The sequence below is a fragment of the Salmo salar genome, chromosome ssa18 (assembly GCF_905237065.1).
Source record: "Salmo salar chromosome ssa18, Ssal_v3.1, whole genome shotgun sequence".
Taxonomy (NCBI): Eukaryota; Metazoa; Chordata; class Actinopteri; order Salmoniformes; family Salmonidae; genus Salmo; species Salmo salar.
Genome location: NC_059459.1, coordinates 68759198 through 68822112, shown reverse-complemented (window position 1 = coordinate 68822112; position 62915 = coordinate 68759198). Strand labels below are relative to the sequence as shown.

The window sequence follows — 62915 nt, the reverse complement described above, 5'->3', positions numbered from 1 at the left end:
TCGTCGCAAGACCCATTGGGTGATGCTTATTTGTAAAACCCTGTTAGGCCTCACGCCCCCCTATCTGAGATATCTACTGCAGCCCTCATCCTCCACATACAACACCCGTTCTGCCAGTCACATTCTGTTAAAGGTCCGCAAAGCACACATATCCCTCGGTCGCTTGTATTTTCAGTTCGCTGAAGCTAGCGACTGGAACGAGCTGCAACAATCACTCAAACTGGACAGTTTTATCTCAATCTCTTCCTTCAAAGACTCAATCATGGACACTCTTACTGACACTTGTGGCTGCTTTGTGTGATGTATTGTTGTCTCTCCCTTCATGCCCGTTGTGCTGTTGTCTGTGCCCAATAATGTTTGTACCATGTTTTGTGCTACTACCATGTTTTGTTGCTACCATGTTATTGTCATGTTGTGTTGCTACCATGCTGTGATGTCATGTTTAGCTGCCATGCTATGTTGTTGTCTTAGGTCTCGCTTTCGGTAGTGTTGTGTTGTCTCTCTTGTCGTGATGTGTGTTTTGTCCTATATATATATATATATATACAGCCCCCGTCCCCGCAGGAGACCTTTAGCCTTTTGGTAGGCCGTCATTGTAAATAAGAATTTGTTCTTAACTGACTTGCCTAGTTAAATAAAGGTTAAATTAAAATAAATAAATACATTTGGATAGGGGATTTCGATACGATGTGATATTGACATGATATAATATCGAGCCGTTGCAATACATGCACACACAAACAAATAAGAAATAACACATCTGTACAGTATGGAATTCTACAACTGTTCTAGAACTGGCAACATGTCTGCTGCATTTGTTCCCTGTCCACTGCTAGACTAGAGTACAGAGAGACTACGGTCCTACTGCTTAGAGGCCTGTAGGTGGCGCTCTAACTCTATGTTCTGCCACCTGTTGCATTCCCTGCAGTTCTCCAGTAGAGACGACAAGTAGACTGACAACCTGCAGCGTGCCAGCCAAGACACTGTTGCCAAACAGTCAAAGGCACTGAGTTCATTGAAACTGAGGGGCCATAGTCCTACAAATAAATAGGCTATAGAATATATTGTTTGTTTTGCAGATGTAATTAAATATATTAATTATGACGAATTCATTCATTAAAATATATCGAATTAGGCAACCAGTGTCCCTTAAAACAAATAAGGTGAATCAGATTATATTTGGTGTTGTCTTCAATTCCATTATTTTCACTCAGTTCCGTTCCTATTTAATAATGAGATCGAATTTTAACATAATAATAATTTAATATAAATGTCCATTCCAAGTCGAGTTCAATTACTCTGAATGATTTGGAACTGAAATTAAATGTACCTATTTGTTATTTTAATGTTGGCTTTTATATTTATCTCTACCCGACTGTTAAAAATTATGCAATTAAATTCGATTTATTTGAGGAAAGCATTTCAGGTAAGTGAAAAGGTGACAAACATTAATGATTAGAAGTGTGTGTGTGTGTGTGTGTGTGTGTGTGTGTGTGTGTGTGTGTGTGGCACATGACTATCTAAAAAAACGAATAGCAGCACAAAGAGGTCATCTGTAGTCTAGAAAACTCTATCAGAATCCGCAGACAGACAAACAATGCCAGTCAGCCAGTGAGAGCCTTACTGGCCAAGACTAAATGACATCACACACCGTGGTACATCATCATCATCATCACCATTCTCACCACTGTCTCATGATGATGAGGTCACAGAAGATACTGTCTGTCTGCTGGAGCCGACTGGCACACTGTGGCACAGACCCGTAATGGATGGTCACTGTCTCAGCGTGGAGCCAGAATGGTGGCAGAGGAAGCAGTCGTCTGGGCAGGCACAAAGTGACATAGTTAGCAACCGCCAACCAGACATCCCTGGCACAACTGTGGACAAAGAGAACAGACTGGGAAGTCGGGAGACTGGTTGAATAAAGGCAACCTGGTCCCAGATGTGTTATTGGTGCCTGTCTTGGTCAATCATATGGTCACTGTTTGGCGTGGTAGTTTTCCTTCCTGAATTTATTGAAATGAATTGAGCCGAATCTTGATATAGAAACAGACTGGGATGGACTTGAAGGAGACTGGTTGGGTAATATGAGAGGGCTTTTAGTTTATTTTACAGTAAAGAAAAATGTGTATTTACCTGGTAAATTACGAGGCATCAATTATCAGTTTTCCATCCAACCTTTTTATGCAGTCATGATAGGCCCGATGGAAACTGACAATTTGTCAGTAAATTTTCCAAATGTCGACAAAACAAAATATGCTCGATAAGGTGGGATCTTTTTGTGTCGGTAAAATTAATTATGCGAGAAATGTCAGTGGAATTGCTTTTATGCGCAAATATTGATTTAATAAACATCATATCGAAGTAAACCTGGAGTCACGCGATGACATGTTGTGTGGTCCTCCAACTACAACTCGCCGGGAAAGCATGCAGTTTATTAGGCTACAGATGAAATAAGTAACTTCACAGTGCACTATGAGCTCGATGCTCCTTTCCAATAAATATCGAATGGTCCTATTCTGGTGACATGATCATCGATGCTTGGCTGTCGTTTCACAAATCAAAATAATCTCACTCTTTTGTCCATAATAATCTCATCATGTAGGCTATACCAGTACTGTATCTGCCAGCTGTTGGCTAGAGCTCAAGTGCCAATACCAGAGTGGGCACACTCACTCTATAACGCAACATGTTTTTGGAGAAAACCATCAGTATAGTTGAAAATGCTATAGAAACCCAATTAACTCTTATTTTTTATTCGGTAGATGGTAATTTAAACACAAAAGGTGTTTTATGTGCACTAGGGTTGTCCCGATACATGATTAAATCGAATATCGTGACATTTGACAATGACAATATATTGTGAAGTGTAAGACTATACTCCGTTTACCCCCAAGCCATAAGACTCCTGAACTTCTAGTCAAACGGCTACCCAGACTATTGCTACTCTATGTTGTCATCTATGCATAGTCATTTTAATAACCGGTGACATCACACACCGCGGTACATCATCATACAATACATTGACTCTGTATTGTTATCCCCCTGTATATAGCTATTGTTATTTTACTTCTGCTCTTTAATTACTTGTTACTTTTATCTCTTATTCTTATCTGTATTTTTTTGAAACTGCATTGTTGTTTAGGGGCTCATAAGTAAGCGTTTCACTGTAACACACTGTTGACACACCTTGGGTCAAATATTCAATTCTGTAGCTGTGTATTTTATCGACCTGTTGTATTCAGCGCATTTTAATGTATTTTTATTTCCCCCTTATTTAACCAGGTAGGCCAGTTGAGAACAAGTTCAAATCAAATCAAAGTTTATTTGTCACATGCGCCAAATACAACAGGTGTGTTCACCTTACAGTGAAATGCTTATTTACAGGCTCTAACCAATAGTGCGATAAAAAGGTATGTGTGTGTGTATGTGTGTGTAGGTAAGTAAAGAAATAAAACAACAGTAAAAATACATTTTAAAATAAGAGTAGCAAGGCTACATACAGACACCGGTTAGTCAGGCTGATTGAGGTAGTATGTACTTGTAGATATGGTTAAAGTGACTATGCATATATGATGAACAGAGAGTAGCAGTAGCGTAAAAGAGGGGTTGGTGGGTGGTGGGTGGCGGGACACAATGCAGATAGCCCAGTTAGCCAATGTGCGGGAGCACTGGTTGGTCGGGCCAATTGAGGTAGTATGTACATGGATGTATAGTTAAAGTGACTATGCATATAAGATAAACAGAGAGTAGCAGCAGCGTAAAAGAGGGGTTGGGGGCGGCACACAATGCAAATAGTCCGGGTAACCATTGGTTACCTGTTCGGGAGTCTTATGACTTGGGGGTAAAAACTGTTGAGAAGCCTTTTTGTCCTAGTCTTGGCACTCCGGTACCGCTTGTCATGCGGTAGTAGAGAGAACAGTCTATGACTGGGGTGGCTGGACTCTTTGACAATTTTTAAGGCCTTCCTCTGACACCACCTGGTGTAGAGGTCCTGGATGGCAGGCAGCTTTGCCCCAGTGATACTGGGCCGTACGCACTACCCTCTGAAGTGCCTTGCGGTCGGAAGCCGAGCAATTGCCGTACCAGGCAGTGGTGCAACCGGTCAGGATGCTCTCGATATTGCAGCTGTAGAACCTTTTGAGGATCTCAGGACCCATGCCAAATCTTTTTAGTTTCCTGAGGGGGAATAGACTTTGTCGTGCCCTCTTCACGACTGTCTTGGTGTGTTTGGACCATTCTAGTTTGTTGGTGATGTGGACACCAAGGAATTTGAAGCTCTCAACCTGCTCCGCTACAGCCCCGTTGATGAGAATGGGGACGTGCTCGGTGCTCCTTTTCCTGTAGTCCACAATCATCTCCTTAGTCTTGGTTATGTTGAGGGATAGGTTGTTATTCTGGCACCACCCGGCCAGGTCTCTGACCTCCTCCCTTTAGGCTGTCTCGTCATTGTCGGTGATCAGGCCTACCACTGTTGTGTCGTCTGCAAACTTCATGATGGTGTTGGACTCGTGCCTGGCCATGCAGTCGTGGGTGAACAGGGAGTACAGGAGGGGACTGAGCACGCACCCCTGGGGAGCTCCAGTGTTGAGGATCAGCCTGGCAGATGTGTTGCTACCTACCCTCACCACCTTGGGGCGGCCCGTCAGGAAGTCCAGGATCCAGTTGCAGAGGGAGGTGTTTAGTCCCAGGTTCCTTAGCTTAGTGATGAGCTTTGAGGGTACTATGGTGTTGAACGCTGAGCTGTAGTCAATGAATAGCATTCTCACATAGGTGTTCCTTTTGTCCAGGTGGGAAAGGGCAGTGTGGAGTATAATAGAGATTGCATCATCTGTGGATCTGTTTGGGCGATATGCAAATTGGAGTGGGTCTAGGGTTTCTGGGATAATGGTGTTGATGTGAGCCATTACCAGCCTTTCAAAGCACTTCATGGCTACGGACATGAGTGCTACGGGTCTGTAGTCATTTAGGCGGGTTGCCTTTCTGTTCTTGGGCACAGGGACTATGGTGGTCTGCTTGAAGCATGTTGGTATTACAGACTCAATCAGGGACATGTTGAAAATGTCAGTGAAGACACCTGCCAGTTGGTCAGCACATGCCCGGAGCACACGTCCTTGTAATCCGTCTGGCCCAGCAGCCTTGTGTATGTTGACCTGTTTAAAGGTCTTACTCACGTCGGCTACGGAGAGCGTGATCACACAGTCGTCCGGAGCAGCTGATGCTCTCAGGCATGTCTCATGCAAGTGATTTAGCTCGTCTGGTAGGCTCGTGTCACTGGGCAGCTCGCGGCTGTGCTTCCCTTTGTAGTCTGTAATAGTTTGCAAGCCCTGCCACATCCGACGAACGTCGGAGCCGGTGTAGTATGATTCAATCTTAGCCCTGTAATGACGCTTTGCCTGTTTGATGGTTCGTCGCAGGGCATAGCTGGATTCCGGGTTAGAGTCCCGCACCTTGAAAGCGGCAGCTCTACCCTTTAGCTCAGTGCGAATGTTGCCTGTAATCCATGGCTTCTGGTTGGGGTATGTACGTACAGTCACACTGTGGGGACGACGTCCTCAATGCACTTATTGATAAAGAAAGTGATTGATGTGGTGTACTCCTCAATGCCATCGGTGTAATCCGGGAACATATTCCAGTCTGTGCTAGTAAAACAGTACCGTAGCTTATCATCTGCTTCATCTGACCATTTCTTTATAGACCGAGTCACTGGTGCTTCCAGCTTTAATTTTGCTTGTAAGCAGGAATCAGGAGGATAGAGTTGTGGTCGGATTTACCAAATGGAGGGCGAGGTTCTCATTTCCAATGTGACTAATACAATTTGATTTGATTTCACCTTTATTTAACCAGGTAGGCCAGTTGAGAGCAGGTTCTCATTTCCAATGTGACTAATACGATTTGATTTGATTTCACCTTTATTTAACTAGGTAGGCCAGTTGAGAGCAGGTTCTCATTTCCAATGTGACTAATACGATTTGATTTGATGTATTTGAACTTTACCAATCAAAACTGTGCAGCATCATCAGTTAGACTGTGTCAAGATGTTGAAAAGGAAGTCTAAATGAATTAACTAAGCCTTATTTCTTGCCATAATAAGATTATTTAATGAGAATGTGACTATAATACCATAAATAAGCACAAAAATTGCAGTCTGGAATAATCTAGTCATTAACGGCGCAAAATGATTATATTCGGTATTGTAATATTCTGAGTAGTATATCGTAGAAGAGGTCTCCCCAAATATTGCCCAACGATAATGAGCACTACGTCATCAAGCACAGCCTTTTATCTGCAATGCGCATCTTGTTTTTATGTGGCTTTTAGAATATTTGCATGGAAATCTGTTGCCAATTGGATGGAAACCTAGCTAGTGAGGACTTTCTTATACTTACTTCAAATAATTGTAACTAAAACTACCTGGAACCAAATGGTGCTTGTTGCAAAGAGTCCCCACAACACAATTAAGTAATTCATAGGTTATTACTTTGTAATTACCATGTTACCATGTCGGTTCCAAGGAAATATTAGGTAATTTCCGCAAAATAAAGTGGTACCATGAGTGGGTATGCCATGGTGTACGTAACATGCGTTCTCAATTCAGGCTTAGGCAACGCCTGACAGCATCTGATCCTATAGGTCAGATAAATGGTATTATGTACGCGCACGTACACACACACACACACACTCACACCCATAGGAGGATGATAGGTGGGTGACATGGTCAAAAGTTCAACTGAGAGAGGCAGAGATCTTAATCGAGGGCATGTCTCTCTAAAGCTGGATTACACCACAAATAATGCTCTCTGTCTTTCTCTATCTCTCTGTCTTTATCTCTCTTTCCCTCTCTGTTTTTATCTCACTCTCTCTTTCTCTAAGTCATTCTCTCTCTCTCTCTCTCTGTTTTTATCTCTCTCTTCCTCTCTGTCTTTCTCTCTCTCTCTCTATGCCTCTCTCTCTGTCTCTATTTCTCTCTCTCCCTCTATCTTGCCCTTTCTCAAACTCTCGTGCCCTGTCTGTAACCTTCACCCCCCTCCTGCCTCTCCCTCCATAGATCACAAACCCCAAGATAACCAAACGTTAGCTAGCAATGACGTAATAGCAACATGTCTGCTTGCTTCACTGTCTATCACATCACTAGATACATTCCCATCTACTGAGATCACAGAAGTTTCACCTAAATCCACCAATCAATTTCCTCACCACACACACACACACACACACACACACACACACACACACACACACACACACACACACACACACACACACACACGAGGATAAGAATCGACCAGAGAGGTGGTGATGGTAATGATGAGAGCTCTAAAGGTTATACTCTACTCACCCCATGTGCTCTGCACCAGCACCTGTGGCTGGTAGCTCCCCCTCTCAATACTCTCTGTAGTGTCCTCTGAGCTGCTGAGAGGAGCCCATCTTTACTCTCTACCTCCCCTGTCCTGGACTGGACAGCTGAGGGGGCTTCAATGTGTGAACCCACCCTCCCTATCCCCTTCCTGTCTACCCTCTTTCTTTCCCCCTCTTTCCTTCTCTCTCTCTTTCTCTCTCCCTCTCTCTCTCTTCCCCTCTGTTTCCCACTCTCTCTCCCTCTCTCCACCTCTCCACCTGTCTCCCCCTCCCTCCCTGTCTTCCCCTCTGTTTTCCACTCCCCCCCTCTCTCCATCCCTCCCTCCCTCCCGCTCTCTCTCTCTCTCTCCCTACATGCAGCTGGTGTTGGTGGGACCTTGACCTTCATTAGTACTGACAAGCAGGAGCACTGATTCTGTAAAGGTCGTGACCCTCACAGCAGGTCTTGGCAGGGCTTAGTCTAGAGACTCACACATCTGCGTGCCCTAGTCCTGTTCCGCTGTTTCACTGCGGCTGCCCCACTGCGCATACACATCCCTTCACACACACATGCACACATACGGGCGTACACACACACACCCCAACGGCCCTGTGGGGTGTGTGCTGACAACACTCTTCTTCCCCTCCTCCTCTTCTCAAACTGCACCAACTGACCGCGCGGCTTCAAGGGCCTCAGATGTGCAGTGGGAGAAATTGCCTTTAATTGGACTGCTGCTGCAAGGCTTGGGAAAAGAATTGACCCCAACCCGGGAGAATACTGTTTCCTCTCCTCATTCAAGCTCTCCAGGGCCCATATTCCCAAAGTATCAATATGGGCGCAGTTTCTTTCTCTCTCTCTCTCTCTCTCTCTCTCTCTCTCTCTCTCTCTCTCTCTCTCTCTCTCTCTCTCTCTCTCTCTCTCTCTCTCTCTCTCTCTCTCTCTCTCTCTCTCTCTCTCTCTCTCTCTCTCTCTCAACAATTGTTGCCATTCGGCTCTGCCACCAGTGGATGATTATGTCTTACTTAACACCCCCCACAGTGACCCTTAGGGTGACCATTGACGACTAGCCTGTCAGGGTGTGACCTCCACTGTCTTAGAGTGGCACACACACACTCTGGACTAAAGACCCTACCAGGCCCTGTCTGACACCTCCATCAGGCCCCGTTGACCCCTACACCCCTAGGGTCACAGTGTCCAGCGGGTTGCCCTCATTAGTGCCAGGGGGCCCTCACCTCGGCCTGACTGCCCCGTTGTCTAAACAGTCTCCCATGGAGAAATACGACCACACAGGAGCAGTGTCTCCTTACTCTACACCATCTCAACTCTCACCCTAAACACCTTACCTTGTAAATCTACCCTGGTCCTTCACCTGTTCAATCAATCAGAAAATGATTGATCATTAATCAATAATCATATTCAGGTCCACCTTCAATACATCAAAATATACACTCCTCTCTCCCTGCTCCACCAGCTCTCTTTTCCTGGCGAAAGAAACAGGGAGAGAGAGAGATGGGGTGAGAACGAGGGAGAGCGAAAGAGGGTAAGGAGGGAGGGAGGGCCCTCATTCCCTTTTCAATAGACGTGTGAACAAAAGCCTGTTCAAACTGTCGGGCGCGGAGCCTTAGGTGTTTACTGCTCTTGTATCTATAACCAACAAATCAAGGCTTTGGCCTCTCATCCACTTCCCCCCACCCCCTCCATGGCCTCCTCCATCACTGTATTGGGAACAGCAAATTAAGGACTGGCCCATCTGGGTGTTATGACCAATTACGGGGGAAACTGTCAGCCCAGATTAAAGCCTGTTGGGGAAGGAGGGCGTATGAGGGGGTCTTTTATTAGAGATCTGGAGGGAGGAGGGAGAGAGGGATGGGATGAGAGAGGGATGGGGCGAGAGGGTAAGAGAGAGAGAGAGAGAGAGAGAGAGAGAGAGAGAAGGGGACTATGGGGGACCATCATTGTTCCTCTTTCCTATAGGGGTGTTAATTGAAACATTATGTTACACTTTCAGATTTCTGTGCGTTAGCACGCTTATGATCCTATGGGTTCTTGGGGAAGTTCCATTATCTGGCTGTAGCTACAGGTCTGGATCTATGTAGTTCGATGTGTTCTAGATTATGAGGTCAATTCAATTCAGTGTCACTGATTTGGAACGGTAAACAACAGAGATATGACTTCACACTAACGAGTCAGGATGAGTGCACTTTCTCAGCTAAACATAAAGGGATCATGTAAGCGATATAAACACAAGGGAAAAGCCCCACGGTCCATGTACTTGGTGGCGTACCTTATTATCTCTGCTCACTGGCATAAGCAGTGATTTTCTGTAGCATTTTCTCCGGCCAGCTTTTCTCTCTTTGGGGGGACTCAAACAAAAGACCCATCATTAACTTTTTGCTCCATCGGAATGCTGAAAGACCTGTCAACCACAACGCCCCTCCCTTCCTCCCCCTCTTCCTCCCCCCATCCTGCCTTTCTTTCGGTGCTTTTTGAGGGCTCCCAATTTGCAAAGGCCAGGTGTGCCTGGGCCCAGAGTTAGCCAGGGAGGGGGGTGGGTGAAGGGGTAAGGGGGTGAGGGGGGTGGTGGGCACACAAAGGGGGTTCCACAAGTGTTCCTGAGAGCACTGGTGCGGACCGTTCTCTGGTCCAGGCGGTGATGGAGGGTGGTGGGGCAGCGACTAGCTAGTGACGATGGTACAGGATTAGAAGCTGGGGGACTGGAGGACAGAAGAGGGTGGGTGGACGAGGGGTGGACAAGCTAGAGGGGAGCGGGGAGAGGGGAGAGGGGAGAGTAAGGACTGACTAATTGGCACTAATTGAATTGGATGTGCAGATCAGATAGGGAAGCCGTGGAAATAATCTGAAGTGTCACAGCAGATAACGCCGGGCCGGCCCAGAGTGTCCACCTCATACGGCCGTCTGTAACATAGCCTGCGAGAGGGCACCGGCCCCCTTTGTCAGCGCCACAATAGGGAGGCAAGCGGGACCCGGCAGTTACAGAGAGGAGCGGCGAGCCCAACAGGGGGATGGGGGGGCAGGAGGATGGGGGAGAAGACGGAGAGTTTGCATTCTGCAGGACCACTTGGCTGAGTTTGGACTATAACTTCTGGGACATTTTAAACTTGAGTTAACTCAGTTTGTTAAGGTAAACTTGAGTTTAGCTTAGCTAACATTAACTTATTTTTAGTCATATGCTTAGCATTGTTTATGGTCTAGTCCTGTGAGAAACTATTTGCACGTACTGTATGGTAGTAGAAAAACGGACAGGGCGAGGGAGGTTTAGATACCGAGAGAGAGAGAGAGAGAGAGAGAGAGAGAGAGAGAGAGATGAGCTGTATGAACAGTGGTTAAGGAGAAAATAAACATTTCCTTGTCGTGATTAACCTTGTTTATTGGCGGGAGAGGGGACAATGTCTGTCTCCTTCAGATGTGACATGCGCTGTGTAGATGTGACATTCTCTCGGTATACTACTGTACCACACTGTTCAAAAGAGAAGAGTCAAGGGGTCAAACCATTTGATTCTTGTGATGGACAAAAGCAAAAGGCACTAAACCTCCCAGAGGTAGGTGGAGAGCATGGAGTCGAGGCCAACTCACACAGAGAGAGAGAGAGAGAAGAGAGAGGCAAGAGGGGTCATTTTTTAAGGTAGAAAAGAGAGAGGTGAAAGAGAAGGTTCGTTTTACAGTGTTTTCGATGTTCTTGTCATGTCGCCTACCAATCCATTAGTGTGTGACATTGCAGTCTCTCCCAAAGAGAAATAACAAATTAATTGTCAAGCAATGAAGGAAAAGAAGAGCTGATACTGACATACAGTATATACAGGCCTTTACAAAACATACTGTACAAACCTAAAATGAGAGTTGTCAAATTGTCCTTGGTTTGGGGGAATTAGTCTGTGAGGTGAACATTTGCTTCACTGGGTCCAAGGAGAGTTAAATGTTTTTATTATTTTTATTGCAATGCTATTTATGGCAATGCTATTTTTCCATCAAAATGTTTTGCCTTGATCACATTGATGCCAGCACAGGAAGAAGAACAATATGTAATCTTAACTTTTAGTCCTTGCTTCACAATCCCTTTTATACTGGGAATCTATAATTTGGGTGGCACGTAGCCTAGTGGTTAGAGTGTTGGACTAGTAACCAAAAGGTTGCTGGATCAAATCCCTGAGCTGACAAGGTAGAAGTCTGTTGTTCTTCCCCTGAATAAGGCAGTGTTCCCTGGTAGGCTTTCATTGTAATTAAGAAATTCTTCTTAAGTGACTTTTGCATAGTTAAATAAAGGTTAAGTTAAAATACTGACTGAGACTTGTTTTGAAAGGATTTTGAGATTGAAAATAGTGGGAGAGGAAGAGGGGACACTGTGGACACTGGTACACTTCAATGATTTCTCTGTACACTTTTGATTGATAAGCAAAGACGAAGTCACAAAAAGCGTTGGAGTGACACAACATCTACGCTGTACTTATCGGAATAATTACAGAGAAATAACAACACCACAATGTAAAGTGTGGCCCAACACCATGAACATTTTGTAATGTATATATAAGGACTCTAGGAGAGACGGAGACCCGAAAACTGTCGATAAAGCGAACAAATCCACCACTGAGGCTTGAATTCAAAAATAGACTGGATTTATTGGGGCAGCATGATGCACAAAAAGTGCATTGTGCAGAAAAGTGAATAAATCAAAAGGTGAAAAAAACGAAAGACAATGTTTATACAGAAACGTGACACAGAGAAGACACAATTAGCTACCATATATACATTGTAAGTCTACATATCATTATGTATCACATGTTATATATACCATGATACCTCTGGATGGGTTGCCCCGACACAGTTCTAAATAAGATATCTAACAGATTGTGCGTTGGATTAGGGTTAGATGAAACACATCAAATGAACATCACCGAGCAAAGAGGCACGAGCCTGCACGACATGTGAGTCAGCTAAGTGGACTGGGTTAACCAACGAGCAGACCAAATGTGATAACTGATAAAACTATACATGTGAAAACATGATCTCATGTGAAATAAATGTGACATGGGGATGCAACATTTCAACATCTGATCCCATGAAACTACACGTGACAACATTTGAACATTTTTAACATGTCAAAGGGAACATTTGATTTTCACATGCAAAAGTTTTTCAGATGTGAAAATGCAATTCCACCTGTGAGAGTTCGAATTAGATGTTATTCTCCTCACATGAGTAAAGGTGGTGTTAACATGTAAACTCTATATTGAATACATGTGAAAAACGGACATCACTCTTTTGTTTTCACATGTGAACATTTCAGCTCAACATGTGAAAACAACAGTTATTTCACATGATTTTTGTTGTTGTAATGGAAGTAATGAAATGATATGGGGTTTTAAGGTAAGTGGTACAATGTTCAGCTAAAATAGTGTCAAAATTCAACATCTACATTTGACATGATCACTGACTTTTCAATATATCTGGGAATTGAACTCACAACCTCGGGATTTGAGGTACCCTGACTGATCTTTCTGCTGTGCCACAAATTCTATAGTGTGCTCATACACATTCAATACCTATAATACATCTCTGCATGTAGCAAATCTGCAGTTATGTGAAAATCCACATGTGACGATATTTCACATGAAGTGCTCCAAAACCACATTGTTTCACATGAGAAATAAAATGTGCAAAATGTGACAATTTCACTTGAAATCATGTGTTTTTTTTATCATAAGGAAACCGTGAACACTCCATTTTAGACTGGACAGGTGGGTATGGAAGGTAGACAAAAAACTATTTTCCAAATCTATTGTGGGATTATCGCAACCTCTGTCAATAAGTACGATTTCAACAATCTGATTTATAGTATGAAACACATTGACATAAATAAATGCTATGCAACCATGGTCAGTGTTGTATCTCAAAACATTTTGTTATTCTTCCTTCTAACTGTTTCCATAACAACTGAAATTGAATGCAACTGTTCTGAATGACATACTAAAGCCCATTGACCACTTCGCCCCATCAAACCATTATCAAGCACGATGATGTCGTCTTTTCTCGCCCTTTGACCATGTCCCTCTATTGCTTCCCTATGCACTTCCTTGTTTACGCATCATCAAAAAGCGCCGAAGAATGACAAGGGGCAAAGACTGTGCACTGCACACCAATGGGGACAAAAACTAAACCTACACGCCTTTCACACTGTTCCTTCCAACCCTTTTGTAGCAGTGTTAGCTTGTTTGAACAGGAAGAATAGAACACAGGGTGGGAGGTGTGTGTGTGTGCGAGAGAGAGAGAATCACTAATGGTCCCCCCATCCCCTCCCGTCCCGTCCTGCCTGCCTGTTGAGGACCCTGGTCGGTCGACTGGTCTCAGGAATGCAGCCGGGCTCTTTCTTTCCGAGGGCTAAGTCAGTCAGCCTCTTGTGTGAAGCATGTCAAAACAAGCAGCCATCATTCCACCCTGGGCTGAGAAAAGCAGGCAGGCTAAGGAAGAGGTGAGGAGGGGTGAGGAGAGGTGAGGGCCCTCCAGTCTACTAAGGTCACCCAGCAATTAACCCCAAGAGGTGCCCCACCCCACCCAATGTCTCTCTCTCTCTCTCTCTCTCTCTCACACACACACACACACACTCATTTCCCCAAGTCTCTCTCTCTAATCCAGAGGACCTCCACAGCTGATCGCCTCTCTCCCCCTCATCTGACCTCTGACCTTGCGCACCTCTTTGAATTTCACATGACTGTGCAGGTGTGGAGAAGTCCCTGGCACTGGATGGGCCCCAATTAGTGACCCTAATTAGTGCAGGGGCCCCCTGATGGGTTAAGGGAGGGGTGAGAGAAGGGGAGCAGGCAGGACAGTGATGCGTGGCTAAAGGCCTGGGAGGCCAGGGTTCTACACACACACTAATTCTACACACACTAATTCTACACACACTAATTCTACACACGCTAATTCTACACACGCTAATTCCACACACACTAATTCCACACACGCTAATTCTACACACACTAATTCCACACACACTAATTCTACACACACTAATTCCACACACACTAATTCCACACACACTAATTCTACACACACTAATTCCACACACACTAATTCCACACACACTAATTCCACACACACTAATTCCACACACACTAATTCTACACACACTAATTCTACACACGCTAATTCCACACACACTAATTCCACACACGCTAATTCCACACACACTAATTCCACACACACTAATTCCACACACACTAATTCTACACACACTAATTCTACACACACTAATTCTACACACGCTAATTCCACACACACTAATTCCACACACACTAATTCCACACACACTAATTCTACACACACTAATTCTACACACACTAATTCTAAATACACGTAGCACTAAGATGTGGCACAGGACTAGGTGATGGCTCCGGAGGGGATGGCTACCGTCTTATCAGATCTTAACCAACCATACAATTTTTTTTTTTAAATCACGTTGTTCGTAACTTCTTTTGTACATAATGTTGCTGCTATCGTCTCTTATGACCAAAAAGAGCTTCTGGACATCAGAGCAGAGTTTTTCTTCAATGAGTCGGGTGGGAGGGATATACTACAGACACCCAACCAGGCCCAGATCCCCATCATTCGCTGGAGAAGGAAACCAAAACTTTGTGGAAAAAGATCAGGGTGCCTTGTGAGGAACCGGCGACGAGTGTCTAATCTGCCTTTGCCTTCCGTCCAGCAAGCTAAAGTTCAATTGCAGGAAATTAAATGGGACGAACTGAAAGCACGTATATCGTACAAACAGGACATTAAAAACTGTAATATCTTATGTTTCACCGAGTCGTGGCTGAACGACGACATTAAGAACATACAGCTGGCGGGTTATATACTATCGGCAGGACAGTACAGCAGCCTCTGGTAAGACACGGGGCGGGGGCCTATGCATATATGTAAACAACAGCTGGTGCACGATATCTAAGAAAGTCTCGAGGTTTTGCTCGCCTGAGGTAGAGTATCTCATGATGAGCTGTAGACCACACTATCTACCTAGAGAGTTTTCATCTGTATATTTCGTAGCTGTCTACATACCACCACAGACCGATGCTGACACTAAAACCACACTCAATAAGCTGTATACCGCCACAAGCAAACAGGAAAATGTTCATCCAGAGGCATCGCTCCTAGTGGCCGGGGACTTTAATGCAGGGAAACTTAAATCAGTTTTACCTAATTTCTATCACCATGTTAAATGTGCAACCTGAACGAAAGAAATTCAAGACCACCTTTACTCCACACACAGAGACGCTTACAAAGCTCTCCCTCGCCCGCCATTTGGCAAATCTGACCATAATTCTATCCTCCTGATTCCTGCTTACAAGCAAAAATTAAAGCAGGAAGCACCAGTGACTCGGTCTATAAGAAAGTGGTCAGATGAAGCAGATGCTAAACTACAAGACTGTTTTGCTAGCACAGACTGGAATATGTTCCGGGATTCTTCCGATGGCATTGAGGAGTATACCACATCAGTCACTAGCTTTATCAATAAGTGCATCGAGGACATCGTCACCGCAGTGACTGTACGTACATATCCCAACCAGAAGCCAAGTATTACAGGCAACATTTGCACTGAGCTAAAGGGTAGAGCTGCCCCTAACCCGGAAGCATATAAGAAATCCCGCTATGCCCTCTGACGAACCATCAAACAGGCAAAGCATCAAAACAGGACTAAGATCGAATCGTACTACACCGGATCTGACGCTCATCAGATGTGGCAGGGCTTGCAAACTATTACAGACTACAAAGTGAAGCACATCCGAGAGCTGCCCAGTGACACGAGCCTACCAGACGAGCTAAATAACTTCTATGCTCGCTTTGAGGCGAGTAACACTGAAACATGCATGAGAGCATCAGCTGTTCCGGAAGACTGTGATCACGCTCTCCACAGCCGATGTGAGTAAGACCTTTAAACAGGTCAACATTCACAAAGCCGCTGGGCCAGATGGATTATCAGGACGTGTACTCAAAGCATGCGTGGACCAACTGGCAAGTGTCTTCACTGACATTTTCAACCTCTCCCTGACCGATTCTGTAATACCTACATGTTTCAAACAGATCACCATATCCTCTGTGCCCAAGAAAGCAAAGGTAACCTGCCTAAATGATTACCACCCTGTAGCACTCACGTCGGTAGCTTTGAAGTGCTTTTAAAGGCTGGTCATGGCTAACATCAACACAGTCATCCCGGGAAACCCTAGACTCACTTCAGTTTGCATACCGCCCCAACAGATCCACAGAAGACGTAATCTCAATCGCACTCCACACTGCCGTTCCCCACCTGGACAAAAGGAACACCTATGTGAGAATGCTGTTCATTGACTACAGCTCAGCGTTCAACACCATAACGCCCACAAAGCTCATCACTAAGCTAAGGACCCTGGGACTAAACACCTCCCTCTGCAACTGGATCCTGGACTTTCAGACTGGTCTGGCAACAACACATCTGCCATGCTGATCCTCAACACTGGGGCTCCTCAGGGGTGAGTGCTTAGAGGAAGGCTCAAAAAATTGTCAAAGACTCCAGTCACCCAAGTCATAGACTGTTAACTCTGCTACCACACGGCAAGCGTTACCAGAACGCCAAGTCTAGGACCAAAAGGCTCCTTAACAGCTTCTACCCCCAAGCAATAAGACTCCTGAACAATTAATCAAATGGCCACCCAGACTATTTACGTTGATACACACACACAACACTAAAATGACACACACACATAAACTGACATGCACAGACAACACTAAACTGACACACACATAGCACTAAATTGACTATGCACACACAGCACTAAACTAACACACACACACACACACACACACACACACACACAGAGCACTAAACTGACTACACATTCACACACACACAGGTGCGCATACACACATACACATACAACACTACTGATTAAAACAAAGAAAAGAACATACAAGCAAATGTTTTATTTTCTGATCATTCTGATTACAAAAAAACTAAACGAAATACACATTTTCTGGGTTTGGCGTCACTGGAGCTCAGGTGAAACGACAACTCTAACCCCATGCACTCCTGTTGCACTGGCCCTAAAACTCATCGGGGTTTACCTTCTCTACTTCTGTCCACTGGCCCTACAACTCATCAGGGTTTACCTTCTCTACTTCTGTCCACTGGCCCTACAACTCATCAGGGTTTACCTTCTCTACTTCTGTCCACTGGCCCTACAACTCATCAGGGTTTACCTTCACTGCTTCTGTCCACTGGCCCTACAACTCATCAGGGTTTACATTCTCTACTTCTGTCCACTGGCCCTACAACTCATCAGGGTTTACCTTCTCTACTTCTGTCCACTGGCCCTACAACTCATCAGGGTTTACCTTCTCTACTTCTGTCCACTGGCCCTACAACTCATCAGGGTTAACCTTCTCTACTTCTGTCCACTGGCCATACAACTCATCAGGGTTTACCTTCTCTACTTCTGTCCACTGGCCCTACAACTCATCAGGGTTTACCTTCTCTACTTCTGTCCACTGGCCCTACAACTCATCAGGGTTAACCTTCTCTACTTCTGTCCACTGGCCATACAACTCATCAGGGTTAACCTTCTCTACTTCTGTCCACTGGCCCTACAACTCATCAGGGTTTACCTTCTCTACTTCTGTCCACTGGCCCTACAACTCATCAGGGTTTACCTTCTCTACTTCTGTCCACTGGCCTTACAACTCATCAGGGTTAACCTTCTCTACTTCTGTCCACTGGCCATACAACTCATCAGGGTTTACCTTCTCTACTTCTGTCCACTGGCCATACAACTCATCAGGGTTTACCTTCTCTACTTCTGTCCACTGGCCATACAACTCATCAGGGTTTACATTCTCTACTTCTGTCCACTGGCCATACAACTCATCAGGGTTTACCTTCTCTACTTCTGTCCACTGGCCCTACAACTCATCAGGGTTTACCTTCTCTGCTTCTGTCCACTGGCCCTAAAACTCATCAGGGTTTACCTTCTCTACTTCTGTCCACTGGCCCTACAACTCATCAGGGTTTACCTTCTCTACTTCTGTCCACTGGCCCTACAACTCATCAGGGTTTACCTTCTCTGCTTCTGTCCACTGGCCCTACAACTCATCAGGGTTTACCTTCTCTGCTTCTGTCCACTGGCCCTACAACTCATCAGGGTTTACCTTCTCTACTTCTGTCCACTGGCCCTACAACTCATCAGGGTTTACCTTCTCTACTTCTGTCCACTGGCCCTACAACTCATCAGGGTTTACCTTCTCTACTTCTGTCCACTGGCCATACAACTCATCAGGGTTTACATTCTCTACTTCTGTCCACTGGCCATACAACTCATCAGGGTTTACCTTCTCTACTTCTGTCCACTGGCCCTACAACTCATCAGGGTTTACCTTCTCTGCTTCTGTCCACTGGCCCTACAACTCATCAGGGTTTACCTTCTCTACTTCTGTCCACTGGCCCTACAACTCATCAGGGTTTACCTTCTCTACTTCTGTCCACTGGCCCTACAACTCATCAGGGTTTACCTTCTCTGCTTCTGTCCACTGGCCCTACAACTCATCAGGGTTTACCTTCTCTGCTTCTGTCCACTGGCCCTACAACTCATCAGGGTTTACCTTCTCTACTTCTGTCCACTGGCCCTACAACTCATCAGGGTTTACCTTCTCTACTTCTGTCCACTGGCCCTACAACTCATCAGGGTTTACCTTCTCTACTTCTGTCCACTGGCCATACAACTCATCAGGGTTTACCTTCTCTGCTTCTGTCCACTGGCCCTACAACTCATCAGGGTTTACCTTCTCTACTTCTGTCCACTGGCCCTACAACTCATCAGGGTTTACCTTCTCTACTTCTGTCCACTGGCCCTACAACTCATCAGGGTTTACCTTCTCTACTTCTGTCCACTGGCCATACAACTCATCAGGGTTTACCTTCTCTGCTTCTGTCCACTGGCCCTACAACTCATCAGGGTTTACCTTCTCTACTTCTGTCCACTGGCCCTACAACTCATCAGGGTTTACCTTCTCTACTTCTGTCCACTGGCCCTACAACTCATCAGGGTTTACCTTCTCTACTTCTGTCCACTGGCCATACAACTCATCAGGGTTTACCTTCTCTACTTCTGTCCACCGCTACAGGGAGTGCTACCCAGCTCCCCACCTCCATCCATCCCTCCCCTCCTTCCCTGCCTCCCTTTCTACCTTTCCTCCTTCCTTTCATCCCCTACTAAAGGGTGGGGGGGGGGGGCTCCCTTCCTTCCTACCTACCCACCTTCCCTGCCTCCCTTTCTATCTTCCGTCCTTCCTTCTTTCCATCCGTCCTTCCTTCCGACATTGTGAAACGGGCCACCCATCTGGTCTCCTTTCTCCTGGCCCTCTCGCCCTCTCAAATAAAGGCGCCAATCATTTTAATTGGCACCCTGGAGTCAATTGTCCCTGTGTTGCTGGAAAAGGACGAGAGGAGAGGAGAGGTATATAATTGTTTGTCATCCAGAGAGGGTATAGTTAGTAGCCAACTTGTGAATCAGCATAAGATTAAATATATTTCCCCTAGAGCAAATGCTACAGTTCACACGCAGCCATTGTTGGATCATAGTCCTGGTTTTGAACAGGATGTTGTCCATAAGAATGAATTAAAGTCAGTTACGTGAAGTGTTGTGGTGAATAGAAGAGACAGACAGACCAAGTTACATAGACATATATTTATATGCATAAAAATACATATTATACAATATTTTGTCCTTTCAAGCCAGAGAGCCTGAAAATCACTTTTTCAAACCAGAACACAAAGAAAATCTCTTTAAATAAGTGCAATTTGTTAATGAGACAAAGAATTGTAAAGCATATATCACGTTTTTATTTTTTCCGTCTTTTTTTGTTGTTGTTTCTTGTTGTTGTTGTTTCTTGTTGTTGTTGTTTCTTGTTGTTGTAAACATCACATGGTACTGAGATGGAGATACTTGTGCTAATACCCATATATTTACATTGTAGTTTGTTCTTCACTGTGAGTAGTAGAACGGTGCCGATTAACTTGACATGGTCAAAGACAACTTTTACTTAGCCTGATCACAGATCAGTTTGTACTTTTATCCAACAGCATGACAAATTATAGTTGGCTAAGCACATACAGACTGGGAATTAGGCTTTAACTTTACTGCCAAAAGGAAATAATGTACTGTATGGCCTTATATACTGTACCCTCACATAACCCGACCTGTGCATAAGAACAAAACAATCCCTCTGTACTTTATTTTCTTATTTTTTTAAATAAACAAACATTGCCACACAATCGCATAAAACCATAAAAATCATGATACAGTAGCACCACGTACATGGAGAGAGAGAGAGAGAGAGAGAGACGAACCGGGCCCATATTTACAAAGTGTGTCAGATACTTTGGGAATATGGGCCCTGGGGAGCCTGAAGGAGGAGAGGAAACAGTGTTCTCCAGGTTTGGGGTCAATTCAATTTCAGTTCCATTCAATTCATAAAGTAAACCAGATTCCAATTCCAATACCAAATGTTCCTTATTAAAAAGCATTGAAGAGAATCAGAATTGAAATGGTATTGACCCCAACCCTGGTATGTTGTAACCCCGGTCACATCTCTCTGACATGGGTTTGTTCGTATATGAAGGTGAATTTTCAGTGTTGCACAGTGTCAGGAGATAACGCGTAACAAAAGTCAGCGAGAGCAGAGAAATAAAGAGAGAAACTGTTTGATGCTGAGCTATTTGCTAGGAAAGCACTATCATCTTCTACCCAGGAAGGGCAAAGGTTAGATTTCCTTCTGTGGTGCCTTTTGAATGTTATTTTTGGAACATGAGAACGGCCTCTCCTTAAACGAAACACACGTAATAGATTTTTAGCGCTGCTTTTCCGTGTGGTTCCAACAACGTGCACAAGAACAGCATCGGCTGAACATACAACACAAACACAGGACTGTACAGCTGCGGGAAAAGGAGTTGTTATTGAAAGAGATGGTCAGACGAGCGAGCGAGGGATCATGCGACCGTTACTTCTCTACTCGTTTAGTTGTTTACTGGGGAAGTCTTGAAGGGATTGAAGCTGGGTGAATATCTGAGTTTGACAGAGATACTGAGAACTGACAAAAAAAAATACCACTTTGACTTTACAGGAGGAAATAATTGTTTTCTAGGAATACCGTTAAAATATTTTTTTTTAAAATAAATACAGTGTGAGGAGAGAATGCCTTTGACAAAGCGGCAGGGGAGAAGCAAAGAGTTCTGGACCAAAAAAAAAGAAAGATGAAATAAGACAAAAAAGGAAGTGAAGTAGAAGTGGGAAGCTAGCTAAGTTGCTTCCTGCCTACCTGCTTTTCTGGCTGCCTGTCTATCTCCCTCCCTCAGTGCCTCTCTCCCTACCTATCTCCCTACATCCCTGCCTCTCTGCCTCCCTCCCTGTCTATCTCCCTACCTCCCTGCCTCTCTGGTCTGCCTCTCCCTTCAATATTTGGTGGAGGATGGTATGAATTATGGATGCTGCTTATTGAAAATAACATGATGTTCAACAACAGCCCAGGTAGAACCACAGCAACAACACACAAACAGAGAGGTTTCCATGACTACAAGACCCACAGCGGCGCTTCACTACGACAACGTGAAGGTGAGACTGGCAGAGAAAGGTCAGAAGGTCAGAGAGACACCATAGTAGAGCAAATCTGCTGTTTTACTATCAGAATCTTTTTCCCAAACACTTTTTTCACAGAAGGGGATTTTTTCAGGCTTTGGATCAATTTAGGTAGATGACCAACCTTTTTGTGAAGGTTGGCGATAAGGTTGGCAATTTTTTATTGATGTTATCACGTAGCAAACCAGGACCTTCACGAGAACAAGAAATAGGGGGCTCAAAATGTGATCCATATACACTGAGTGTACAAAACATTAAGAACACCTGCTCTTTCCATGACATATACTGACCTGTTGAATCCAGGTGAAAGCTATAAACCCTTATTAATGTCACTTGTTAAATCCACTTCAATCAGTGTAGATGAAGGGGAGGTGACAAGCTAAAGAAGGATTTTTAAGCCTTGAGACAATTGAGACATGGATTGTGTATGTGTGCCATTCAGAGGGTGAATGGCCAAGACAAAACATATGACTGCCCTTTGTGCGGGGTATAGTAGTAGGTGCCAGGTGCACCGGTTTGTGTCAAGAACTGCAGTGCTGCTGGGTTTTTCACGCTCAACAGTTTCCCATGTGTATCAAGAATGACCCACCACCCAAAGGACATCCAGCCAACTTAACACAACTGTGGGAAGCATTGGAGTCAACATGGGCCAGAATTCCTGTGGAACGCTTTAAACACCTTGTAGAGTCCATGCCCCGATGAATAGGAAAACCACCAAGCTAGAGGTGAGAAATAGAAAGTTGTCAAAAGACCCAGGGGAGATAACTCTAGTTAACATTGACAAACTGAGGTCGAATTACAGTGACCAGGGCTTGGAGCTTCGAGTCTCTTTGAGAAAATAATTTGAAACGTGTCTGAACTGAAACCAGAATCTCTGACTGACCCTTAACCTGTCTTCTTAACAGATAGTCTGCATACGCTGTGTTTAGAACGGTACCTACAGGTACAGAATCTCTGACTGACCCTTAACCTGTCTTCTTAACAGATAGTCTGCATACACTGTGTTTAGAACGGTACCTACAGGCGATACAACCTGTGAATATCTGATACCTCAAGATCTCAAATAACTTTCACGGTCTACCACATGACAACAAACTATATTAAAAAAAGAGGGAGATGGGAGATCATATAAAAATCTTCAAGGAACATAAAGTGCTTTAGATCAAAGTAAATGGGCGAGTCTGGAGCGCGGGAGAGGGTCTAGGAAGGAATAGCCAAATATAATTGTTAAATAATAAAAAGGTAAAGGTAAAAAAGAAGCCATTGAAAGTACCAATCTGAGAAAACATATACATTAAAAAAAAGCTTATTATGACTTGAGAGAAGAAACCAGTTGAAAAGAGATGCCTACTGCACCCTACAGTATCTGTTGACCCATCAGAACATCACACACAGACTTCCATGAGATAAGGAGAAGGATTGATATGAACCGGTTAGAAATTCTGTGTGTGTGTGTGTGTGTGTGTGTGTGTGTGTGTGTGTGTGTGTGTGTGTGTGTGTGTGTGTGTGTGTGTGTGTGTACCAAACCTACGTGAACAACATTCAAACACAAGATTTGGGATAAGGAGTGTTTGGCCAGACCAAGCAAAGGGGGCTGTGGTGGGATATGTACGGGACAGATGGGTCGCTTTTTATGTACAGTTAAACAAATTCACCCCCCACCCCGCCCCCCAACGATGATGAGCCCTTTTTGTTTGCAAACATTCAAAGATGATCTAAACCGGGGGGTCGTTGTGGCAACCTGCGGGTGGGTGGCTTTTAACCAGAGAGTAGTCTCTGTAGCCAATGGTAAAGCATACGGAGTGATACTGTCACCCGTGAATTACACATCAAGAGTTAATCTCATGGGAGAGGATAAAAGGTCAGGGGGTTAGAGGTCAGAGGTCAAACTCCTCAGGTTGACCTAGATTTACTCCAGTTGATTGGACGACACGACGACGTGAGGATGTAGCGCAGAGCAGAGGCCAAGCTAACGGCGCTGTCGCTAACCCGTTACTTTGGCAAGGACATACTGTAACCCCCAGTACCTTTTCTCAACCGCTTTTTCTTCTTCATAGCATGGATTTGACCTAGGACTAGCTTTAGTTCACACATTACTTGTCCACATTTTTTTAAATACACACACAACCAACCAAATACAGAATTTACAGGAATCAGTGTTGGACACCATACTGTGCAAATTAACATTAGAAACTGCTAACGCGTATGATTATTTTACTTGGAACGCTCTGGCAGAAAACTGCCACATGATGGGAAACCTGGTCATTTTGCTGGAATGTATGTAATATGTTAAAGGGGTAACTGGTTGCACTCCTTTGTATTGTAATGTCATCTATAGACGACATCACGCTTATTCACTTACACTGACTCAGTCAGGGCCTTTTCTACAATGTCAGGCTTTTAAAAAACATTATGGAACAGAAAGAAAGAAAGAAAGAAAGAAAGAAAGAAAGAAAGAAAGAAAGAAAGAAAGAAAGAAAGAAAGAAAGAAAGAAAGAAAGAAAGAAAGAAAAGAAAGAAAGAAAGAAAGAAGAGAACGATCACACAAACGCACTGACTGGACAAAGTGAACTAAGGAGGAGAAGCGTTAAGAAAAAAAGATCTGTTCTCCGTGTGAATCACACACACATTTCATTTCTCCCAAATAATTCACAAGCAAAGTTTTTGTGTGTGACGGGCATCATCATCACCCCTGTCTGTCACACCACGTGGTCCTGTTCCGTAACACCCCACCCCCCCGTGGCAGGCAGTAGCTGAACAATGATGATGAGCCAACCAATGATGGACAGCAATGTTGGTGGGTGGATAGGTGGGAGACCAGAGGCGGGGGGGGGGGGAGTCATCCCAACCCCTTAATGGCCGCTTTTTAGGAAACTCTCTTCTTCCCACTTAGATCTCCATCCTTGGAGATCCTGTCCAGCCGCATGTATGGCTCGAACGCCGAGGACCCGCACCCGTACCCAGACGCCAGTTCATGATGAGCGCCCCCTAGCAGCGGCATTGAGAAGCAGAGTGAGTGCGGCGGCGGCATGCCCAGACGTGGCGAAGGGGAAGTCCCTCCCAGGGAGGGCAGTGACAGCCCGAAAGTTCCACCCATGCCAAGAACGCCATTTCCTGGTGGCGTGCTTCTACTCACCCCTGGCGAGGAGGAGCCCCCTCCGGAGCTGACCAATAGGGAGCCATTTCCTGGGTGGTGGCCCAATGGGGGATTGGGGGGCGGGGCGGAGAGGAGGCGGCCCTGTTCGAGGAGACGCAAAATGTTACAGGTGGCCAGTGACTCCGAGGTGGAGGAGGAGCGCTTGTCAGTGTCCTTGGTCGTGTCCTTCTTCTGCTTGGTGCGACGGTTCTGGAACCACACTTTAACCTATAAAGACAGAAGAAGTGAGACAGACTAAAGAGTTAAAACATGGTTTTATTCATTGAACGGTTCACTAAATCAGCAGACAATAGGATAAATAATAACTCTTACTTATGTCTAGTTCAAACTACACAAACACAGATTCTGTCTCAACAATCATCTTAGCCATCATTGGATTCCGGTTAATACTGTTGCATGAAACCTTTATGAAAATGAAACCGTTATTTAATTCAGCAAGTCATTGTCAAGAAGGCACCTCCAAGTTGAGAGTTACGATACATAACTACAGTGAGGGAAAAAAGTATTTGATCCCCTGCTGATTTTGTACGTTTGCCCACTGACAACTAAATGATCAGTCTATAATTTTAATGGTAGGTTTATTTGAACAGTGAGAGAAAGAATAACAACAAATAAATCCAGAAAAACATGTCAAAAATGTTATAAATTGATTTGCATTTTATTGAGGGAAATATGTATTTGACCCCCTCTCAATCAGAAAGATTTCTGGCTCCCAGGTGTCTTTTATACAGGTAACGAGCTGAGATTAGGAGCACATTCTTAAAGGGAGTGCTCCTAATCTCAGTTTGTTACCTGTATAAAAGACACCTGTCCAGAGAAGCAATCAATCAATCAATCAATCAGATTCCAAACTCTCCACCATGGCCAAGACCAAAGAGCTCTCCAAGGATGTCAGGGACAAGATTGTAGACCTACACAAGGATGGAATGGGCTACAAGACCATCACCAAGCAGCTTGGTGAGAAGGTGACAACAGTTGGTGCGATTATTCGCAAATGGAAGAAACACAAAAGAACTGTCAATCTCCCTCGGCCTGGGGCTCCATGCAAGATCTCACCTCGTGGAGTTGCAATGATCATGAGAACGGTGAGGAATCAGCCCAGAAAAACACAGGAGGATCTTGTCAATGATCTCAAGGCAGCTGGGACCATAGTCACCAAGAAAACAATTGGGAACACACTACGCCGTGTAGGACTGAAATCCTGCAGCGCCCGCAAGGTCCCCCTGCTCAGGAAAGCACATATACATGCCCATCTGAAGTTTGCCAATGAACATCTGAATGATTCAGAGGACAACTGGGTGAAAGTGTTGTGGTCAGATGAGACCAAAATGGAGCTCTTTGGCATCAACTCAACTCGCCGTGTTTGGAGGAGGAGGAATGCTGCCTATGACCCCAAGAACACCATCCACACCGTCAAACATGGAGGTGGAAACATTATGCTTTGGGGGTGTTTTTCTGCTAAGGGGACAGGACAACTTCACCGCATCAAAGGGACGATGGACGGGGCCACGTACCATCAAATCTCCAGCATGACAATGACCCAAAACACACGGCCAAGGCAACAAAGGAGTGGCTCAAGAAGAAGCACATTAAGGTCCTGGAGTGGCCTAGCCAGTCTCCAGACCTTAATCCCATAGAAAATCTGTGGAGGGAGCTGAAGGTTCGAGTTGCCAAACGTCAGCCTCGAAACCTTAATGACTTGGAGAAGAGACTGCAAAGAGGAGTGGGACAAAATCCCTCCTGAGATGTGTGCAAACCTGGTGGCCAACTACAAGAAATGTCTGACCTCTGTGATTGCCAACAAGGGGTTTGCCACCAAGTACTAAGTCATGTTTTGCAGAGGGGTCAAATACTTATTTCCCTCATTAAAATGGAAATCAATTTATAACATTTTTGACATGCATTTTTCTGGATTTTTTGTTGTTGTTATTCTGTCTCTCACTGTTCAAATAAACCTACCATTAAAATTACAGACTGATCATTTCTTTGTCAGTGGGCAAACGTACAAAATCAGCAGGGGATCAAATACTTTTTTCCCTCACTGTATATTCTTTCAGTGGAGGCTACAGTAAAGTATATGATAGTATATGTTATTTCCACAAGTTGGTGACACGTGATAACTAGCTAAGTGTCTGGCCATCCATGCACGCACAGACACAAGCAGTATACATACAGAGACAACCCCCAGTACACTTCATTGGATCAACACTGTTGTATTTCCCGCTGGGTTCAACCATGATTGATCGGTTTTACTCTCATCTCTCTCCACTCTAATCAAATCAACGTTTAGCAGATGTTAAAGCAGGTGCAGCAAAATGCTTGTGTTTCCAGCTCTAGCAGTGCAGTAAATGTCTAACAGTACAATACTAATGCAGAAATATTCCCTGGAGATAAAATACTTCGGAAAAAAAAGAAATGAAAAAATATCAGAACGAGTAATGTCAGAGTACAGAATATAAATATGTGGTGCGCACAGACAGTATGGACAATATAAGTAGGAAAAAAGCATGTACGGCAGTAGTTATATAGGATGAGCTATGTGGAGAATACAGTATGTACAGCAGTAGTTAAATAGGATGAGCTATGTGGAGAATACAGTATGTACAGCAGTAGTTAAATAGGATGAGCTATGTGGAGAATACAGTATGTACAGCAGTAGTTAAATAGGATGAGCTATGTGGAGAATACAGTATGTACAGCAGTAGTTAAATAGGATGAGCTATGTGGAGAATACAGTATGTACTGCAGTAATTATATAGGATGAGCTATGTGGAGAATATAGTATGTACAGCAGTAGTTATATAGGATGGGCTATGTGGAGAATACAGTATGTACAGCAGTAGTTATATATGATGAGCTATGTGGAGAATACAGTATGTACAGCAGTAGTTGTATATGATGAGCTATGTGGAGAATACAGTATGTACAGCAGTAGTTATATATGATGAGCTATGTGGAGAATACAGTACGTACAGCAGTAGTTATATATGATGAGCTATGTGGAGAATACAGTATGTACAGCAGTAGTTATATATGATGGGCTATGTGGAGAATACAGTATGTACAGCAGTAGTTATATATGATGAGCTATGTGGAGAATACAGTATGTACAGCAGTAGTTATATATGATGAGCTATGTGGAGAATACAGTATGTACAGCAGTAGTTATATATGATGAGCTATGTGGAGAATACAGTATGTACAGCAGTAGTTAAATAGGATGAGCTATGTGGAGAATACAGTATGTACAGCAGTAGTTAAATAGGATGAGCTATGTGGAGAATACAGTATGTACTGCAGTAATTATATAGGATGAGCTATGTGGAGAATATAGTATGTACAGCAGTAGTTATATAGGATGGGCTATGTGGAGAATACAGTATGTACAGCAGTAGTTATATATGATGAGCTATGTGGAGAATACAGTATGTACAGCAGTAGTTATATATGATGAGCTATGTGGAGAATACAGTATGTACAGCAGTAGTTATATATGATGAGCTATGTGGAGAATACAGTATGTACAGCAGTAGTTATATATGATGAGCTATGTGGAGAATACAGTATGTACAGCAGTAGTTAAATAGGATGAGCTATGTGGAGAATACAGTATGTACAGCAGTAGTTATATAGGATGGGCTATGTGGAGAATACAGTATGTACAGCAGTAGTTATATATGATGAGCTATGTGGAGAATACAGTATGTACAGCAGTAGTTATATATGATGAGCTATGTGGAGAATACAGTATGTACAGCAGTAGTTATATATGATGAGCTATGTGGAGAATACAGTATGTACAGCAGTAGTTATATATGATGAGCTATGTGGAGAATACAGTATGTACAGCAGTAGTTATATATGATGAGCTATGTGGAGAATACAGTATGTACAGCAGTAGTTAAATAGGATGAGCTATGTGGAGAATACAGTATGTACAGCAGTACTTATATAGGATGAGCTATGTGGAGAATACAGTATGTACGGCAGTAGTTATAAAGCATAAGCTATGTGGAGAATATAGTATGTACAGCAGTAGTTAAATAGGATGAGCTATGTGGAGAATACAGTATGTACAGCAGTAGTTATATAGGATGGGCTATGTGGAGAATACAGTATGTACAGCAGTAGTTATAAAGCATAAGCTATGTGGAGAATACATTATGTACAGCAGTAGTTATATAGGATGAGCTATGTGGAGAATACAGTATGTACAACAGTAGTTATATAGGATGGGCTATGTGGAGAATACAGTATGTACAACAGTAGTTATATAGGATGGGCTATGTGGAGAATACAGTATGTACATGTAAAGTGAATAATAAATTAGCTTAACTTCTCAGAGATTAAATGATATTTGATTGCACCGGTAGGTTGATGCAGACAAGGGGGAGGGATTAGAGTAAAATGGGAGTGGAATGGGGACCTTGTCAGTCAGTGGGTGTGAGAGTGGAATCAATTCTGGTGCCACCAATGACAACAGAGACTAAAGTATCTAACACGCTGGCCCAAGTAAGTCAAAGCTATAACCACAGGGATAGGTTTCAATGGTATCTAGGATGCTGGTGTTGCCTAACCCGGTTTCAACTGAGAGACAAAGAAAGGGCAAAGCAAAGATCTCATCTCTCACTGCACTGTTCTGCACTGTACTGCACAGCACTGTTCTGCTGTCACTGTACTTCACTGTACTTCATTGTACAGCACTGGACAGTACTTTACTGCACTGGACTGTACTTTACTGCACTGTACTGCACTGCATGGTATTCCACTGTACTGCAGTGTACTGCACTTCACTGCTCTGTGCTGTACTGTTCTGCACTTTACTGCACTGTACTGCACTGCACTGTACTGCACTGTACTGCACTGTACTGCACTGCACTGCAGTGTACTGCACTGTAGTGTAGTGCACTGCACTGTACTGCACTGTACTGTACTGCACTGCAGTGTACTGTACTGCAGTGTACTGTACTGCACTGTACTGTACTGCAGTGTACTGCACTGTACTGCACTGCAGTGTACTGCACTGTACTGTACTGCAGTGTACTGCACTGTAGTGTACTGTACTGTAGTGTACTGCACTGTAGTGTACTGCACTGTAGTGTACTGCACTGTACTGTAGTGTACTGTACTGCAGTGTACTGTACTGCAGTGTACTGTACTGTAGTGTACTGTACTGCAGTGTACTGTACTGCAGTGTACTGTACTGTACTGTAGTGTACTGTACTGTAGTGTACTGCACTGTAGTGTACTGTACTGTAGTGTACTGTACTGCAGTGTACTGTACTGTACTGTACTGTAGTGTACTGTACTGCAGTGTACTGTACTGCAGTGTACTGTACTGTAGTGTACTGTACTGTAGTGTACTGTACTGTACTGTAGTGTACTGTACTGCAGTGTACTGTACTGTAGTGTACTGTACTGTAGTGTACTGTACTGTACTGTAGTGTACTGTACTGTAGTGTACTGTAGTGTACTGTACTGTAGTGTAGTGTACTGTAGTGTACTGCACTGTAGTGTACTGTACTGTAGTGTACTGTACTGTACCTGTAGTGTACTGTACTGTAGTGTACTGTACTGTACTGTACTGTAGTGTACTGTACTGTAGTGTACTGTAGTGTACTGCACTGTAGTGTACTGTACTGTAGTGTACTGTACTGTAGTGTACTGCACTGAACTGTTCTGACTGTGCTTGTTTCTGGATGTTTAATTGATGCGCAGGTGCTTTAATGTATAGCGTGTGGTTTGGGGGGGGCTACGCACACACACAGGGTAATGGGGGTCAGGGGAGATCAGATGCGTTTGCTCACACACACACACAGGGTAATGGGGGTCAGGGGAGATCAGATGTGTTTGCTCACACACACACAACAGGGTAATGGGGGTCAGGGGAGATCAGATGTGTTTGCTCACACACACACACGCGTAATGGGGGTCAGGGGAGATCAGATGCGTTTGATCACACACACACAGGGTAATGGGGGTCAGGGGAGATCAGATGTGTTTGATCACACACACACAGTCATCACACACACAGTGTTTGACACACACACACAGGGTAATGGGGGTCAGGGGAGATCAGATGTGTTTGATCACACACACACAGGGTAATGGGGGTCAGGGGAGATCAGATGCGTTTGCTCACACACACACACAGGGTAATGGGGGTCAGGGGAGATCAGATGTGTTTGCTCACACACACACACACGGGTAATGGGGGTCAGGGGAGATCAGATGTGTTTGATCACACACACACAGGGTAATGGGGGTCAGGGGAGATCAGATGTGTTTGCTCACACACACACAGGGTAATGGGGGTCAGGGGAGATCAGATGCGTTTGCTCACACACACACACACAGGGTAATGGGGGTCAGGGGAGATCAGATGTGTTTGATCACACACACACAGGGTAATGGGGGTCAGGGGAGATCAGATGCGTTTGCTCACACACACACACAGGGTAATGGGGGTCAGGGGAGATCAGATGCGTTTGCTCACACACACACACACAGGGTAATGGGGGTCAGGGGAGATCAGATGTGTTTGCTCACACACACACACAGGGTAATGGGGGTCAGGGGAGATCAGATGCGTTTGCTCACACACACACACACAGGGTAATGGGGGTCAGGGGAGATCAGATGCGTTTGATCACACACACACACAGGGTAATGGGGGTCAGGGGAGATCAGATGTGTTTGCTCACACACACACACAGGGTAATGGGGGTCAGGGGAGATCAGATGCGTTTGCACACACAGAGAAATCATACTCATGAAAAATGTATACAATCGTCACTGACTTACTGCTCTTTTCCTCACCCCTCGGGTGTGAGTGTGCATGCGTGCATGTGTGTGCATTCGTACGTTTTTGTGTGTGAAATGGCATTCGACCGGGGCAAGGCGATCACCACACATGACCCATTGAAGTGAGCTGACTGGAAGAATGCGATCGCTGCGTTTTCATATCGAGAATAAACCCTCTGTCACATTCTCCTTCGTATTCTCTCTCCGCCACTCTATACATTCACCATGAGATGAACACATCTCTTGGCACAGATCATGTAGTATAGTGTTCACTCTAACATGCAGCCTACATGTCCACACTCACATGCGCATAATGTACACATACATGTATAGGACTGTCACAGATCACGTAGTGTACACATACAGGACACGCTACCAGCGTCAACTCATCCCCTCTTTATCTGGAGAACACTGCCATCTAATTAAGCTAAAGAGGGGATTGGTGGATTGGTACAGCGAAGCGGAGTGAGTTCCAGTTACAATAACGGCCTACACCGGCCAAACCCAGACGACGCTGGGCCAACTGTCCACCGGCCAAACCCAGACGACGCTGGGCCAACTGTCCACCGGCCAAACCCAGACGACGCTGGGCCAACTGTCCACCAGCCAAACCCAGACGACGCTGGGCCAACTATCCACCAGCCAAACCCAGACGACGCTGGGCCAATTGTCCACCACCCTATGGGACTCCCAATCACAGCAGGTGATACAGCCTGAATTTGAACCAGGGTGTCTGTAGTGACGCCTCTAGCACTGAGATGCAGTGCCTTAGACCACTGCGCCACTCGGGAGCCCAGGGTAGGGCTGGGCAGGGCAGAGCATGGCTGGGCAGAGCATGGCTGGGCAGGGCAGGGCAGGGTACTCTTGACCCAGGCCCATGCACTATAGAGTGAATATTGTGCCATTTGAAACGCATCCACGATGAGTAGGACCTACCTAACCTATATGACTAGCAGCAGTATGGCAAGGACAGGGCACACACAACGCGGCCGTGAGCTGCTGCATTGACATCACACACAGCAGTCATAGAGAGCTCTTAGGTCTGTAAAGCACGAGACCGCCGCTCAACCACAGAACAGAAACCAATGCTTTTCAATGTAGAAAATTTGGAATTGGAATTTGGTTTACATTCTAAATTGACTGAAATTGAAAGGGAATTGTCCCAACCCTGGATAGAACTGTCGGTTAGTTGAGTCCCTTTCAGGTCACCATGGTCTCAGCAGACCATTAGTATGTGTATAATGAGATTGGGGAGTGATCCTTCCCAGCTGAGAAGGATACTGACGCCACATCTTAGACTTAGAGTAGTAAAGACCTGGGCCCCTATCCACAGTCTCAGTCTTGTCTTAATCCTCTTTATGTATACAGTATACTATACGTGTCTAAGTTAAAAATACCACATACCAAATCAGGGTTTTTCAAGCAAAGCCTCTGACTGATTCCTGTGTGTTCCTAATTCCTCCCAATTGGGTGATAACCCACAGACTTTCAGACAATCACCTCTCTGCGCCTCCTCGATGGGGCACGGCTTAGCCAGGGGCTGAGGTGAGAGGTAGCTGGAGGAGGTTGGGCCGTTCATTTCACGGTCGTCCTCTTGAGGAAAAACCCTAAGGTTTACAGGGGACTTTACTATGGGGGAAATTATGAAAAGAGAAAGAAAGCAAATCTCTTCCCTCTCCATACATCTACACTATTGGAAATAAATCCGTCCTAATGGGATCCAGGGTTCAGAGATGGGGCAGAGATTACTGAGAGAGAGGGGGAGAGAAAGAGAGAGAGCTGGGCTGGCATGACCAGGATTTGCCCTCACAAGCCCTCACCCTCCCCACCGCTTCTACTAGGGCATGGCCGGGTCAGAGCTGGGCTGGGCAGGGCATGGCCGGGACAGAGCTGGGTTGGGCAGGGCATGGCCGTGTCAGAGCTGGGCTGGGCAGGGCATGGCTGTGTCAGAGCTGGGCTGGGCAGGGCATGGCCGTGTCAGAGCTGGGCTGGGCAGGGCATGGCCGGGTCAGAGCTGGGCTGGGCAGGGCATGGCCGTGTCAGAACTGGGCTGGGCAGGGCATGGCCGTGTCAGAGCTGGGCTGGGCAGGGCATGGCCGTGTCAGAGCTGGGCTGGGCAGGGAATGGCCGTGTCAGAACTGGGCTGGGCAGGGCATGGCCGTGTCAGAGCTGGGCTGGGCAGGGCATGGCCGTGTCAGAGCTGGGCTGGGCAGGGCATGGCCGTGTCAGAGCTGGGCTGGGCAGGGCATGGCCGTGTCAGAGCTGGGCTGGGCAGGGCATGGCCGTGTCAGAGCTGGGCTGGGCAGGGCATGGCCGTGTCAGAGCTGGGTAGGGCAGGGATGGGCTGGGCAGGGCATGGCCGTGTCAGAGCTGGGTAGGGCAGGGATGGGCAGGGCTGGACAAAGCAGAGTATTGGTATTTTGTTATTTTATTAGGATCCCCATTATCTGTTGCAAAAGCAGCAGCTACTCTTCCTGCAGCTACTCTTCCACACAAAACATGAAACATAATACAGAATGGCATAATACAGAACATCAGTAGACAAGAACAGCTCAAGGATAGAACTACATACATTTTGTAAAAGGCACACGTAGCCTACATATCAATGCATACACACAGACTATCTAGGTCAAATAGGGGAGAGGCGTTGTGTCGCGAGGTGTTGCTTTATCTGTTTTTTGAAACCAGGTTTGCTGTTTATTTGAGCAATATGAGATGGAAGGAAGTTCCATGCAATAAGGGCTCTATATAATACTGTATGTTTTTTTGAATTTGTTCTGGATTTGGGGACTTTGAAAAGGCCCCTGGTGGCATGTCTGGTGGGATAAGTGTGTGCGTCAGAGCTGTGTGTAACAATTTGTTTTTTTTAACACATTAATGTTTCTTATAAAAAGAAGAAGTGATGCAGTCAGTCTCTCAACTCTTAGCCAAGAGAGACTGGCATGCATAGTAGTAATATTAGCCCTCTAATTACAATGAAGAGCAAAACGTCCCGCTCTCTGTTCCGGGCCAGCTACAGCTTAACTAGGTCTTTCCTTGCAGCACTGGACCACACGACTGGACAATAATCAAGATTAAACAAAACAGATCTTGCTTTTTGGAGTGTGGTGTCAAAAAAGCAGAGCATCTCTTTATTACGAACAGACCTCTCCCCATCTTTGCAACCATTTAATCTATATGTTTTGACCATGACAGTTTACAATCTAATGTAACGCCAAGTAATTTAGTCTCCTCAACTTGTTCAACAGCCACACCATTCATTACCAGATTCAGCTGAGGTCTAGCACTTAAGGAATGATTTGCTCCAAATACAATGCTCTTAGTTTTAGAGATGTTCAGGACCAGTTTATTACTGGCCACCCATTCCAAAAGAGACTGCAACTCTATGTTAAGGGTTTCATTGACTTCATTAGCTGTGGTTGCTGATGCGTATATGGTTGAATCATCAGTATACATGGACACACATTCTTTGTTTAATGCCAGTGACAGGTCATTGGTAAAAATAGAAAAGAGTAGAGGGCCAAGAGAGCTGCCCTGCGGTACACCACACTTTAGATGTTTGACATTAGAGACACTTCCATTAAAGAAAATCCTTTGAGTTCTATTAGATAGATATCTCTGAATCCACGATATGGCAGAGGTTGAAAAGCCATAGCACTTAACAGGTTATGGTCAATAATATCAAAGGCTGCACTGACATTTAACAGTACAGCTCCCACAATCTTCTTATTGTGAATGTCTTTCAACCAATCATCAGTCATTTGTGTCAGTGCAGTACATGTTGAGTGCTCTTCTCTATAAGCATGCTGAAAGTCTGTTGTTAATTTGTTTACAAAGAAATAGCATTGTATTTGGTCAAACACCATTTTTTCCAACAGTTTGCTAAGAGCTGGCAGCAAGCTTATAGGTCTGTTGTTAGAACCAGTAAAGGCCGCTTTACACTCTTGGGTAGGGGAATTACTGTGGCTTCCCTCCAGGCCTGAGGACAAAGACTTTCCTCTAGGCTTAGATTAAAAATATGACAGATAGGAGTGGCTATAGTCAGCTATCATCCTCATTAGCTTTCCATCTAAGGTTCGTCATTATTGATAGTTAACAAAAAAAAATCCACCTCTCCCACACTAACTTTACAAAATTCAAACTTGCACTGCTTTTCATTCATTATTATTATTTTATACATGAATATAATTGCTCACTGTTTGTCGTGGTCATTTCCTGCCTAAGTTTGCCCACTTTGCCAATGAAATAATCGTAAACATAATTGGCAACATCAAATGGTCTTGTGATGAATAAGATGGAGTTGAATTTGTCTTTCTGCCCATAATTTCATTTAAAGTACTCCAAACTTGTTTTCCATCATTCTTTATATCATTGATCTTGGCTTCATAACAAAGTTTCTTCTTCTTTTGTTGAGTTTAGTCACATAATTTCTCAAATTTGCAGTAAGTAAGCCAGTCAGATGTACAGCCAGACTTATTAGCCACTCCTTTTGCCCCATCTCATTCAACCATACAATGTTTCAATGCCTCATCAATCCATGGAGCCTTAACAGTTCTAACAGTCAGTTTCTTAACAGGTGCATGTTTATCAATAATTGGAAGAAGCAATTTCATAAATTCATCAAGTGCAGCATCTGGATGCTCCTTATTAATCACATCAGACCAACAAATATTTTTAACATCATCCTAATAAGAGTCACAGCAAAATCTTTTGTATGATCTCTTATACACTACTTAAGGCCCAGCTTAGTAAAAATGTGATCGATACATGTGGATGATTTTGTTCCTGTAGTGTTTGTAAACACCCTGGTAGGTTGATTAATAACCTGAACCAGATTACAGGCACTGGTTACAGTAAGAAGCTTCCTCTTGAGCGGACAGTTTGATGAAAACCAGTCAATATTCAGGTCCCCAAGAAAGTAGACCTCTCTGTTTACATCACATACACTATCAAGCATTTCACACATATTATTTAGATACTGACTGTTAGCACTTGGTGGCCTATAGCAACACCCCAAAAGAAAAGGCTTTAGATGTGTCAAATGGGCGGGGCAGGGCTAGGCAGAGCAGGGCTGGGCAGGGCAGAGCAGGGCTGGGCAGAACAGATGTAGGATAGCAGAGCAGAGGATAGACCAAGAGTACAACATGCAGGATAGCTGGACTGCTACAGGGTAGGCCTGTGTCCACTACTACACAAGCTGAAGACAGGACAGGTCTGGGCCGGGTTAGATTACGTGTTAAGACAACTGTTTGGGCTAACCCAGGGCATAGCTCATCTGGGGCTCCATATACAGTGCCTTAGGAAAGTATTCAGACCCCTTGACTTTTTCCACATTTTTTTACGTTACATACTTTTGTTTTTTCATCAATCTACACACAATACCCCATAATGACAAAGCAAAAACAGGTTTTAGAAATGTTTGCTAATTGATTAAAAATAAATAACCAACTTATTACATTTACATAAGTATTCAGACCCTTTACTCAGTACTTTGTTGTAGCACCTTTGGCAGCGATTACAGCATCAAGTCTTCTTGGGTTTGATGCAACAAGCTTGGCACAGCTGTATTTGGGGAGTTTCTCCCATTCTTCTCTGCAGAGCCTCTCAAGCTCTGTCGGGTTGGATGGGGAGCGTCGCTGCACACCTATTTTCAGGTCTCTCTAGAGATGTTCGATCGGGTTGGGCTCTGGCAAGAGACTTGTTCCGAAGCCACTCCTGCATTGTCTTGGCTGTGTGCTTAAGGTGGTTGTCCTGTTGGAAGGTGAACCTTCTCCCCAGTCTGAGGTCCTGAGCGCTATGGAGCAGATTTTCATCAAGGATCTCTCTGTACTTTGCTCCGTTCATCTTTGCCTCGATCCTGACTAGTCTCCCAGTCCCTGCTGCTGAAAGACATGCCCACAGGATGCTGCTGCTGCCACCACCATGCTTCACCGTAGGGATGGTGCCAGGTTTCCTCCAGACCTAATGCTTGGCATTCAGGCCAAAGAGTTCAATCTTGGGTTATTCAGACCAGAGAATCTTGTTTCTCATGGACTAAAAGTCTTTAGGTGCCTTTTGGCAAACACCAAGCATCCTGTCATGTGCCTTTCACTGAGGAGTGGCTTCCGTCTGGCCACTCTACCATAAAGGCCTGATTGGTGGAGTGCTGCAGAGATGGTATTCCTTCTGGAAGGTTCTCCCATCTCGACAGAGGAACTCTGGAGCTCTGTCAGTGACCATCGGGTTCTCGGTCACCTCCCTGAGCAAGACCCCTCTCCCCCGATTGCTCAGTTTGGCGGGGCGACAAGCTCTAGGAAGAGTTTTGGTGGTTCCAAAATTCTTCCATTTAAGAATAATGGCCACAGTGTTCTTGGCGATCTTCAATGCTGCAGAATTCTTTTGGTACCCTTGCCCAGATCTGTGCCTGGACACAATCCTGTCTCGGAGCTCTGCGGACAATTCCTTTGATCTCATGGCTTGGTTTATGCTCTGACATGCACTGTCAATTGTAGGACCTTATATAGACAGGTGTGTGCCTTTCCAAATCATGTCTAATCAATTGAATTAACCACAGGTGGACACCAATCAAGTTGTAGAAACATCTCAAGGATGATCAATGGAAACAGGATGCACCTGACCTCAATTTTGAGTCTCATAGCAAAGGGTCTGAATACTTATATAAATAAGGTATAAAAAATAAAACTGTTTCCACTTTGTCATTATGGTATATTTTGTGTAGATTGATGAGGAATCATTTTTATTGAATCCATTTTAGAATAAAGCTGTAACGTAAAACAAAATGTGGAAAAAGGTGAATGGGTCTCAATACTTCCTGAAGGTACTGTGTCTATTGTATGTGTCTACTGTATGTGTCTACTGTATGTGTCTACTGAACTGAAGCAGCTCAGCTGATCGATGTTGCACTATTTCACAGCCAACACCTGCAATGTATGTCGACCGATGAGTCAATGTCATGACTGTTTCTTTGTCATGATAGATGACGGCATACGATTTATATGGAGGTTCAGAATGATTCCTAAGAAAATGTAATGCTATATAAAAAGGATTAGGTGAGCCAAAATGTGGTAGCATTTATATCAGCCTTTACATTGTATAATTGTTATTAAGCCTCTATGTATAGTGCTTATGATGGCTTTTGAATGCCCTATAAAGCCTTATGAATGCCGTATAAAGCCTTATGAATGCCCTATAAGGCCTTATGAATGCCCTATAAAGCCTTATGAATGCCCTATAAGGCCTTATGAATGCCCTATAAAGCCTTATGAATGCCCTATAAAGCCTTATGAATGCCCTATAAGGCCTTGTGAATGACCTTTATAAGCTGTAGTTGTACTAGTGAGAGCTAGTTAATCTCTCTAAGAGAGGCTATGTGGGAGAAAAGCTCCATTACGCAGGGCACCTGCTGACAATCTTTCTAACACTTTCTGTGACCCTGTGAAAGGCTCAGTGGTCCCCTCCGCGACTTCCCCCGTGACTCCTCCCGTGACCCCACTGATCCTACACGTGATGAACATCAGATTGCCTCACTTCGGTCTAAGAGAACAATGAATTACTTTTCTAAAGGGAAACTGTATGGTAACAATGACTTGGTTTTCTAAAGGGAAACTGTATGGTAACAATGACTTAGTTTTCTGTATGGAAACTGTATGGTAATAATGAATTACTTTTCTAAAGGGATACTGTATGGTAACAATGACTTGGTTTTCTATAGGGAAACTGTATGGTAACAATGAATTACTTTTCTAAAGGGAAACTGTATGGTAACAATGACTTAGTTTTCTGTATGGAAACTGTATGGTAACAATGACTTAGTTTTCTGTATGGAAACTGTATGGTAACAATGACTTCGTTTTCTGTATGGAAACTGTATGGTAACATTGTACATGGATGAATATGACTACTTTTCTATATGGCGAGTGTATGTACAGAGCTCCACTCTGTCCTTTTCCTCCACAGCCTCTCTCTCTCTCCAATACCCACATGCTGTATTACCACCAGGCACCTCTGACAGTCCCCATCCGAATTCCTACCTCCTAGCTCCTACCACTTCCTGCCTCCTAGACCTCTTACATCCTGCCTTTCTCCTATATCTGTTAGGATACCTCTTGCCCTCGTGCCCAAGCTCATCCCTCCTTCCCTCTCTCCCACCATCCCTCCCTTGCATTACTGAAACACATGTCCAAGCAGGTTCAGCCAAGGGTCAACCCAGTCTTAGCGAATCGCTGATAGATGTGGCTCCCTAATCCTTCTTAGTGCAAAAGCACTTGGGACTATTATGAGGCCCTCTGCTTCGCGCACCGTCACCCTCCCTGTCCCGCCCTCTGCCCCGCCCCGAGGTGGACCAGGCCCTTCTTCCTATGGTTCTATGACGTCGAGGTTTAGATTTTCCTAAGAAAATGTAAAGCTATATAAAAAGGTCTGGTGAGCCAAAATGTGCTAGCATTTATATCAGCCTTTACGTTGGTTGACTTTGTTAGTAAATTACTTGTTATTAAGCCTATATGTATAGTGCTTATGATGGCTTTTGAATGCCCTATAAGGCCTTATGAATGCCCTATAAGGCCTTATGAATGCCCTATAAAGCCTTATGAATGCCCTATAAAGCCTTATGAATGCCCTATAAGGCCTTATGAATGCCCTATAAGGCCTTGTGAATGACCTTTATAAGCTGTAGTTGTACTAGTGAGAGCTAGTTAATCTCTCTAAGAGAGGCTATGTGGGAGAAAAGCTCCATTACGCAGGGCACCTGCTGACAATCTTTCTAACACTTTCTGTGACCCTGTGAAAGGCTCAGTGGTCCCCTCCGCGACTTCCCCCGTGACTCCTCCCGTGACCCCACTGATCCTACACGTGATGAACATCAGATTGCCTCACTTCGGTCTAAGAGAACAATGAATTACTTTTCTAAAGGGAAACTGTATGGTAACAATGACTTGGTTTTCTAAAGGGAAACTGTATGGTAACAATGACTTAGTTTCTGTAAGGAAACTGTATGGTAACAATGACTTGGTTTTCTAAAGGGAAACTGTATGGTAACAATGACTTCGTTTTCTGTATGGAAACTGTATGGTAACATTGTACATGGATGAATATGACTACTTTTCTATATGGCGAGTGTATGTACAGAGCTCCACTCTGTCCTTTTCCTCCACAGCCTCTCTCTCTCTCCAATACCCACATGCTGTATTACCACCAGGCACCTCTGACAGTCCCCATCCGAATTCCTACCTCCTAGCTCCTACCACTTCCTGCCTCCTAGACCTCTTACATCCTGCCTTTCTCCTATATCTGTTAGGATACCTCTTGCCCTCGTGCCCAAGCTCATCCCTCCTTCCCTCTCTCCCACCATCCCTCCCTTGCATTACTGAAACACATGTCCAAGCAGGTTCAGCCAAGGGTCAACCCAGTCTTAGCGAATCGCTGATAGATGTGGCTCCCTAATCCTTCTTAGTGCAAAAGCACTTGGGACTATTATTAGGCCCTCTGCTTCGCGCACCGTCACCCTCCCTGTCCCGCCCTCTGCCCCGCCCCGAGGTGGACCAGGCCCTTCTTCCTATGGTTCTATGACGTCGAGGTTTAGATAAGGGAATTAGGCTCACAGTGTGTGTGTGTGTGTGTGTGTGTGTGTGTGTGTGTGTGTGTGTGTGTGTGTGTGTGTGTGTGTGTGTGTGTGTGTGTGTAATTAGTATTTTGACCAATCAGATCAGCTCTGAAAAAGATCTGATGTTATTGGTCAAAAGACCAATTAGTGGGGAAAAAAATATCAGATTTGGGCTGCCTGTGTAAACACAGCCTAAGAGGATACCCCTAACTTCTTCATCACTCCCTTGTTCCTTCCTACCGCGCCACAGCACTCTGTGTGGTGAAGTCCAAGCACTGCAGCCTGACATAGTTCATCTACAGAGCCACTGTGGCTATAGATGGTGGAATATGCCACACATCTCAATGTGCTACAGACAACTACTCAATAAAAAGGACTCTTGAACAGGGCTTAACACTAGGGATATGCAGTTCATGAGACATCCCTCGATAATTACCACTCGGCTACAAATGTGTGTGGGTGTGTCAGACGCATTTGCGTGTGTATAAGTGTGTGTCTGTATAGCCTACGTGCGTTGGGTGTGTAATCTGGACACGAGGGCAGGGATTCCAGGCAGTGTTGTAAGGAGTACTCTATCCATATGGATGTTGCAGGTTTCTGTTCTTGCTAATCCAATGAGATAATAGCATTACGGCATTGCCCGGTGAATAACAGGAAGCCTTGCACGCATGCACACACACACATCCTTCAGCGTGTCATCGCTGGGTCCAATAAGGTATCGTCCTTAGCAATGGATTGTCATGCACCTGTATGTATTGACAAGTGCCCTAATTTACTTCATTGCCTTATCAATTCCCCTACCACATCCCTCTCAGATCAATAAAGAAATATTATTTTATTGATTCATATGGGCAGACAGATGAATAGAATTTGATTGATTAGCTAAGCTGATGAAGAGCAGTGAGCTCCTCCTGAGCCAGTGTCTTAACTCTGTACTGTTTACACTGGCGTACTACACTAGCATACTACACTGGCGTACTACACACCCCCGCAGCCCCTGCAAGGACCTGGAGGTCGCCCCCATAGAATTAGGAAATATAATACTAGAATGGACATGAACCTTCTTATGATGGTCCAAAGGTCAGCCATTTTGGTCAGAGAGTTGGTCAACCATTGTTTGCCAGTGCCGTGATAAGATATTGTGTAAAATAATGAATTTGAAGAATTTATCTGTACTCAGTGTTTGCTAGCTAGCTAGCCAGCCAGTTTTAGAGTAATGATTCCATTATTTTTTCAAATTAACTGTCAATATGCTAACATTCCATTCAAACAACAAAGTCAATCCACACACTGGCTGAAATCAGTAGCTGACAGGACAAGTTGTGAGAGGGCATTTTCTGTTAAACCTTACTAATGCTTGTGTACTCAAATATCCTTCTTTAAGCCTCGGCATTGGGCTAGATAAATCATATAAGATAGAAACGTGTGTGTGTGTGTGTGTGTGTGTGTGTGTGTGTGTGTGTGTGTGTGTGTGTGTGTGTGTGTGTGTGTGTGTGTGTGTGTGTGTTAGCATAGGCCTGTTCTAACTGTTCTGTGTGTAGAATGACCCCATGATGTCTGGGCGCTCAGCCAGGACCTGACAGAAACTAACTGGTTCCTCAGAGCAAAGTGTTATATCCTGAACACCAGGGATAAGGCTGTGGTTCTGTTTGGAGCCTGTTTCTGGGTGAAAGGTTCCTGTATGTGTGTAGGGGGTAGGACCATACATCATCTGGGCCGACAGTCAAAGGCGCTTGCTTGCCCATCTTGGGGGAACCGTCGAGCTACTGTTAGAGGAAGTATGTCTGGAGTGACTTCCTGTCACTTTGGGACTTATTGACCTCACTCAGTTGCGACAGACTGAGACAACCTTTTCATTATAGCCTGTACCCCGTAACCCAGTTTCGTCTCTCTCCACACACACATACATAAGATCACGTGTTTTGCAGATGCTTGCATAACATAGCGTGACTATATAAGGCTTCCGTACTCTTTGTGCGGGGGGCTCTCACTTCGTTCACTGTGTGTGTGTGGAGTGACCAGCTCCCTTACTGCAATAAGTGTATTAATAAAAGTAGTACCTTGATTGATTACTGACTTTGCCTCTCCTCATTATTAGTTATTAAAAGTAGAATTTCCACCACAGTAGTAAATGCGACAAGTACTGATGTTGTATCATATAATAGCACTCTCAGCTTTCCAAGAAAACAACAATTAAGACATTTATGGTCTGTTCACATATATTTTGGAGGCTGTTTATACAGAAAAATCGGTTTAAAAAAACATATAAATTGTATTTATGATTATATTACAAAACTTTAGGTTGACAATAATTATATTACACAATTTCTGATACATCAGAAGCCTTAGTTTTATTTTCCTGCATAAGTAAAATTGGTATTATGCCTCTACTGCCATTCATTCCAATTAGACTGGTTTGGATTTCTTCCTGACCAATATGTAACCATTCTGGAACTTTGAGGGTTTATGACATAGCCCATCTTGGAATTTAATAGGATCTCTATGGTCGCCTTCTCCACCGTTCCCCAGATAGGATATGAACATGTCATGAAATTTGAATTACAGGAAGTGAGCTGTAAAACTGCAACATTTTCTCTCTGACCCATGGCAATGTGTAGAATTGCAGGAAATTTGCTTTAAAAAGGCTAAATGTGTAGAATTGTATGAAGTTGGTTGCTTCCCTCCCTACACTTTCAGCTTTTACATTCTCTCTCTCTCTCTCTCTCTCTCTCTCTCTCTCTCTCTCTCTCTCTCTCTCTCTCTCTCTCTCTCTCTCTCTCTCTCTCTCTCTCTCTCTCTCTCTCTCTCTCTCTCTCTCTCTCTCTCTCTCTCTCTCTCTCTCTCTCTCATCTGTGGAACTATGTAATGCTCCAGACGACGGGCCAGACACTGTATGTCTAGAAGTTACTGAGAAAAATGCACAGCAAAGTACATTCACAGAAACAGAGAGAGAAAGACACACACTCAGACCCCTGCTATCTGGAACCTTGGTGAAAGGCATTAACAAAGACCAAGACAACAAATTAAATTGTAGGTTGTAGTCAGTGCAAGACCCCACAGCAAAGCAATTACTGAGTGACAACAGATAAGTAGATGGGAGATTCTCAGGTGTTAAATCACCTGGGAGGAACACAAGAGAACAGCATCCAAACACATTCAGATACAGTATGAGGAAAACGTAGTATTAATTATGGCAGGCCTAGCAACGGTCTACACCAGCAATCTGCTAGGAAACCAGCTGGGAAGTTGTACAATAGCTCCTCTGACTGAGGTTTCTTGCGAGGAAACATAAAGCTATTTTATTTTTATTCTATTCTATTCTAGTGCTGTTTTGAACAGCGTGGTTTTTCCTGGTCCGGTCATTAAATGTGGCCAGGGAAAACTCCTGGCCCGTACATACAAATTCCGTGGAGCACTAAGACCATTTATGTCAGTCTAGAGAGAGGAGTTCCCCAGAAGGAGAGGGATAGAGGGATGTCACACACACACAGAGGGATGTCACACACACACACACACAGAGGGACAGAGGGATGTCACACACACACACAGAGGGACAGAGGGATGTCACACACACACACAGAGGGACAGAGGGATGTCACACACACACACACACACACACACACACACACACACACACACACACACACACACACACACACAACACGGATAGAGGGATGTCTCACACACAGAGGGATAGAGGGATGTCACACACACAGAGGGATAGAGGGATGTCACACACACAGAGGGATAGAGGGATGTCACACACACACAGAGGGATAGAGGGATGTCACACACACAGAGGGATAGAGGGATGTCACACACACACAGAGAGAGGGATGTCACACACACAGAGAGAGGGATAGAGGGATGTCACACACACAGAGAGAGAGGGATAGAGGGATGTCACACACACAGAGAGAGAGGGATAGAGGGATGTCACACACACAGAGAGAGAGGGATAGAGGGATGTCACACACACAGAGAGAGGGATAGAGGGATGTCACACACACACAGAGAGGGATAGAGGGATGTCACACACAGAGAGAGAGAGGGATAGAGGGATGTCACACACACACAGAGAGGGATAGAGGGATGTCACACACACAGAGAGAGGGATAGAGGGATGCCACACACACACAGGAATAGAGGGATGTCACACACACAGAGGGATAGAGGGATGTCACACACACAGAGGGATAGAGGGATGTCACACACACACAGAGGGATAGAGGGATGTCACACACACACAGAGAGGGTTAGAGGGATGTCACACACACACAGAGAGGGTTAGAGGGATGTCACACACACAGAGAGAGGAGGGTTAGAGGGATGTCACACACACACAGAGAGAGGGATAGAGGGATGTCACACACACAGAGAGAGAGGGATAGAGGGATGTCACACACACACAGAGAGAGGGATAGAGGGATGTCACACACACACAGAGAGGGTTAGAGGGATGTCACACACACACAGAGGGATAGAGGGATGTCACACACACACAGAGAGGGATAGAGGGATGTCACACACACACAGAGAGGGTTAGAGGGATGTCACACACACACAGAGAGAGGGATAGAGGGATGTCACACACACAGAGAGAGGGATAGAGGGATGTCACACACACAGAGAGAGAGGGATAGAGGGATGTCACACACACAGAGAGAGAGGGATAGAGGGATGTCACACACACACAGAGAGGGATAGAGGGATGTCACACACACACCGAGAGAGGGATAGAGGGATGTCACACACACACACAGAGAGGGATAGAGGGATGTCACACACACACAGAGAGGGATAGAGGGATGTCACACACACACAGAGGGGATAGAGGGATGTCACACACACACACAGAGAGGGATAGAGGGATGTCACACACACACAGAGAGAGGGATAGAGGGATGTCACACACACACAGAGAGGGATAGAGGGATGTCACACACACACAGAGAGAGGGATAGAGGGATGTCACACACACACAGAGGGTTAGAGGGATGTCACACACACACAGAGAGAGAGGGATAGAGGGATGTCACACACACAGAGAGAGAGGGATAGAGGGATGTCACACACACACACAGAGAGAGGGATAGAGGGATGTCACACACACACACAGAGGGATAGAGGGATGTCACACACACACACACACACACACAGAGGGATAGAGGGATGTCACACACAGAGAGAGAGAGGGATAGAGGGATGTCACACACACACACAGAGGGATAGAGGGATGTCACACACACACACAAGAGGGATAGAGGGATGTCACACACACAGAGGGATAGAGGGATGTCACACACACACAGAGGGATAGAGGGATGTCACACACACACACAGAGGGATAGAGGGATGTCACACACACACAGAGAGGGATAGAGGGATGTCACACACACACAGAGGGATAGAGGGATGTCACACACACACAGAGGGATAGAGGGATGTCACACACACACAGAGGGATAGAGGGATGTCACACAAACACATAGGAATAGAGGGATGTCACACACAGAAGGTATTAGTAGAGCTGTGTGTGTAAAGGATTCTGACAAGTTGATGTTTGAAAACAGAGGAGTTATGCATCTCTTTAATACATCCTCAGTGCTCCTCCCTCCTCCCAGGGTTTTACTAAGATAAAGATCAGATCCACTCTCTAAGTCTCTGCTCTCTCTCTGTCATCTGTCTGTCTGCCGGTCGGTCTGTCTCTTTCTCTCTCTCTATCATCTGTCTGTCTGCCGGTCTATCTTCTATCGGTCTGTCTGTCTCTTTCTCTGTTTCTCTCTCTCTCGTGCAAATCCATGGTCAGTACAGCACAGATTAGAATAGATTACCTCATGTTTCTGTTAGTATTTAACCTGGTATTTATCTTGCATTAAATTCTGCAAAAACAGTGTGTTGGAAGGTTAGACACAGGCATGGCAGACCTGCATGTCACTACAGCCATTATCAGCACAACACACATGCACACATTTACTGTCCTTCACTTAGTGTCCTTCACTTATTGTATTTTACTTACTGTCCTTCACTTACTGTCCTTCACTTACTGTCCTTCACTTATTGTATTTTACTTACTGTCCTTCACTTACTGTTCTTCACTTATTATATTTACCTTACTGTACTTCACTTACTGTGCTTCACTTATTGTATTTTACTTACTGTACTTCACTTACTGTCCTTCACTTATTGTATTTTACTTACTGTCCTTCACTTACTGTTCTTCACTTATTGTATTTTACTTACTGTCCTTCACTTACTGTTCTTCACTTATTATATTTACCTTACTGTACTTCACTTACTGTCCTTCACTTATTGTATTTTACTTACTGTCCTTCACTTACTGTCCTTCACTTATTGTATTTTACTTACTGTCCTTCACTTACTGTTCTTCACTTATTATATTTACCTTACTGTACTTCACTTACTGTCCTTCACTTATTGTATTTTACTTACTGTCCTTCACTTACTGTTCTTCACTTATTATATTTACCTTACTGTACTTCACTTACTGTGCTTCACTTATTGTATTTTACTTACTGTCCTTCACTTATTGTATTTTACTTACTGTCCTTCACTTATTGTATTTTACTTACTGTCCTTCACTTATTGTATTTTACTTACTGTCCTTCACTTACTGTCCTTCACTTATTATATTTACCTTACTGTACTTCACTTACTGTCCTTCACTTATTGTATTTTACTTACTGTACTTCACTTACTGTCCTTCACTTATTGTATTTTACTTACTGTCCTTCACTTACTGTCCTTCACTTATTATATTTTACTTACTGTCCTTCACTTACTGTCCTTCACTTATTATATTTACCTTACTGTACTTCACTTACTGTCCTTCACTTATTGTATTTTACTTACTGTCCTTCACTTACTGTCCTTCACTTATTATATTTACCTTACTGTACTTCACTTACTGTCCTTCACTTATTGTATTTTACTTACTGTCCTTCACTTACTGTCCTTCACTTATTGTATTTTACTTACTGTCCTTCACTTACTGTTCTTCACTTATTATATTTACCTTACTGTACTTCACTTACTGTCCTTCACTTATTGTATTTTACTTACTGTCCTTCACTTACTGTTCTTCACTTATTATATTTACCTTACTGTACTTCACTTACTGTGCTTCACTTATTGTATTTTACTTACTGTCCTTCACTTATTGTATTTTACTTACTGTCCTTCACTTATTGTATTTTACTTACTGTCCTTCACTTACTGTCCTTCACTTATTATATTTACCTTACTGTACTTCACTTACTGTCCTTCACTTATTGTATTTTACTTACTGTACTTCACTTACTGTCCTTCACTTATTGTATTTTACTTACTGTCCTTCACTTACTGTCCTTCACTTATTATATTTTACTTACTGTACTTCACTTACTGTCCTTCACTTATTATATTTACCTTACTGTACTTCACTTACTGTCCTTCACTTATTGTATTTTACTTACTGTCCTTCACTTACTGTCCTTCACTTATTATATTTACCTTACTGTACTTCACTTACTGTCCTTCACTTATTGTATTTTACTTACTGTCCTTCACTTACTGTCCTTCACTTATTGTATTTTACTTACTGTCCTTCACTTACTGTCCTTCACTTATTATATTTACCTTACTGTACTTCACTTACTGTCCTTCACTTATTGTATTTTACTTACTGTCCTTCACTTACTGGCCTTCACTTATTATATTTAACTTACTGTACTTCACTTACTGTCCTTCACTTATTATATTTAACTTACTGTACTTCACTTACTGTACTTCACACACAAGTCTCTAAAACAAACATGGTTGTGGATGTTTTCCAGCAGCTCATCAGCCCATCTAACTGTGCATGTTTAACAAGCTTTGCTGCCTTGAAAGATCAAAATATATCCAAATATTTGGTCCCTCACAGCTGCTAGCTCTGACCAGCTTGTGTCCAAATCTCCACATGAACTAGTGGGATTCCACTCATTCTGTAATTTAGGCCTCTACCATTTGTCCCAGGGCAGGATTAAACCAGTTTTAAGCAGCCCCTTCCACCATTAAATCATGTCTTTCCCTGGATGGGCATTAGAGAACAATAGAGTGATACAATGCAATATGTCAATAAAATAAGGCCTGGTCATGGTGGACCCATGGTTGGTACCAGGTGGGATGGGAACAGTGCTGTGAAGGTATAGAGAGGTCTGGGATTCTATATGCAAACGTGTATCACTGGCCAAAATTCGACCCGTTTTCATCGTTGCTATAACGTAATAATACCAACGTTGCAGAAACATGGAAACTACGTTGACTCAACATCTTGATGCCAAGGCCTCAGAGACAGGTGACAGATTAAGTTACCTTGTCATTATTTACATAAGTGAAAAGATAAACCCTTATTAACTTAAGTATTTGGGGGAAAATGTTTGTATTTTTGGTCTAAATTATCATTTCAGTCGGAGTCAAAGGTAATTTCAGTCAACCATTTCAGTAAAAGGAATTTCTGTAAAAGTAATTTCCGTAAAAGTCCATTCCGTAAAAGTTATTTCAGTAAAGTATTTTCAGTAAAGGTTGTTTCAGTAAAGGTCATTTCAGTAAAAGTATTTTCACTAAACGTGGTTTCAGTAAAGGTCATTTCAGTTCTGGTGATTAAAGCATTGTACTCCAGGGCAGCCCTCACCTAGAAGACATTCCTTTCTCACATTGTGGAATGTAGCTTATCTACAATTTTACATTTGACATTTTAGTCATTTAGCAGACGCTCATCCAGAGCGACTTACAGTAGTGAATGCATACATTTCATACCTTTTTATTTTTTTTTCACAACACTGGCGTTGCACACACCATGCTGGCGTTGCAAACACCATGCTCTACCAACTGAGCCACAGGGATTCAAATGATAAGGTAACAGAATGAAAGGTGCTAACATTTCTCCATGTGAAAGACAGTCATTAGAGCCTGTTTGAGGTGCATCTGAAATGGCACCCTATTCCCAATATAGTGCAATATTGCAATATTTTAAACCAGAGCCCTGTGCATGAGTAGGGAATATACACTGAGTGTACAAAACATTAGGAACACCTGCTCTTTCCTGACTAGGTGAATCCAGGTGAAAGATATGATTCCTTATTGATGTGACCTGTTAAATCCACTCCAATCAGTGTAGATGAAGGTGAGGAGACAGGTTGAAGAAGGATTTGTAGGCCTTGAGACAATTGAGACATGGATTGTGTGTGTGCCAATCAGAGTGTGAATGAGCAAGAGTGCCTTTGAACCGGGTATGGTAGTAGGTGCCAGGCGCACCGGTTTGAGTGTGTCAAGAACTGCAAAGCTTCTGGGTTTTTCATGCTCAACAGTTTCCTTTGTGTATCAACAATAACCCACCACCCAAAGGACATCCAGTCAACTTGACACAACTGTGGTAAGCATTGGAGTCAACATGGGCCTGTATCCCTGTGAAACGCTTTTCGACACCTTGTAGAGTCCATGCCGTAACGAAATGAGGCTGTTGAGGGCAAAACGGATGTGCAACTCAATATTAGGAAGGTGTTCCTAATGTTTTGTACACTCAGATTAAGTTACCATTTCTGCGCATTCCCAGACTAAGGCGTTTCTCAAGCAAGCTGAAAATGTAGCCTACACTGTGGACTGATAGACAGAATAACGGAATTGAAAATGTATTAATATTGTAAGAGATTACAAGTGCACGGGATGAAAGTGCTCCACATTGTATGGAGGTATTAACCGAGGGCCAATCCAAAATGTACTTTTAAGCTTTTATGTAAAACAAGGAGTCCGAGAAAACAATAGGAGAAAACACACGCAAGAACAATTGGGGTGCACAGTCAGAAAACCATCCCGAAATGCAATTTAAGTGTGTCATCTATAGCTGAGTAAATCATTTTAGCAGTGAACAGAAAGAGAAGTTAGCGACAGAGACAATAGTAATACAATTACGCTGCCTTTAGGAATGTATTTCCTGATATGATATGAACATTATCCCTCCTTGAAGCAGCAGCGTTAAGCCTGCTAGAACAGGCATCCCCAAGAAAACTCCATAGCGTGCGAAGGGTGCGAGGCTCCCCGCCGCGTTACATGGGAAGGGGGAGCCACCTGCTGGGCTCTGGGGAGAAGCGAGGAGAGATGTTGCCTAAATGACAGAGGAGTTTGACTTTACAGGTTATTCACCCGACTCAAATAGTTTGTAGGTTCGCGTTTTTCGTCATGAATCGTGTTCTGAAGGCAGCTCTGCAGTGGTCACAAGCTGACACAGCCACAACGTAATATCATCTGATTTTAAACCTAACCCTAACCACACTGCTAAGCCTAATGCCTAACCCTAACCTTAAATTAAAACAAACCAAAAAACGTTTTTGTTTTTAAGAATTTAAACAATATAGACAATTTTGACTTTACAGCTGGCCTATCTAGCAGAAATCGCTCACTTCTGCCTCAAGGACAAGACTTCTCCCAATAAACGTCAACCTGCAAATAGTTTGCTTTCATGTAGCTCTTGGTGAACTCAAGGCTTTCACGCACAAGTGGCCTGGAAACTTTGTTTTAATTGGGAAACGGTTTAGGTAGCCCGAAGCATATTTAGACACCTCATTGAATAATTTCTCTTAGTACAAGTTGAACAGCAAAACACGCACACTATTTTTAATATATTTTCTGTCTTTTTTGAGTAAATTAAACTGTTAAAAGGTATTTCCCGTATGTATTTTGTTGAGCAAATGTAGCCTATGCCTCATTTCCTGGGCAATTTTGATACGTGACCAAACTAATTCGAGTTACACCTGGGTCAACGACCATATCCCCAAACACACGGCGCGTAGGAATCCGCTCAAACGTCATAACGAACTTCGGAAAAACAAACTATTTACGTGACTGACGTCATATTATATGAGTGCAATATCACAAGTTAGGCTATATCTGTTTGTGTACATACGCTGCCCCCCCCCCCCCCCCATTCCCCTTTAATAAACGTATTGTAAAATATATATATTTTTAGGCCCAATATTGTCGCGACTTCGAGATTTCGTGTTAGTCAACCATAATAGGCTAGTGAATATAAATGGGCTTACAATGTCAAACTTGAGCTATATGTTACAGCATGGAAGCATTGTGGCCTAAATGACGTGTTATTGGGTGTTATTATGACGTTATTGGATGCGCTAAGGTTTAAGCTACGAGCCTATTCCATGCTTCAATATGAGGCTGCATGGAGAGAGACTATAAATCAAAATGCTGTAGATAGAATGTAGGCCTCTAGATATTTCATATTGTAAAATAAACTTGACTTTGAATGGAAATATTTGAACGAGGGCATCACTGGATGAATACGAATGAGGTTGGGTAAACGCACTCAGAAATCAGAGTACATTTTTCCCCAAACGTGCATTTCGGTTATCACCGCCTCCTTGAAATTGAAAATGCTAATTAAACCGTGTTTCTGACCATCAAAGTAACATTTTGCCTTGAGTTAAGATGAGTTACCATTGTATTCATAAAAGCTATTATTTCCACGATAAATCCTGCATTTCACGAACGCTCTTTCACAACGAAGAAGCAATGGGAATGCTTTCAAACCACACATATAGGCCACTGTACGTTGCGTAAGTGGACCTGGAAATCAAATAACCATATGGCTCCTTTGAAAGCCTTGATGCAGAAAGATACTAATAATAATATGTTAAACTTCTATAGCGCTGTTCATAGAATCTCAAAAGCACTTCAAGAGCAGAGGTCAACCAATAGAGGCCAAGTCTTTGAATGATACAGCTAATAGCTGTGGCTGCATCTCAAAACTATTAGCTTGCTTTCCTCGTTTCGTCTCCTATCCCTCATTGTCATTGATCTATCTGTTTAAGGGCAGTACAAATACGCTGGAGAATTGTCCATTTATCAGCTATGTGTAATAGTACAACTACGTGTAGGCTAATTGTTCTGTTGTTGCTGTATCTATATAGTGTAGGCCTCCATACTGTATGTGGATCATGTATACATTCTTTGTTTATATATTCTGTCTGTATGTTCTGCTTACTGTGGTCAGCACTATTTCAGCAGGTCAAGTTCCTGGTAGCATACATGTAAATGTACATGGTGAATACAGTTGATTCTGATTCTCATTGGTCCTAAATCGAGGGAAATGCCGTTGAACTAGAAACTACTTGGTCTTGAACGGCCCTTTCGACAAAATAGGCTGTGGCCTTTAGCGTCTCTAACAAGTGTTTTCATTCACACCAACCATTTGACGATAATCAACCCCGTCACTCTCTCATTTTCAGGAGTTAACGTACAGGCTACACATAGGTCTAGCCTACTGAATGTGTTGCGGAAATTATAACTAGACATGTAACTAGTTTAGTTCTTTCTATAGGCATAACTCGTATAATTACACCAGAGGCATAGTAATGCATTAGTTGACAGAAAACATATGAGGTTCTAGATCCTCCATGTTATCTATCATATTTTAGTTGCCAATCGTTGTTTTCTGTCACACCATGTTGTGGTTCTAAATGGAGGGAGACGCAGTCTTGGACAGCCCTTTTGACAAGTGGGGCCTATAGCATCTCTTGCAAGTGTTTTCATTCACACCAACCATTTGACGACAATCAACCCTGTCACTCTCATTATCAGGAATGAACGTATAGGCTACACATTACGTTAGGTCCACTAAATATATTGAGGAAATGATAACTTAACGTGTAAATAGTTCAGTTCCTATAGGCACAACGCGCTTCAGAGACACAGTAAGGCATCAGTTGACAAAGAACAATTGAGGCCATGGATCCTCCATGTTTTCTATCATATTTTAGTTGCTATTTCTTTCTATTCTTTCACACCGTGTTTTCTGTCATTCGCTAACATTGCTCTATCCTTCATGTGGAGAACACAGGCTATAGTATAGCCTACATCCACCCATTATTCCCTTGTTACTGTTGTCTAAAGAAGTTTGTTTTATACAACACACTGTATCGTTGCAAAAAAGTTTAAATAATATAAATATGATAAATATTATCGTTATTATTATTATAGAATACTTACTGTAAAGCGCAGAGGAAGTTATGGTGTTTGGTTTACTTACAAGAGATGCTTGGCTGATGGGGCTACTGGGAATTTCCGCAAAGAAACGTCAGCACTGATAATAGGTTATGAACTCGTAGATAGTCCCGAAGAATGGAGCCATTACGCAAATGCTAGACTATATGAGGATGATGATTGCATGGCGTTTCCGAATAAGACATTGGTTGTGTCTTAGATGTAATAGGTGTGCATCCCGTGCTTCTCCTCAGTAGATACATCTAGTCTACATGACAAAAGTTAGGTATAAAATCATTCAGAGACATTATACAATAGAATCCCACTGAGCACACCACGTCATTCCAACTTGGATAATAGCGCAATATTTGTTTGAGAAGTTGATCAATGAGATTACCACCTATATTCACCCACTCAAGGTAACAGCCAAACGTTAGTAGAATTTCCTATGTGCTATCACTAAAAGCAAATTCTACCATCTAAATTCTAAAAGCCCAACCAAATTCCAGTGGGAAAAAAACAATGTCTTAATTTTTCGTTGTCAAATGTCTATGCGCTTTCAACCATTTAAAGGCACAGCAAAGTTCAAATGGGAGTACCATGTCAGATATTTTATTTATACAACAGATGCATGTGTTATCACTCTGCTTCATCTAATAACAGCGCCAAATGACCTGGATTGCAGTTGAGATTACATTAAAAGTACATGGTGCAAGTGATCAATGCCGTTCGAGATTCGCCTCAGATTATTACAGCAATTTTGAAGAACTCCACAGACCTGCGATGACCTATGCATGCTATCTTGAACATGCACGCTTTATATGATTACATAATAAGACATTTATAGTTACAGTAACCTCAATGTGGCCATGGATGTGTTTCTCATGTTAAGGTTGAATGTTACATTAGTTTGTTAAATAACTTTCATTTTGGGCTATTTACTCTATTGCAAAAGTAATATTGAATAGTTTTTGGTTGACAACGCAACCAAATATCAACATTTGCAATTGATTTAGTTTGGCTTTAATTCCAGTTTAATTCCAATTTAATTCCAGTCTACAAATTTAATAATTGATATGCTACCAAAAAACAAAGTAGAACTAAATCAAATCAAACTTTAAATATCTCCTTCAAACTGTAAATATCTCCTTCAAATGTTGATATTTTGTTGCGTTGAAAACCGAAAAATTCAATATTATTTTATTTAACTAGGCAAATCAGTTAAGAACAAAATATTATTTACAATGACGGCCTAGGAACAATGAAGTTAACTGCCTTGTTCAGAACGACAGATTTTTACCTTGTCATCTCAGGGATTCAATCCAGCAACCTTTCGGTTACTGGCCCAACGCTCTAACCACTAGGCTACCTGCCGCACCAATATCACTAAATATCATTACATTTTAAATCAACCAGGCCTATTGTATTGTCTATTCTTAGTTGAATGATGGGTTGATTTAAAGTATGATACAGTATTGTCACATTTCATTTGCTCTGTTAAACCTACCCTTTGGAATAACTTCAGTAGAAACCGTGAATCTATTTCGTTTTTATGTGGCGATCTTTTAACAATCATTCTCATGACAGCACATTGGTAATAGTCAGTGACAAATATCATAGTGGGGCTTGGTTAAAACCCTGGATGGGACACCAAGGGGTAGCTGTAGATAGATCAATTCTCCAGTAGGAGGTGCTGCCCAGCCTATTGTTTTTCTTCCTTCGGATACGCCAAGATATGACATTGGGTTACAAGTACAAATTCAAACATATGTTATACAAGGTTGTATGTTACATTTTGGTTACCATGATGACAAAATCCTGTGGTTGAAATTGTACCCTAAAAAACTGTTTATGTTGATTACTTATTTCAACTCCAATGTATTTTCCACGAAGATTCCACTTCACAATATGTTGACAAGTTACATTAAAACAACGTTGATTCAACATGGTTGTGTTCAGTGGGATGTGACTGCACTGCACAGCGATTGATTATAAAGTATGATATAACCTCGGCCTAATAAGTTACCTTTATCAAACCAATAAGCACACCAGCACAGGGATAACAAAAAAACATGTTCTTTAAACTGGTAAAGAAACAATTTAAACATGAAACTCAAACTGTCTTTGGGTAAAATAAATGTCATCTATTATTTGAATATTTAGGCCTCTACAAATTGGGACTGCTGAAGGTACTTACTATTTGTCTTCATTGGCACAACAGGATATCATTCTATTATCCATAACTCACCACGACTGAGGAAATACTCTGTCAAATGATGTCTGTTTCTTACCTGTGTCTCAGACAGGTTCAGCTGCCTCGCCAGCTCAGTGCGCTCTCGGCCGACTACATACTGGCAGCGCTGGAACTCGAGCTCGAGCCGGTAGAGCTGCTCTGCAGTGAAGGAGGTCCGCGTGCGTTTTGGCCTGTCGAGGTCGAGACCCTTTGGCAACACGATCTCCCGGATGGTACCCTTAGCATCTGTGGATATCGCAGCCGGACAGTGTGAAATGTCACAATTACAAAGAATAGTCTTGGGCTACTTTGCTTAACATTACAATTGCATATACTGTAGTACCAATGTCATAATTTTTTGGACAGACCAGGAATAAATAGTTAAACACTGTGCTCCTTTATGACACAAATGTGCGCTTTCATATAGGTAGGGCACACGCTATTTTAGAATAACCTTGAAGTGATCATTATTTTCAGTATGAGGAAATTGACGTGTAGTTTGCATGCTTGGGAATTATAGTGTAGGCTAGTCAAGTTACTAGGGAAAGAAATACAGAAGTAAAATAGTATATATTGTAAGAATGGCAATATCCGTTAATACAACTCATTGCACCAGATAATAGATCTGTCTACCCGTTATGTTAAGGTTCTGATGCCTTAGAATAGTTTTCCCATACTTCCAACTGAGCGTAGGCTACATCAGGCTCTCTCATGGCACTGGAAAGACGATACTTCATTCTCTCTCTGGAAGTAAGGTCAAATAATAAAAATCGTAATACCTTTGTTGCATTGCAATATGTTTGGGGAATATTCCCAATAAGTAATAGCCAGACGGCCGGAAAATGAGAGCTGAAAGAAACATCCCTATCACGTTACTAAATTATACCTAATTTTACTAAATATTACGTGCAATGTCTGCCTCAGCGAGAGCGAATGTTTGTAAACCATGTTTTTAGAGTTCTATTTCAATTGTACTTCTGCATGTGCCAAGCGTCCTAGAACCCTGGAGAATGTAGCCTATCGTAACGTAGGCTAGTTGATGTATCAATACACGTTTAATATAGCAATTTATGGGACAATAATACATTGTTTGGTTCAATACATACAACATCAGGAAATGCGTGTTTTTATATCAAATTAGGTAATATGCCAAGTCTTGCTATGGGGAATATGCTATTAATCCAATACCAAATAACTATTGAGTGCAAAACTAAATTGTGCAACGTTATCTTGACAAGTTTAAAGTTGCTATAAGTCCAAACTGACTGTTAATGTAGAAGGAATAGAAAAATATATATTTTTAAACAAAAATGTAAACACGTCCTACGTAGCCACAATGGTCCCATGCATAGCCTACAACCCGCCCTAAACAAGAGATGTCTTTAATACTAAATCAGTCAGCCAATACTAGACATGGTTAAAACAACGAAACGCTCCTCAAGTAGGCTAGAAAGAGGGACGTGTTTTGACTGAAAACAATGAAATAATGTAGGTCCACTGTCCCAAAAAATTTGACTAATCAAACAAAATATATGAGAATAAAATATATCAACCAAATGTTTTCTAAATCCCTCACCGAAATCGGATGTTAAACAATTTCCAGTATTTTCAAATAATATAGTCTTTACAATAGATAGGTCCGCCAATAAGTGATATATACATCTGAAACATATACATATAGCCTAACCCAGCTGGTTCCCACAATAAAATACAACTGTCAAATGAGGTATAGCCCTATAGCATTTCTGTCGTATAATGTTGCGCCTAAATCCATATCACTTCCCCAGCAAAACGCCCATCAAATTCTAGAAGCTTCAGAATTCTGAGTTCCTTGACAGAATGGAACATAGGCCTATAATCTAAATACATGGCTCTGGGCCTACTGCTTCGTGCGTAACCACCATTAGGCCTCTATCTGTTTCCTTTGTCATTGCAGTCACGTGAGTGGTATATATATTTTGAGGCTACTTATATGGTTGCACCATTGACTACAGCCTATAGATTGCACATTTTATAGATATGTATATTTATGTATGACGTAGACTACCATCAGTGACTCCATATGTGTTGCCTAGACTGGAAATAGCATCTAGGCCTGTATGCAGCATAGTCTCGGGCATCATAGCCCATCTGCTATGGCATGCAAGCATGGTGTTAACCAGAGCGACATGCAGAGATTCATTCTAACATTTCGAATATTTATGATTTCCAACTAACACATCATCCATCCATTCATAACACGCTAGATTAAAATCATCTTAATGTTAAACGTTACAGCAGGGCCTCTCTAACAGTTTGCAAGCGCATCCGGACGTCGCAGGTCAGACATGCTGACCTTACGCTGACCCCGGGTTCTCACGAGGTATCCAGCGCATTCAATCGTCAGCTTTAAAAACATATAGTGACACCGGGGACTGCGGATTTAGCTTGGATTCAGCGCTCAGCTCGCCCTCACCACATCTAATCAAACTCGGTCTGCCGCGGAGGTCTTTCCCTGCTACAATTACCGGCTTTCTTTTCAGATTCAGCACCCACCAAGACACCGTTTCAAGGCCTGGGCATGAGCATTTAACTAAATTATGTAGAACTTTCCAGTAGGCAATGTGTATGATCATCATTGTTCAAATGAAAGGGCCAGTTGCACATTTGGTGAAAATCAAATTGTGCACACAAAGGGGGGAAAGTTTAACTTTATTTTGTAAAGAGTGATATTGATATTGTCAGTGCCGACATGTCATGTTAGCTTGATATGCATCCCAGATTGGTGTGAAAACTATCCGGGTAAGGGATATGGATATTATATTTTTGCAATTAGTGGTCAACCTGAAAATTATGAATAGCATAAGCTTAAATAAAATGTGTTTGCTGTTCACTATGACAATTTTTTTTTAAATAAAATAAACAAACATGTTTTTTTGCTACCTGTATTATTTGGGGTTTGTTGACATCATAGCATTTTACAGCCCTGCAAAGCAGTGCAAAGACATATAATCTATAAGCACTAAACAAAACGATTGAGATGCATATTCAATTCTAAGTTAGTCAGTCACATAGCCTAATTACTATCGACTATAAGACATGGAAGTACAGCATTTTATATCATTTTGGTCACACTTTTAACAATGTGACATGTTTTAACAATGCCCACTCCTGAAACTATTTTATAACGTTTAAAACAAATATTAGGAAGGTAACTGGTATACACCAAATATGAAAAACCAATACTTTCCTTATAGATTTGCATTTAATATATATTTTTTAATTCTGAAAGATGCATGGCTGTGTGTTTGTTGTGTTTTGAGATGGGAATGTTGCTGAGGAGGATGATTATTGTCATCATTTACTACAAACTATTGAAACAGTATTGCCATCATGGCTGCATCCAATTATAAGACCTGTCGATGTGCCATTGAGCAAGGCACTTAACCCTAATTGCTCCTGTAAGTTGCTTTGGATAAGAGAGTCTATTTAATTACTAAAATGTAAAATATTTTGTTTCCCTGTCAACACGTTTTAAAATTAGGTTGTAGGCCTTAAGATCCACAGAAATACATCTGATTCATTCTTAAAAAGAACTATTTCGTTTTTTGTATTTTATTAGGATCCCCATTAGCTATTGCTGAAGCAGCAGAAACTCTTCCTGGGGTTCATTTTTTTCCTGGGGTCTATTTAGTGACTCTTCATATTTTGGAGAATTCCATGCAGAGGTGGCAGGAGACCTAGAAAGGTGGCTCCCTTTCTTTTAAACAAAGAGGGCGTGGACAATTTAGATTATTTCTTATCCCGATTTTGATAACAATACCTTAACTCAAACAAAGGCAACAACATGACCACGAGTAAACACACACTAAGACATACACATGGTGTGTTTTTAAAGTATTTTGTTTGCCAATGATTACTGAATTATTTGTTGGCTCATATAGTACAAAGCAAGTACTGCTATTATTATGTGATCATATAATGTATATTAAGATACTGATTATTATTATTTAAATTGGGATTGATAATAGTATTGATGTAAACATGTGATGAAGTTTGAATAGTTGAACAGTTCAAAACAAATTCAAACCTGTTGTCAGAATATATGGCTATATTTTTATGTTGAATTATATTGGACAAATATAGTATTATATCTTCATCTGAATATGAGAATACCTTTAGATTTTATTTAAAATAAATCACTTCAACTATTGGTTTATTTGTAAGCGTAAAAGTAGTATAGTAGTAGTAGTAGGTATTGAAGTAGGCTAATATTAGTTAATTGCAATAGTGGATATAGATGTAAATGTATCCTTATAAAAAATAATAGCCTAGTAATAAGTTAATTTAATGAAAATTCTCAAATCTTAAGAATTGTGAACCTCTGGTTTTGTGCAGTAACTTTTGCAGACAATCTGTGCTCTCTTTCTGCAATTCATCTTTCTAGATGTACATTTTCTCAACAACAACAAAAAAGAGAATATGTTACTAACCTCGAACTAAAATCCTCTGGCAGTAGTCTGGGTCCACTGGGTCCAGTTTATCATGTCCGTCTTCACTGGAGGAGGTGGGGGTAGACGCCGATGTACCCGCCGTATCGGTTGTACTCTGCACCGGTGACCTGCTCCCAAGTTCGGTATGGCATTTGTCCATCCGGTCACGGTACAGAGAGTTGGATCCACGGTGGAGATGGTGGAGGTGGTGGTTGCGGTCCTCAGCGATCCCATCGCCCATAGTCGTAGCTTGATCGAACATCGATTCCAATATTGGTGTATAGATCTCCTGTATTCTTCACCTCGTTATTGAGCAGTTATTGTTATTCTTTAACTTGTTTTCCTCCTTTGCAATAGTTATATTCAGATATGGTGGGGGAGTCCACACCACAAAGTAGATCCAGCTAGGCTACAAACCAGAACCAGCCTCGCGGACCTGCGACAGACACGAGCTGCCCTGCAAGTGTCTCGGCATGTTTCAGCACTATCCTGCGGCCCGAAGTAAAGAAGAGAGATGGTGGATGTGGTGAGAAGGAGGGGGCCCTGTGGACAAGCCAGATAGGGAGCCTCCTCAGCTATAGGACCGCGCTAAACCCAAAATGCATGTCGTACGTATACAATGAGTGCAGCCTACAAGATGAGACCAGATCTATGACCAAAGAAACTGGGAGGTGCTATACTTGTTCACCCACGTAAAAATGAACTGAAAGACAATCGTGTAACCAGCAGCATGGTCGATCTTAGTCTCTGCAAAGCCAGTCAGTTCACTCTGCCTCCAAGGAAACTTTTCCTCCAACCATGCACCCCAGAGCACGGGCTTGAAATCAGATACTTTACCCCCGTTTGACTTGCTAGTTTCGGCGGCGCTGTGGTGGCATGGTCACGGCTGTTGGATTGTTGGTGGTCTACTCGGGGTCTTCTGCATTTGGAGATCGCAATAATGTCTGTGTAGAAAACGTTGAGGAGGGGGTGTTCAAATGGGGGAAAGGGTCACATAAGGTAAAACGAACCATATAAGGCATGGCCATGCTATTCTGGTGTATAACTATTGTATGGTTTTTTAGATCATCTTGGTGGGTTTTTTGTCTTGCCGGTTTGACAGTCGTATATGGACAATATTGTAATGACAGGGTGCACTATAGTGGCTGTCACTCGTAACGTAATATCCGGTTTGCTCAGGTTAGTCTTTGATTGGTGAACAGACTCAGATCGGATCACGTTCTAAGTATATGGTCCAAGAAACCCTTGTTTTTTATTTTAATTTCTAAGTTTAAGTCACTATAGATTTTTTCCCCAACTAGTTTAAACTGAATAATAGGCATGTGCATGTAGTATGCATACCTATAGGATATTATACATTATTTAAACGCTATCGAAAAGAAACTGGCTACTCGAAGCCTGGAATAGTCAATGGATGCAATAAGCTCAGTAACCACAGTAGGCTATTTTGCCATGATTTTTTTGTTGTTGAGGGAAATCATGAAATTCCCTTGTACAAAGCCGTAATACCATCTCACGAAACCATTAAATAAAAAAAGAGGATGTTTAGAGTTGAGAGAAGTTTAGAGAACGTTTAAAGACCACATTTGCGTAAAATGCACGTAG

General features: G+C 43.1%; 1 protein-coding gene across 1 annotated transcript; it reads right to left on the bottom strand.

Annotated features, from left to right (window-relative positions):
* Positions 1 to 20046: 20046 nt before the first annotated feature.
* Positions 20047 to 62409, bottom strand: LOC106577839 (ventral anterior homeobox 2). Its single transcript, XM_014156203.2, has 3 exons — positions 61311 to 62409; positions 56897 to 57084; positions 20047 to 25372 (listed from the first exon to the last, which is right to left on the bottom strand). The coding sequence occupies exons 1-3, from the start codon at positions 61570 to 61572 to the stop codon at positions 24875 to 24877; spliced, it is 948 nt and encodes a 315-aa protein (XP_014011678.1). The 5' UTR covers positions 61573 to 62409; the 3' UTR covers positions 20047 to 24874.
* Between the last annotated feature and the right edge of the window lie 506 nt (positions 62410 to 62915).

Excerpts from the sequence above, each read along its gene's own strand:
- LOC106577839 (XM_014156203.2), bottom strand. The coding sequence starts at position 61,572 with ATGTTCGATCAAGCTACGACTATGGGCGATGGGATCGCTGAGGACCGC. Across the intron at positions 57,085-61,310 it reads CCAGAGGATTTTAGTTCGAG|ATGCTAAGGGTACCATCCGG; the intron begins GTTAGTAACATA and ends CGATATCCACAG. Across the intron at positions 25,373-56,896 it reads TGAACCTGTCTGAGACACAG|GTTAAAGTGTGGTTCCAGAA; the intron begins GTAAGAAACAGA and ends CTGTCTTTATAG.